This window comes from Carcharodon carcharias, chromosome 15 (genome assembly GCF_017639515.1).
Source record: "Carcharodon carcharias isolate sCarCar2 chromosome 15, sCarCar2.pri, whole genome shotgun sequence".
NCBI lineage: Eukaryota > Metazoa > Chordata > Chondrichthyes > Lamniformes > Lamnidae > Carcharodon > Carcharodon carcharias.
Window position 1 is genome coordinate 37,745,380 of NC_054481.1, and position 72,089 is coordinate 37,817,468.

A 72,089-nucleotide genomic window follows, 5' to 3' on the forward strand; every position below is an offset into this window, starting at 1 on the left:
CTGACCTGCGGCACAGTGACCCTGACCTGCGGCACAGTGACCGTGACCTGCTGCACAGTGACCCTGACCTGCGGCACAGTGACTCTGCCCTGCTGCACAGTGACTCTGACCTGCTGTACAGTGACCCTGACCTGCTGTACAGTGACCCTGACCTGCGGCACAGTGACTCTGCCCTGCTGCACATGGACCCTGACGTGCGGAACAGTGATTCCGACCAGCTGCCCAGTGACCCTGACCTGCGGCACAGTGACCGTGACCTGCTGCACAGTGACTCTGCCCTGCTGCACAGTGACCCTGACCGGAGGCACAGTGATTCTGACCTGCTGCACAGTGAGTCTGATCTGCTGCACAGTGACTCTGACGAGCTGCACAGTGACCCTGACCTGCGCCACAGTGACCCTGACCTGCTGCACAGTGACTCTGACCTGCTGCACAGTGACCCTGACCTGCGGCACAGTGACCCTGACCTGCTGCACAGTGACTCTGACCTGCTGCACAGTGAGTCTGACCAGCATCACAGTGACCCTGACCTGCTGCACAGTGACCCTGACCTGCTGCACAGTGACCCTGACCTGCGGCACAGTGACCCTGACCAGCTGCACAGTGACTCTGCCCTGCTGCACAGTGACTCTGACCTGCTGTACAGTGACCCTGACCTGCTGTACAGTGACCCTGACCTGCGGCACAGTGACTCTGCCCTGCTGCACAGTGAGCCTGATCTGCTGCACAGTGAATCTGACAAGCTGCACAGTGACACTGACCTGCGGCACAGTGACCCTGACCTGCTGCACAGTGACTCTGACCAGCGGCACAGTGACCCTGACCTGCTGCACAGTGACCCTGACCTGCTCTACAGTGACCCTGACCTGCGGCACAGTGACTCTGCCCTGATGCACAGTGACTCTGACCTGCTGTACAGTGACCCTGACCTGCTGTACAGTGAACCTGACCTGCTGCACAGTGACTCTAACAAGCTGCACAGTAACCCCAACCTGCTGTACCGTGACCCTGACCTGCTGCACAGTGACTCTCACCTGCTGCACAGTGACCCTGACCTGCGGCACAGTGACCGTGACCTGCGGCACAGTGACTCTGACCTGCTGCACAGTGACTCTGACCTGCTGCACAGTGACTCTGACCTGCTGTACAGTGACCCTGACCTGCTGTACAGTGAACCTGACCTGCTGCACAGTGACTCTAACCAGCTGCACAGTGACCCCAACCTGCTGTACCGTGACCCTGACCTGCTGCACAGTGACTCTGACCTGCTGCACAGTGACCCTGACCTGCGGCACAGTGACCGTGACCTGCGGCACAGTGACTCTGACCTGCTGCACAGTGACTCTGACCTGCTGCACGGTGACTCTGACCTGCTGCACAGTGACCCTGACCTGCGGCACAGTGACTCTGACCTGCTGCACAGTGACCCTGACCTGCTGCACAGTGAATCTGACATGCGGCAGTGACCCTGACCTGCGGCACAGTGACTCTGACCTGTTGCACAGTGACCCTGACCTGCTGCACAGTGAATCTGACATGTGGCACAGTGAACCTGACCTGCGGCACAGTTACCCTGACCTGCTGAACAGTGATTCTGACCAGCTGCACAGTGACTCTGACCTGCTGCACAGTGACTCTGACCTGCGGCACAGTGAACGTGACCTGCTGCACAGTGACCCTGACCTGCTGTACAGTGACTCTGACCTGCTGCACAGTGACACTGACCTGCGGCACAGTGACCCTGACCTGCTGCAAAGTGACCCTGACGTGCTGTAGAGTGACTCTGACCTGCGGCACAGTGACCCTGACCTGCTGCACAGTGACCCTGACCTGCTCTACAGTGACCCTGACCTGCGGCACAGTGACTCTGCCCTGATGCACAGTGACTCTGACCTGCTGTACAGTGACCCTGACCTGCTGTACAGTGAACCTGACCTGCTGCACAGTGACTCTAACCAGCTGCACAGTGACCCCAACCTGCTGTACCGTGAACCTGACCTGCTGCACAGTGACTCTGACCTGCTGCACAGTGACCCTGACCTGCGGCACAGTGACCGTGGCCTGCTGCACAGTGACTCTGACCTGCTGCACAGTGACCCTGACCTGAGGCACAGTGATTCTGACCTGCTGCACAGTGAGTCTGTTCTGCTGCACAGTGACTCTGACAAGCTGCACAGTGACCCTGACCTGCGGCACAGTGACCCTGACCTGCTGCACAGTGACCCTGACCTGCGGCACAGTGACCCTGACCTGCAGCACAGTGACCTTGACCTGCTGCACAGTGACCCTGACCTGCGGCACAGTGAATCTGCCCTGCTGCACAGTGAGTCTGATCTGCTGCACAGTGACACTGACAAGCTGCACAGTGACTCTGACCTGCGGCACAGTGACCCTGACCTGCTGCACAGTGACTCTGACCTGCTGCACAGTTACTCTGACCAGCATCACAGTGACCCTGACCTGCTGCACAGTGACCCTGACCTGCGGCACAGTGACCCTGACCTGCGGCACAGTGACCGTGACCTGCTGCACAGTGACCCTGACCTGCGGCACAGTGACTCTGCCCTGCTGCACAGTGACTCTGACCTGCTGTACAGTGACCCTGACCTGCTGTACAGTGACCCTGACCTGCGGCACAGTGACTCTGCCCTGCTGCACATGGACCCTGACGTGCGGAACAGTGATTCCGACCAGCTGCCCAGTGACCCTGACCTGCGGCACAGTGACCGTGACCTGCTGCACAGTGACTCTGCCCTGCTGCACAGTGACCCTGACCGGAGGCACAGTGATTCTGACCTGCTGCACAGTGAGTCTGATCTGCTGCACAGTGACTCTGACGAGCTGCACAGTGACCCTGACCTGCGCCACAGTGACCCTGACCTGCTGCACAGTGACTCTGACCTGCTGCACAGTGACCCTGACCTGCGGCACAGTGACCCTGACCTGCTGCACAGTGACTCTGACCTGCTGCACAGTGAGTCTGACCAGCATCACAGTGACCCTGACCTGCTGCACAGTGACCCTGACCTGCTGCACAGTGACCCTGACCTGCGGCACAGTGACCCTGACCAGCTGCACAGTGACTCTGCCCTGCTGCACAGTGACTCTGACCTGCTGTACAGTGACCCTGACCTGCTGTACAGTGACCCTGACCTGCGGCACAGTGACTCTGCCCTGCTGCACATGGACCCTGACGTGCGGCACAGTGATTCCGACCAGCTGCCCAGTGACCCTGACCTGCGGCACAGTGACCGTGACCTGCTGCAAAGTGACTCTGCCCTGCTGCACAGTGACCCTGACCGGAGGCACAGTGATTCTGACCTGCTGCACAGTGAGTCTGATCTGCTGCACAGTGACTCTGACAAGGGGCACAGTGACCCTGAACTGCGGCACAGTGACCCTGACCTGCTGCACAGTGACTCTGACCTGCTGCACAGTGACCCTGACCTGCGGCACAGTGACCCTGACCTGCGGCACAGTGACCGTGACCTGCTGCACAGTGACTCTGCCCTGCTGCACAGTGACCCTGACCTGAGGCACAGTGATTCTGACCAGCTGCACAGTGACTCTGACCTGCTGCACAGTGACCCTGACCAGCGGCACAGTGACCGTGACCTGCTGCACAGTGACTCTGACCTGCTGCACAGTGACCCTGACCTGCCGCACAGTGACCCTGACCTGCTGCACAGTGAACCTGACCAGCTGCACAGTGACTCTGACCTGCGGCACAGCGACCCTGACCTGCTGTACAGTGACACAGACCTGCTGCACAGTGACACAGACCTGCTGCACAGTGACTCTGATTGCTGCACAGTGACCCTGACCTGTGGCACAGTGACCGTGACCTGCTGCACAGTGACTCTGCCCTGCTGCACAGTGACCCTGACCTGAGGCACAGTGATTCTGCCCTGATGCACAGTGAGTCTGATCTGCTGCACAGTGACTCTGACAAGCTGCACAGTGACACTGACCTGCTGTACAGTGACCCTGACCTGCTGCACAGTGTCTCTAACCAGCTGCACAGTGACCCTGACCTGCTGTACAGTGACCCTGACCTGCTGCACAGTGACTCTGACCTGCTGCACAGTGATTCTGACCTGCGGCACAGTGACCCTGACCTGCTGCACAGTGACTCTGACCAGCTGTACAGTGACCCTGACCTGCGGCACAGTGACTCTGCCCTGCTGCACAGTGACCCTGACCTGCGGCACAGTGACCCTGACCTGCTGCACACTGACCCTGACTGTGGCACAGTGACCCTGACCTGCGGCACAGTGACCGTCACCTGTTGTTCAGTGACTCTGACCTGCTGCACAGTGACCTTGATCTGCGGCACAGTGACTCTGCCCTGCTGCACAGTGACCCTGACCTGCTGTACAGTGACCCTGACCTGCGGCACAGCGACTTTGCCCTGCTGCACAGTGATCCTGTACTGCGGCACAGTGACCGTGACCTGCGGCACAGTGACCCTGACCTGCTGCACAGTGACTCTGCCCTGCTGCACAGTGACTCTGACCTGCGGCACAGTGACCGTAAACTGCTGCACAGTGACCCTGACCTGCTGTACAGTGAATGTGACCTGCTGCACAGTGACCCTGACCTGATGCACAGTGAGTCTGACCTGCTGCACAGTGACCCTGACCTGCTGCACAGTGACCCTGACCTGCGGCACAGTGACCGTGACCTGCTGCACAGTAACTCTGCCCTGCTGCACAGTGACCCTGACCTGCGGCACAGTGACTCAGACCAGCTGCACCTTGATCCTGACCTGCTGCACAATGACTCTGACCTGGTGCACAGTGACTCTGACCTGCGGCACAGTGACTCTGACCTGCTGCACAGTGACTCTGACCTGCTGCACAGTGACTCTGACCTGCTGCACAATGAATCTGACCTGCTACACAGTGACCCTGACCTGCTGCACAGTGACCCTGACCTGCGGCACAGTGACTTTGACCTGTTGCACAATGACCCTGACCTGCTGCACAGTGAATCTGCCCTGCTGCACTGTGACCCTGACCTGCTGCACAGTGACCCTGAGCTGCTGTACAGTGACCCTGATCTGCTGCACAGTGACTCTGACCTGCTGCACAGTGACTCTGCCCTGCTGCACAGTGACCCTGACCTGCTGCACAGTGACCCTGACCTGATGCACAGTAAGTCTGACCTGCTGCACAGTGACCCTGACCTGCTGCACAGTGACCCTGACCTGCGGCACAGTGACCGTGACCTGCTGCACAGTGACTCTGCCATGCTGCATAGTGACCCTGACCAGAGGCACAGTGACCCTGACCTGCTGCACAGTGACTCTGACCAGCGGCACAGTGACCCTGACCTACTGCACAGTAAACCTGACCTGCTGCACAGTGACTCTGACCTGCTGCACAGTGACCCTGACCTGCGGCACAGTGACCCTGACCTGCTGCACAGTGTCTCTGACCTGCTGCACAGTGACCCTGACCTGCGGCACAGTGACCGTGACCTGCTGCACAGTGACTCTGCCCTGCTGCACAGTGACCCTGACCTGAGGCACAGTGATTCTGCCCTGCTGCACAGTGAGCCTGATCTGCTGCACAGTGAATCTGACAAGCTGCACAGTGACACTGACCTGCGGCACAGTGACCCTGACCTGCTGCACAGTGACTCTGACCAGCGGCACAGTGACCCTGACCTGCTGCACAGTGACCCTGACCTGCTCTACAGTGACCCTGACCAGCGGCACAGTGACTCTGCCCTGATGCACAGTGACTCTGACCTGCTGTACAGTGATCCTGACCTGCTGTACAGTGAACCTGACCTGCTGCACAGTGACTCTAACCAGCTGCACAGTAACCCCAACCTGCTGTACTGTGACCCTGACCTGCTGCACAGTGACTCTCACCTGCTGCACAGTGACCCTGACCTGCTGCACCGTGACCGTGACCTGCGGCACAGTGACTCTGACCTGCTGCACAGTGACTCTGACCTGCTCTACAGTGACCCTGACCTGCGGCACAGTGACTCTGCCCTGATGCACAGTGACTCTGACCTGCTGTACAGTGACCCTGACCTGCTGTACAGTGAACCTGACCTGTTGCACAGCGACTCTAACCAGCTGCACAGTGACCCCAACCTGCTGTACCGTGACCCTGACCTGCTGCACAGTGACTCTGACCTGCTGCACAGTGACCCTGACCTGCGGCACAGTGACCGTGACCTGCGGCACAGTGACTCTGACCTGCTGCACAGTGACTCTGACCTGCTGCACAGTGACTCTGACCTGCTGCACAGTGACCCTGACCTGCGGCACAGTGACTCTGACCTGCTGCACAGTGAATCTGACATGCGGCAGTGACCCTGACCTGCGGCACAGTGACTCTGACCTGTTGCACAGTGACCCTGACCTGCTGCACAGTGAATCTGACATGTGGCACAGTGAACCTGACCTGCGGCACAGTTACCCTGACCTGCTGCACAGTGATTCTGACCTGCTGCACAGTGACTCTGACCTGCTGCACAGTGACTCTGACCTGCGGCACAGTGAACGTGACCTGCTGCACAGTGACCCTGACCTGCTGCACAGTGACACTGACCTGCGGCACAGTGACCCTGACCTGCTGCACAGTGACCCTGACCTGCACTACAGTGACCCTGACCTGCGGCACAGTGACTCTGCCCTGATGCACAGTGACTCTGACCTGCTGTACAGTGACCCTGACCTGCTGTACAGTGAACCTGACCTGCTGCACAGTGACTCTAACCAGCTGCACAGTGACCCCAACCTGCTGTACCATGAACCTGACCTGCTGCACAGTGACTCTGACCTGCTGCACAGTGACCCTGACCTGCGGCACAGTGACCCTGACCTGCGGCACAGTGACCGTGACCTGCGGCACAGTGACTCTGACCTGCTGCACAGTGACTCTGACCTGCTGCACAGTGACTCTGACCTGCTGCACAGTGACCCTGACCTGCGGCACAGTGACTCTGACCTGCTGCACAGTGAATCTGACATGCGGCAGTGACCCTGACCTGCGGCACAGTGACTCTGACCTGTTGCACAGTGACCCTGACCTGCTGCACAGTGAATCTGACATGTGGCACAGTGAACCTGACCTGCGGCACAGTTACCCTGACCTGCTGCACAGTGATTCTGACCTGCTGCACAGTGACTCTGACCTGCTGCACAGTGACTCTGACCTGCGGCACAGTGAACGTGACCTGCTGCACAGTGACCCTGACCTGCTGCACAGTGACACTGACCTGCGGCACAGTGACCCTGACCTGCTGCACAGTGACCCTGACCTGCACTACAGTGACCCTGACCTGCGGCACAGTGACTCTGCCCTGATGCACAGTGACTCTGACCTGCTGTACAGTGACCCTGACCTGCTGTACAGTGAACCTGACCTGCTGCACAGTGACTCTAACCAGCTGCACAGTGACCCCAACCTGCTGTACCATGAACCTGACCTGCTGCACAGTGACTCTGACCTGCTGCACAGTGACCCTGACCTGCGGCACAGTGACCGTGACCTGCTGCACAGTGACTCTGACCTGCTGCACAGTGACCCTGACCTGAGGCACAGTGATTCTGACCTGCTGCACAGTGAGTCTGTTCTGCTGCACAGTGACTCTGACAAGCTGCACAGTGACCCTGACCTGCGGCACAGTGACCCTGACCTGCTGCACAGTGACCCTGACCTGCGGCACAGTGACCCTGACCTGCGGCACAGTGACCCTGACCTGCTGCACAGTGACCCTGACCTGCGGCACAGTGACTCTGCCCTGCTGCACAGTGAGTCTGATCTGCTGCACAGTGACACTGACAAGCTGCACAGTGACTCTGACCTGTGGCACAGTGACCCTGACCTGCTGCACAGTGACTCTGACCTGCTGCACAGTTACTCTGACCAGCATCACAGTGACCCTGACCTGCTGCACAGTGACCCTGACCTGCGGCACAGTGACCCTGACCTGCGGCACAGTGACCGTGACCTGCTGCACAGTGACCCTGACCTGCGGCACAGTGACTCTGCCCTGCTGCACAGTGACTCTGACCTGCTGTACAGTGACCCTGACCTGCTGTACAGTGACCCTGACCTGCGGCACAGTGACTCTGCCCTGCTGCACATGGACCCTGACGTGGGGAACAGTGATTCCGACCAGCTGCCCAGTGACCCTGACCTGCGGCACAGTGACCGTGACCTGCTGCACAGTGACTCTGCCCTGCTGCACAGTGACCCTGACCGGAGGCACAGTGATTCTGACCTGCTGCACAGTGAGTCTGATCTGCTGCACAGTGACTCTGACGAGCTGCACAGTGACCCTGACCTGCGCCACAGTGACCCTGACCTGCTGCACAGTGACTCTGACCTGCTGCACAGTGACCCTGACCTGCGGCACAGTGACCCTGACCTGCTGCACAGTGACCGTAACCTGCTGCACAGTGACTCTGACCTGCTGCACAGTGACCCTGACCTGAGGCACAGTGATTCAGACCTGCTGCACAGTGAGTCTGATCTGCTGCACAGTGACTCTGACAAGCTGCACAGTGACCCTGACCTGCGGCACAGTGACCCTGACCTGCTGCACAGTGACCCTGACCTGCTCTACAGTGACCCTGACCTGCGGCACAGTGACCGTGACCTGCTGCACAGTGACCCTGACCTGCGGCACAGTGACTCTGCCCTGCTGCACAGTGAGTCTGATCTGCTGCACAGTGACACTGACAAGCTGCACAGTGAACCTGACCTGCGGCACAGTGACCCTGACCTGCTGCACAGTGACTCTGACCTGCTGCACAGTGACTCTGACCAGCATCACAGTGACCCTGACCTGCTGCACAGTGACCCTGACCTGCTCTACAGTGACCCTGACCCGCGGCACAGTGACCGTGACCTGCTGCACAGTGACCCTGACCTGCGGCACAGTGACTCTGCCCTGCTGCACAGTGACTCTGACCTGCTGTACAGTGACCCTGACCTGCTGTACAGTGACCCTGACCTGCGGCACAGTGACTCTGCCCTGCTGCACATGGACCCTGACGTGCGGAACAGTGATTCCGACCAGCTGCCCAGTGACCCTGACCTGCGGCACAGTGACCGTGACCTGCTGCACAGTGACTCTGCCCTGCTGCACAGTGACCCTGACCGGAGGCACAGTGATTCTGACCTGCTGCACAGTGAGTCTGATCTGCTGCACAGTGACTCTGACGAGCTGCACAGTGACCCTGACCTGCTCTACAGTGACCCTGACCTGCGGCACAGCGACTCTGCCCTGCTGCACAATGATCCTGATGTGCGGCACAGTGACCGTGACCTGCGGCACAGTGACCCTGACCTGCTGCACAGTGACTCTGACCTGCTGCACAGTGACCCTGACCTGCCGCACAGTGACCCTGACCTGCTGCACAGTGACCCTGACCAGCTGCACAGTGACTCTGACCTGCGGCACAGCGACCCTGACCTGCTGTACAGTGACACAGACCTGCTGCACAGTGACTCTGACCTGCTGCACAGTGACCCTGACCTGCGGCACAGTGACCGTGACCTGCTGCACAGTGACTCTGACCTGCTGCACAGTGACCCTGACCTCAGGCACAGTGATTCTGACCTGCTGCACAGTGAGTCTGATCTGCTGCACAGTGACTCTGACAAGCTGCACAGTGACCCTGACCTGCGGCACAGTGACCCTGACCTGCTGCACAGTGACTCTGACCTGCTCTACAGTGACCCTGACCTGCGGCACAGTGACCGTGACCTGCTGCACAGTGACCCTGACCTGCGGCACAGTGACTCTGCCCTGCTGCACAGTGTGTCTGATCTGCTGCACACTGAGACTGACAAGCTGCACAGTGACCCTGACCTGCGGCACAGTGACCGTGACCTGCTGCACAGTGACTCTGACCTGCTGCACAGTGACTCTGACCAGCATCACAGTGACCCTGACCTGCTCTGCAGTGACCCTGACCTGCGGCACAGTGACCATGACCTGCTGCACAGTGACCCTGACCTGCGGCACAGTGACTCTGCCCTGCTGCACAGTGACTCTGACCTGCTGTACAGTGACCCTGACCTGCTGTACAGTGACCCTGACCTGCGGCACAGTGACTCTGCCCTGCTGCACATGGACCCTGACGTGCGGCACAGTGATTCCGACCAGCTGCCCAGTGACCCTGACCTGCGGCACAGTGACCGTGACCTGCTGCACAGTGACTCTGCCCTGCTGCACAGTGACCCTGACCGGAGGCACAGTGATTCTGCCCTGCTGCACAGTGAGTCTGATCTGCTGCACAGTGACTCTGACAAGCTGCACAGGGACCCTGACCTGCGGCACAGTGACCCTGACCTGCTGCACAGTGACTCTGACCTGCTGCACAGTGACCCTGACCTGCAGCACAGTGACCCTGACCTGCGGCACAGTGACCCTGACCTGCTGCACAGTGACTCTGCCCTGCTGCACAGTGACCCTGACCTGAGGCACAGTGATTCTGACCAGCTGCACAGTGACTCTGACCTGCTGCACAGTGACCCTGACCACAGGCACAGTGACCGTGACCTGCGGCACAGCGAACCTGACCTGCTGTACAGTGACACAGACCTGCTGCACAGTGACACAGACCTGCTGCACAGTGACTCTGATTGCTGCACAGTGACCCTGACCTGTGGCACAGTGACCGTGACCTGCTGCACAGTGAGTCTGATCTGCTGCACAGTGACTCTGACAAGCTGCACAGTGACACTGACCTGCGGCACAGTGACCCTGACCTGCTCTACAGTCACCCTGACCTGCGGCACAGTGACCGTGACCTGCTGCACAGTGACACTGACCTGCGGCACAGTCACCCTGACCTGCGGCACAGTGACTCTGCCCTGCTGCACAGTGACTCTGACCTGCTGTACAGTGACCCTGACCAGCGGCACAGTGACCGTGACCTGCTGCACAGTGACTCTGACCTGCTGCACAGTGACTCTGACCAGCATCACAGTGACCCTGACCTGCTCTGCAGTGACCCTGACCTGCGGCACAGTGACCGTGGCCTGCTGCACAGTGACCCTGACCTGCGGCACAGTGACTCTGCCCTGCTGCACAGTGACTCTGACCTGCTGTACAGTGACCCTGACCTGCTGTACAGTGACCCTGACCTGCGGCACAGTGACTCAGCCCTGCTGCACATGGACCCTGACGTGCGGCACAGTGATTCCGACCAGCTGCCCAGTGACCCTGACCTGCGGCACAGTGACCGTGACCTGCTGCACAGTGAACTTGATCTGCGGCACAGTGACTATGAACTGCTGTACAGTGACCCTGACCTGCGGCACAGTGACTCTGCCCTGCTGCACAGTGACCCTGACCTGCTGTACAGTGACCCTGACCTGCGGCACATCGGCTCTGCCCTGCCTCACAGTGATCCTGTACTGCGGCACAGTGACCGTGACCTGTGGCACAGTGACCCTGACCTGCTGCACAGTGACTCTGCCCTGCTGCACAGTGACTCTGACCTGCGGCACAGTGACCGTGACCTGCTGCACAGTGACTCTGCCCTGCTGCACATTGACCCTGACCTGAGGCACAGTGATTCTGCCCCGCTGCACAGTGAGTCTGATCAGCAGCACAGTGACTCTGACAAGCTGCACAGTGAAACTGACCTGCGGCACAGTGACCCTGACCTGCTGCACAGTGACTCTGACATGCTGCACAGTGACCCTGATCTGCGGCACAGTGACCGTGACCTGCGGCACAGTGACCGTGACCTGCTGCACAGTGACTCTGCCCTGCTGCACAGTGACCCTGACCTGAGGCACAGTGATTCCGACCAGCTGCCCAGTGACCCTGACCTGCGGCACAGTGACCCAGACCTGCTGCACAGTGACTCTGCCCTGCTGCACAGTGACCCTGACCGGAGGCACAGTGATTCTGACCTGCTGCACAGTGAGTCTGATCTGCTGCACAGTGACTCTGACAAGCTGCACAGCGACCCTGACCTGCGGCACAGTGACCCTGACCTGCTGCACAGTGACTCTGACCTGCTGCACAGTGACCCTGACCTGCGGCACAGTGACCCTGACCTGCGGCACAGTGACCCTGACCTGCTGCACAGTGACTCTGCCCTGCTGCACAGTGACCCTGACCTGAGGCACAGTGATTCTGACCAGCTGCACAGTGACTCTGACCTGCTGCACAGTGACCCTGACCAGCGGCACAGTGACCGTGACCTTCTGCACAGTGACTCTCACCTGCTGCACAGTGACCCTGACCTGCCGCAAAGTGACCCTGACCTGCTGCACAGTGAACCTGACCAGCTGCACAGTGACTCTGACCTGCGGCACAGCGAACCTGACCTGCTGTACAGTGACACAGACCTGCTGCACAGTGACACAGACCTGCTGCACAGTGACTCTGATTGCTGCACAGTGACCCTGACCTGTGGCACAGTGACCGTGACCTGCTGCACAGTGAGTCTGATCTGCTGCACAGTGACTCTGACAAGCTGCACAGTGACACTGACCTGCGGCACAGTGACCCTGACCTGCTCTACAGTCACCCTGACCTGCGGCACAGTGACCGTGACCTGCTGCACAGTGACACTGACCTGCGGCACAGTCACCCTGACCTGCGGCACAGTGACTCTGCCCTGCTGCACAGTGACTCTGACCTGCTGTACAGTGACCCTGACCTGCTGTACAGTGACCCTGACCTGCTGCACAGTGTCTCTAACCAGCTGCACAGTGACCCTGACCTGCTGTACAGTGACCCTGACCTGCTGCACAGTGACTCTGACCTGCTGCACAGTGACCCTGACCTGCTGCACAGTGATTCTGACCTGCGGCACAGTGACCCGGACCTGCTGCACAGTGACTCTGACCAGCTCTACAGTGACCCTGACCTGCGGCACAGTGACTCTGCCCTGCTGCACAGTGACCCTGACCTGAGGCACAGTGACCCTGACCTGCTGCGCACTGACCCTGACCTGTGGCACAGTGACCCTGACCTGCGGCACAGTGACCGTGACCTGCTGCACAGTGACCCTGACCTGCGGCACAGTGACTCTGCCCTGCTGCACAGTGAGTCTGATCTGCTGCACAGTGACACTGACAAGCTGCACAGTGAACCTGACCTGCGGCACAGTGACCCTGACCTGCTGCACAGTGACTCTGACCTGCTGCACAGTGACTCTGACCAGCATCACAGTGACCCTGACCTGCTGCACAGTGACCCTGACCTGCTCTACAGTGACCCTGACCCGCGGCACAGTGACCGTGACCTGCTGCACAGTGACCCTGACCTGCGGCACAGTGACTCTGCCCTGCTGCACAGTGACTCTGACCTGCTGTACAGTGACCCTGACCTGCTGTACAGTGACCCTGACCTGCGGCACAGTGACTCTGCCCTGCTGCACATGGACCCTGACGTGCGGAACAGTGATTCCGACCAGCTGCCCAGTGACCCTGACCTGCGGCACAGTGACCGTGACCTGCTGCACAGTGACTCTGCCCTGCTGCACAGTGACCCTGACCGGAGGCACAGTGATTCTGACCTGCTGCACAGTGAGTCTGATCTGCTGCACAGTGACTCTGACGAGCTGCACAGTGACCCTGACCTGCTCTACAGTGACCCTGACCTGCGGCACAGCGACTCTGCCCTGCTGCACAATGATCCTGATGTGCGGCACAGTGACCGTGACCTGCGGCACAGTGACCCTGACCTGCTGCACAGTGACTCTGACCTGCTGCACAGTGACCCTGACCTGCCGCACAGTGACCCTGACCTGCTGCACAGTGACCCTGACCAGCTGCACAGTGACTCTGACCTGCGGCACAGCGACCCTGACCTGCTGTACAGTGACACAGACCTGCTGCACAGTGACTCTGACCTGCTGCACAGTGACCCTGACCTGCGGCACAGTGACCGTGACCTGCTGCACAGTGACTCTGACCTGCTGCACAGTGACCCTGACCTCAGGCACAGTGATTCTGACCTGCTGCACAGTGAGTCTGATCTGCTGCACAGTGACTCTGACAAGCTGCACAGTGACCCTGACCTGCGGCACAGTGACCCTGACCTGCTGCACAGTGACTCTGACCTGCTCTACAGTGACCCTGACCTGCGGCACAGTGACCGTGACCTGCTGCACAGTGACCCTGACCTGCGGCACAGTGACTCTGCCCTGCTGCACAGTGTGTCTGATCTGCTGCACAGTGAGACTGACAAGCTGCACAGTGACCCTGACCTGCGGCACAGTGACCGTGACCTGCTGCACAGTGACTCTGACCTGCTGCACAGTGACTCTGACCAGCATCACAGTGACCCTGACCTGCTCTGCAGTGACCCTGACCTGCGGCACAGTGACCATGACCTGCTGCACAGTGACCCTGACCTGCGGCACAGTGACTCTGCCCTGCTGCACAGTGACTCTGACCTGCTGTACAGTGACCCTGACCTGCTGTACAGTGACCCTGACCTGCGGCACAGTGACTCTGCCCTGCTGCACATGGACCCTGACGTGCGGCACAGTGATTCCGACCAGCTGCCCAGTGACCCTGACCTGCGGCACAGTGACCGTGACCTGCTGCACAGTGACTCTGCCCTGCTGCACAGTGACCCTGACCGGAGGCACAGTGATTCTGCCCTGCTGCACAGTGAGTCTGATCTGCTGCACAGTGACTCTGACAAGCTGCACAGGGACCCTGACCTGCGGCACAGTGACCCTGACCTGCTGCACAGTGACTCTGACCTGCTGCACAGTGACCCTGACCTGCGGCACAGTGACCCTGACCTGCGGCACAGTGACCCTGACCTGCTGCACAGTGACTCTGCCCTGCTGCACAGTGACCCTGACCTGAGGCACAGTGATTCTGACCAGCTGCACAGTGACTCTGACCTGCTGCACAGTGACCCTGACCACAGGCACAGTGACCGTGACCTGCGGCACAGCGAACCTGACCTGCTGTACAGTGACACAGACCTGCTGCACAGTGACACAGACCTGCTGCACAGTGACTCTGATTGCTGCACAGTGAACCTGACCTGTGGCACAGTGACCGTGACCTGCTGCACAGTGAGTCTGATCTGCTGCACAGTGACTCTGACAAGCTGCACAGTGACACTGACCTGCGGCACAGTGACCCTGACCTGCTCTACAGTCACCCTGACCTGCGGCACAGTGACCGTGACCTGCTGCACAGTGACACTGACCTGCGGCACAGTCACCCTGACCTGCGGCACAGTGACTCTGCCCTGCTGCACAGTGACTCTGACCTGCTGTACAGTGACCCTGACCAGCGGCACAGTGACCGTGACCTGCTGCACAGTGACTCTGACCTGCTGCACAGTGACTCTGACCAGCATCACAGTGACCCTGACCTGCTCTGCAGTGACCCTGACCTGCGGCACAGTGACCGTGGCCTGCTGCACAGTGACCCTGACCTGCGGCACAGTGACTCTGCCCTGCTGCACAGTGACTCTGACCTGCTGTACAGTGACCCTGACCTGCTGTACAGTGACCCTGACCTGCGGCACAGTGACTCAGCCCTGCTGCACATGGACCCTGACGTGCGGCACAGTGATTCCGACCAGCTGCCCAGTGACCCTGACCTGCGGCACAGTGACCGTGACCTGCTGCACAGTGAACTTGATCTGCGGCACAGTGACTATGAACTGCTGTACAGTGACCCTGACCTGCGGCACAGTGACTCTGCCCTGCTGCACAGTGACCCTGACCTGCTGTACAGTGACCCTGACCTGCGGCACATCGGCTCTGCCCTGCCTCACAGTGATCCTGTACTGCGGCACAGTGACCGTGACCTGTGGCACAGTGACCCTGACCTGCTGCACAGTGACTCTGCCCTGCTGCACAGTGACTCTGACCTGCGGCACAGTGACCGTGACCTGCTGCACAGTGACTCTGCCCTGCTGCACATTGACCCTGACCTGAGGCACAGTGATTCTGCCCCGCTGCACAGTGAGTCTGATCAGCAGCACAGTGACTCTGACAAGCTGCACAGTGAAACTGACCTGCGGCACAGTGACCCTGACCTGCTGCACAGTGACTCTGACATGCTGCACAGTGACCCTGATCTGCGGCACAGTGACCGTGACCTGCGGCACAGTGACCGTGACCTGCTGCACAGTGACTCTGCCCTGCTGCACAGTGACCCTGACCTGAGGCACAGTGATTCCGACCAGCTGCCCAGTGACCCTGACCTGCGGCACAGTGACCCAGACCTGCTGCACAGTGACTCTGCCCTGCTGCACAGTGACCCTGACCGGAGGCACAGTGATTCTGACCTGCTGCACAGTGAGTCTGATCTGCTGCACAGTGACTCTGACAAGCTGCACAGCGACCCTGACCTGCGGCACAGTGACCCTGACCTGCTGCACAGTGACTCTGACCTGCTGCACAGTGACCCTGACCTGCGGCACAGTGACCCTGACCTGCGGCACAGTGACCCTGACCTGCTGCACAGTGACTCTGCCCTGCTGCACAGTGACCCTGACCTGAGGCACAGTGATTCTGACCAGCTGCACAGTGACTCTGACCTGCTGCACAGTGACCCTGACCAGCGGCACAGTGACCGTGACCTTCTGCACAGTGACTCTCACCTGCTGCACAGTGACCCTGACCTGCCGCAAAGTGACCCTGACCTGCTGCACAGTGAACCTGACCAGCTGCACAGTGACTCTGACCTGCGGCACAGCGAACCTGACCTGCTGTACAGTGACACAGACCTGCTGCACAGTGACACAGACCTGCTGCACAGTGACTCTGATTGCTGCACAGTGACCCTGACCTGTGGCACAGTGACCGTGACCTGCTGCACAGTGAGTCTGATCTGCTGCACAGTGACTCTGACAAGCTGCACAGTGACACTGACCTGCGGCACAGTGACCCTGACCTGCTCTACAGTCACCCTGACCTGCGGCACAGTGACCGTGACCTGCTGCACAGTGACACTGACCTGCGGCACAGTCACCCTGACCTGCGGCACAGTGACTCTGCCCTGCTGCACAGTGACTCTGACCTGCTGTACAGTGACCCTGACCTGCTGTACAGTGACCCTGACCTGCTGCACAGTGTCTCTAACCAGCTGCACAGTGACCCTGACCTGCTGTACAGTGACCCTGACCTGCTGCACAGTGACTCTGACCTGCTGCACAGTGACCCTGACCTGCTGCACAGTGATTCTGACCTGCGGCACAGTGACCCGGACCTGCTGCACAGTGACTCTGACCAGCTCTACAGTGACCCTGACCTGCGGCACAGTGACTCTGCCCTGCTGCACAGTGACCCTGACCTGAGGCACAGTGACCCTGACCTGCTGCGCACTGACCCTGACCTGTGGCACAGTGACCCTGACCTGCGGCACAGTGACCGTGACCTGCTGCACAGTGACCCTGACCTGCGGCACAGTGACTCTGCCCTGCTGCACAGTGAGTCTGATCTGCTGCACAGTGACACTGACAAGCTGCACAGTGAACCTGACCTGCGGCACAGTGACCCTGACCTGCTGCACAGTGACTCTGACCTGCTGCACAGTGACTCTGACCAGCATCACAGTGACCCTGACCTGCTGCACAGTGACCCTGACCTGCTCTACAGTGACCCTGACCCGCGGCACAGTGACTGTGACCTGCTGCACAGTGACCCTGACCTGCGGCACAGTGACTCTGCCCTGCTGCACAGTGACTCTGACCTGCTGTACAGTGACCCTGACCTGCTGTACAGTGACCCTGACCTGCGGCACAGTGACTCTGCCCTGCTGCACATGGACCCTGACGTGCGGAACAGTGATTCCGACCAGCTGCCCAGTGACCCTGACCTGCGGCACAGTGACCGTGACCTGCTGCACAGTGACTCTGCCCTGCTGCACAGTGACCCTGACCGGAGGCACAGTGATTCTGACCTGCTGCACAGTGAGTCTGATCTGCTGCACAGTGACTCTGACGAGCTGCACAGTGACCCTGACCTGCTCTACAGTGACCCTGACCTGCGGCACAGCGACTCTGCCCTGCTGCACAATGATCCTGATGTGCGGCACAGTGACCGTGACCTGCGGCACAGTGACCCTGACCTGCTGCACAGTGACTCTGACCTGCTGCACAGTGACCCTGACCTGCCGCACAGTGACCCTGACCTGCTGCACAGTGACCCTGACCAGCTGCACAGTGACTCTGACCTGCGGCACAGCGACCCTGACCTGCTGTACAGTGACACAGACCTGCTGCACAGTGACTCTGACCTGCTGCACAGTGACCCTGACCTGCGGCACAGTGACCGTGACCTGCTGCACAGTGACTCTGACCTGCTGCACAGTGACCCTGACCTCAGGCACAGTGATTCTGACCTGCTGCACAGTGAGTCTGATCTGCTGCACAGTGACTCTGACAAGCTGCACAGTGACCCTGACCTGCGGCACAGTGACCCTGACCTGCTGCACAGTGACTCTGACCTGCTCTACAGTGACCCTGACCTGCGGCACAGTGACCGTGACCTGCTGCACAGTGACCCTGACCTGCGGCACAGTGACTCTGCCCTGCTGCACAGTGTGTCTGATCTGCTGCACACTGAGACTGACAAGCTGCACAGTGACCCTGACCTGCGGCACAGTGACCGTGACCTGCTGCACAGTGACTCTGACCTGCTGCACAGTGACTCTGACCAGCATCACAGTGACCCTGACCTGCTCTGCAGTGACCCTGACCTGCGGCACAGTGACCATGACCTGCTGCACAGTGACCCTGACCTGCGGCACAGTGACTCTGCCCTGCTGCACAGTGACTCTGACCTGCTGTACAGTGACCCTGACCTGCTGTACAGTGACCCTGACCTGCGGCACAGTGACTCTGCCCTGCTGCACATGGACCCTGACGTGCGGCACAGTGATTCCGACCAGCTGCCCAGTGACCCTGACCTGCGGCACAGTGACCGTGACCTGCTGCACAGTGACTCTGCCCTGCTGCACAGTGACCCTGACCGGAGGCACAGTGATTCTGCCCTGCTGCACAGTGAGTCTGATCTGCTGCACAGTGACTCTGACAAGCTGCACAGGGACCCTGACCTGCGGCACAGTGACCCTGACCTGCTGCACAGTGACTCTGACCTGCTGCACAGTGACCCTGACCTGCGGCACAGTGACCCTGACCTGCGGCACAGTGACCCTGACCTGCTGCACAGTGACTCTGCCCTGCTGCACAGTGACCCTGACCTGAGGCACAGTGATTCTGACCAGCTGCACAGTGACTCTGACCTGCTGCACAGTGACCCTGACCACAGGCACAGTGACCGTGACCTGCGGCACAGCGAACCTGACCTGCTGTACAGTGACACAGACCTGCTGCACAGTGACACAGACCTGCTGCACAGTGACTCTGATTGCTGCACAGTGACCCTGACCTGTGGCACAGTGACCCTGACCTGCTCTACAGTCACCCTGACCTGCGGCACAGTGACCGTGACCTGCTGCACAGTGACACTGACCTGCGGCACAGTCACCCTGACCTGCGGCACAGTGACTCTGCCCTGCTGCACAGTGACTCTGACCTGCTGTACAGTGACCCTGACCAGCGGCACAGTGACCGTGACCTGCTGCACAGTGACTCTGACCTGCTGCACAGTGACTCTGACCAGCATCACAGTGACCCTGACCTGCTCTGCAGTGACCCTGACCTGCGGCACAGTGACCGTGGCCTGCTGCACAGTGACCCTGACCTGCGGCACAGTGACTCTGCCCTGCTGCACAGTGACTCTGACCTGCTGTACAGTGACCCTGACCTGCTGTACAGTGACCCTGACCTGCGGCACAGTGACTCAGCCCTGCTGCACATGGACCCTGACGTGCGGCACAGTGATTCCGACCAGCTGCCCAGTGACCCTGACCTGCGGCACAGTGACCGTGACCTGCTGCACAGTGAACTTGACCTGCGGCACAGTGACTATGACCTGCTGTACAGTGACCCTGACCTGCGGCACAGTGACTCTGCCCTGCTGCACAGTGACCCTGACCTGCTGTACAGTGACCCTGACCTGCGGCACATCGGCTCTGCCCTGCCTCACAGTGATCCTGTACTGCGGCACAGTGACCGTGACCTGTGGCACAGTGACCCTGACCTGCTGCACAGTGACTCTGCCCTGCTGCACAGTGACTCTGACCTGCGGCACAGTGACCGTGACCTGCTGCACAGTGACTCTGCCCTGCTGCACATTGACCCTGACCTGAGGCACAGTGATTCTGCCCCGCTGCACAGTGAGTCTGATCAGCAGCACAGTGACTCTGACAAGCTGCACAGTGAAACTGACCTGCGGCACAGTGACCCTGACCTGCTGCACAGTGACTCTGACATGCTGCACAGTGACCCTGATCTGCGGCACAGTGACCGTGACCTGCGGCACAGTGACCGTGACCTGCTGCACAGTGACTCTGCCCTGCTGCACAGTGACCCTGACCTGAGGCACAGTGATTCCGACCAGCTGCCCAGTGACCCTGACCTGCGGCACAGTGACCCAGACCTGCTGCACAGTGACTCTGCCCTGCTGCACAGTGACCCTGACCGGAGGCACAGTGATTCTGACCTGCTGCACAGTGAGTCTGATCTGCTGCACAGTGACTCTGACAAGCTGCACAGCGACCCTGACCTGCGGCACAGTGACCCTGACCTGCTGCACAGTGACTCTGACCTGCTGCACAGTGACCCTGACCTGCGGCACAGTGACCCTGACCTGCGGCACAGTGACCCTGACCTGCTGCACAGTGACTCTGCCCTGCTGCACAGTGACCCTGACCTGAGGCACAGTGATTCTGACCAGCTGCACAGTGACTCTGACCTGCTGCACAGTGACCCTGACCAGCGGCACAGTGACCGTGACCTTCTGCACAGTGACTCTCACCTGCTGCACAGTGACCCTGACCTGCCGCAAAGTGACCCTGACCTGCTGCACAGTGAACCTGACCAGCTGCACAGTGACTCTGACCTGCGGCACAGCGAACCTGACCTGCTGTACAGTGACACAGACCTGCTGCACAGTGACACAGACCTGCTGCACAGTGACTCTGATTGCTGCACAGTGACCCTGACCTGTGGCACAGTGACCGTGACCTGCTGCACAGTGAGTCTGATCTGCTGCACAGTGACTCTGACAAGCTGCACAGTGACACTGACCTGCGGCACAGTGACCCTGACCTGCTCTACAGTCACCCTGACCTGCGGCACAGTGACCGTGACCTGCTGCACAGTGACACTGACCTGCGGCACAGTCACCCTGACCTGCGGCACAGTGACTCTGCCCTGCTGCACAGTGACTCTGACCTGCTGTACAGTGACCCTGACCTGCTGTACAGTGACCCTGACCTGCTGCACAGTGTCTCTAACCAGCTGCACAGTGACCCTGACCTGCTGTACAGTGACCCTGACCTGCTGCACAGTGACTCTGACCTGCTGCACAGTGACCCTGACCTGCTGCACAGTGATTCTGACCTGCGGCACAGTGACCCGGACCTGCTGCACAGTGACTCTGACCAGCTCTACAGTGACCCTGACCTGCGGCACAGTGACTCTGCCCTGCTGCACAGTGACCCTGACCTGAGGCACAGTGACCCTGACCTGCTGCGCACTGACCCTGACCTGTGGCACAGTGACCCTGACCTGCGGCACAGTGACCGTGACCTGTTGTACAGTGACTCTGACCTGCTGCACAGTGAACTTGATCTACGGCACAGTGACTCTGAACTGCTGTACAGTGACCCTGACCTGCGGCACAGTGACTCTGCCCTGCTGCACAGTGACCCTGACCTGCTGTACAGTGACCCTGACCTGCGGCACAGCGGCTCTGCCCTGCCTCACAGTGATCCTGTACTGCGGCACAGTGACCGTGACCTGTGGCACAGTGACCCTGACCTGCTGCACAGTGACTCTGCCCTGCTGCACAGTGACTCTGACCTGCGGCACAGTGACCGTGACCTGCTGCACAGTGACTCTGCCCTGCTGCACAGTGACCCTGACCTGAGGCACAGTGATTCTGACCAGCTGCACAGTGACTCTGACCTGCTGCACAGTGACCCTGACCAGCGGCACAGTGACCGTGACCTTCTGCACAGTGACTCTGACCTGCTGCACAGTGACCCTGATCTGCCGCAAAGTGACCCTGACCTGCTGCACAGTGAACCTGACCAGCTGTACAGTGACACAGACCTGCTGCACAGTGACACAGACCTGCTGCACAGTGACTCTGATTGCTGCACAGTGACCCTGACCTGTGGCACAGTGACCGTGACCTGCTGCACAGTGAGTCTGATCTGCTGCACAGTGACTCTGACAAGCTGCACAGTGACACTGACCTGCGGCACAGTGACCCTGACCTGCTCTACAGTCACCCTGACCTGCGGCACAGTGACCGTGACCTGCTGCACAGTGACACTGACCTGCGGCACAGTCACCCTGACCTGCGGCACAGTGACTCTGCCCTGCTGCACAGTGACTCTGACCTGCTGTACAGTGACCCTGACCTGCTGTAGAGTGACCCTGACCTGCTGCACAGTGTCTCTAACCAGCTGCACAGTGACCCTGACCTGCTGTACAGTGACCCTGACCTGCTGCACAGTGACTCTGACCTGCTGCACAGTGACTCTGCCCTGCTGCACAGTGACCCTGACCTGAGGCACAGTGATTCTGACCAGCTGCACAGTGACCCTGACCTGCGGCACAGTGACCCTGACCTGCGGCACAGTGACCCTGACCTGCTGCACAGTGACTCTGCCCTGCTGCACAGTGACCCTGACCTGAGGCACAGTGACTCTGACCAGCTGCACAGTGACTCTGACCTGCTGCACAGTGACCCTGACCACAGGCACAGTGACCGTGACCTGCGGCACAGCGAACCTGACCTGCTGCACAGTGACACAGACCTGCTGCACAGTGACACAGACCTGCTGCACAGTGACTCTGATTGCTGCACAGTGACCCTGACCTGTGGCACAGTGACCGTGACCTGCTGCACAGTGAGTCTGATCTGCTGCACAGTGACTCTGACAAGCTGCACAGTGACACTGACCTGCGGCACAGTGACCCTGACCTGCTCTACAGTCACCCTGACCTGCGGCACAGTGACCGTGACCTGCTGCACAGTGACACTGACCTGCGGCACAGTCACCCTGACCTGCGGCACAGTGACTCTGCCCTGCTGCACAGTGACTCTGACCTGCTGTACAGTGACCCTGACCAGCGGCACAGTGACCGTGACCTGCTGCACAGTGACTCTGACCTGCTGCACAGTGACTCTGACCAGCATCACAGTGACCCTGACCTGCTCTGCAGTGACCCTGACCTGCGGCACAGTGACCGTGGCCTGCTGCACAGTGACCCTGACCTGCGGCACAGTGACTCTGCCCTGCTGCACAGTGACTCTGACCTGCTGTACAGTGACCCTGACCTGCTGTACAGTGACCCTGACCTGCGGCACAGTGACTCAGCCCTGCTGCACATGGACCCTGACGTGCGGCACAGTGATTCCGACCAGCTGCCCAGTGACCCTGACCTGCGGCACAGTGACCGTGACCTGCTGCACAGTGAACTTGATCTGCGGCACAGTGACTATGAACTGCTGTACAGTGACCCTGACCTGCGGCACAGTGACTCTGCCCTGCTGCACAGTGACCCTGACCTGCTGTACAGTGACCCTGACCTGTGGCACATCGGCTCTGCCCTGCCTCACAGTGATCCTGTACTGCGGCACAGTGACCGTGACCTGTGGCACAGTGACCCTGACCTGCTGCACAGTGACTCTGCCCTGCTGCACAGTGACTCTGACCTGCGGCACAGTGACCGTGACCTGCTGCACAGTGACTCTGCCCTGCTGCACATTGACCCTGACCTGAGGCACAGTGATTCTGCCCCGCTGCACAGTGAGTCTGATCAGCAGCACAGTCACTCTGACAAGCTGCACAGTGAAACTGACCTGCGGCACAGTGACCCTGACCTGCTGCACAGTGACTCTGACATGCTGCACAGTGACCCTGATCTGCGGCACAGTGACCGTGACCTGCGGCACAGTGACCGTGACCTGCTGCACAGTGACTCTGCCCTGCTGCACAGTGACCCTGACCTGAGGCACAGTGATTCCGACCAGCTGCCCAGTGACCCTGACCTGCGGCACAGTGACCGTGACCTGCTGCACAGTGACTCTGCCCTGCTGCACAGTGACCCTGACCGGAGGCACAGTGATTCTGACCTGCTGCACAGTGAGTCTGATCTGCTGCACAGTGACTCTGACAAGCTGCACAGCGACCCTGACCTGCGGCACAGTGACCCTGACCTGCTGCACAGTGACTCTGACCTGCTGCACAGTGACCCTGACCTGCGGCACAGTGACCCTGACCTGCGGCACAGTGACCCTGACCTGCTGCACAGTGACTCTGCCCTGCTGCACAGTGACCCTGACCTGAGGCACAGTGATTCTGACCAGCTGCACAGTGACTCTGACCTGCTGCACAGTGACCCTGACCAGCGGCACAGTGACCGTGACCTTCTGCACAGTGACTCTCACCTGCTGCACAGTGACCCTGACCTGCCGCAAAGTGACCCTGACCTGCTGCACAGTGAACCTGACCAGCTGCACAGTGACTCTGACCTGCGGCACAGCGAACCTGACATGCTGTACAGTGACACAGACCTGCTGCACAGTGACACAGACCTGCTGCACAGTGACTCTGATTGCTGCACAGTGACCCTGACCTGTGGCACAGTGACCGTGACCTGCTGCACAGTGAGTCTGATCTGCTGCACAGTGACTCTGACAAGCTGCACAGTGACACTGACCTGCGGCACAGTGACCCTGACCTGCTCTACAGTCACCCTGACCTGCGGCACAGTGACCGTGACCTGCTGCACAGTGACACTGACCTGCGGCACAGTCACCCTGACCTGCGGCACAGTGACTCTGCCCTGCTGCACAGTGACTCTGACCTGCTGTACAGTGACCCTGACCTGCTGTACAGTGACCCTGACCTGCTGCACAGTGTCTCTAACCAGCTGCACAGTGACCCTGACCTGCTGTACAGTGACCCTGACCTGCTGCACAGTGACTCTGACCTGCTGCACAGTGACCCTGACCTGCTGCACAGTGATTCTGACCTGCGGCACAGTGACCCTGACCTGCTGCACAGTGACTCTGACCAGCTCTACAGTGACCCTGACCTGCGGCACAGTGACTCTGCCCTGCTGCACAGTGACCCTGACCTGAGGCACAGTGACCCTGACCTGCTGCGCACTGACCCTGACCTGTGCCACAGTGACCCTGACCTGCGGCACAGTGACTCTGAACTGCTGTACAGTGACCCTGACCTGCGGCACAGTGACTCTGCCCTGCTACACAGTGACCCTGACCTGCTGTACAGTGACTCTGACCTGCAGCACAGCGGCTCTGCCCTGCCTCACAGTGATCCTGTACTGCGGCACAGTGACCGTGACCTGTGGCACAGTGACCCTGACCTGCTGCACAGTGACTCTGCCCTGCTGCACAGTGACTCTGACCTGCGGCACAGTGACCCTGACTTGCTGCACAGTGACTCTGCCCTGCTGTACAGTGACCCTGACCTGAGGCACAGTGATTCTGACCAGCTGCACAGTGACTCTGACCTGCTGCACAGTGACCCTGACCAGCGGCACAGTGACCGTGACCTTCTGCACAGTGACTCTGACCTGCTGCACAGTGACCCTGATCTGCCGCAAAGTGACCCTGACCTGCTGCACAGTGAACCTGACCAGCTGTACAGTGACACAGACCTGCTGCACAGTGACACAGACCTGCTGCACAGTGACTCTGATTGCTGCACAGTGACCCTGACCTGTGGCACAGTGACCGTGACCTGCTGCACAGTGAGTCTGATCTGCTGCACAGTGACTCTGACAAGCTGCACAGTGACACTGACCTGCGGCACAGTGACCCTGACCTGCTCTACAGTCACCCTGACCTGCGGCACAGTGACCGTGACCTGCTGCACAGTGACACTGACCTGCGGCACAGTCACCCTGACCTGCGGCACAGTGACTCTGCCCTGCTGCACAGTGACTCTGACCTGCTGTACAGTGACCCTGACCTGCTGTACAGTGACCCTGACCTGCTGCACAGTGTCTCTAACCAGCTGCACAGTGACCCTGACCTGCTGTACAGTGACCCTGACCTGCTGCACAGTGACTCTGACCTGCGGCACAGTGACCCTGACCTGCTGCACAGTGACTCTGACCAGCTGTACAGTGACCCTGACCTGCGACACAGTGACTCTGCCCTGCTGCACAGTGACCCTGACCTGAGGCACAGTGACCCTGACCTGCTGCGCACTGACCCTGACCTGTGGCACAGTGACCCTGACCTGCGGCACAGTGACCGTGACCTGTTGTACAGTGACTCTGACCTGCTGCACAGTGAACTTGATCTGCAGCACAGTGACTCTGAACTGCTGTACAGTGACCCTGACCTGCGGCACAGTGACTCTGCCCTGCTGCACAGTGACTCTGACCTGCTGTACAGTGACCCTGACCTGCGGCACAGCGGCTCTGCCCTGCCTCACAGTGATCCTGTACTGCGGCACAGTGACTGTGACCTGTGGCACAGTGACCCTGACCTGCTGCACAGTGACTCTGCCCTGCTGCACAGTGACTCTGACCTGCGGCACAGTGACCGTGACCTGCTGCACAGTGACTCTGCCCTGCTGCACATTGACCCTGACCTGAGGCACAGTGATTCTGCCCCGCTGCACAGTGAGTCTGATCAGCTGCACAGTGACTCTGACAAGCTGCACAGTGAAACTGACCTGCGGCACAGTGACCCTGACCTGCTGCACAGTGACTCTGACATGCTGCACAGTGACCCTGATCTGCGGCACAGTGACCCTGACCTGCGGCACAGTGACCGTGACCTGCTGCACAGTGACTCTGCCCTGCTGCACAGTGACCCTGACCTGAGGCACAGTGATTCTGACCAGCTGCACAGTGACTCTGACCTGCTGCACAGTGACTCTGACAAGCTGCACAGTGAGTCTGACAAGCTGCACAGTGACCCTGACCTGCGGCACAGTGAGCCTGACCTGCTGCACAGTGAACCTGACCTGCTCTACAGTGACCCTGACCTGCGGCACAGTGACCGTGACCTGCTGCACAGTGACCCTGACCTGCGGCACAGTGACTCTGCCCTGCTGCACAGTGACTCTGACTTGCTGTACAGTGACCCTGAGCTGCTGCACAGTGACTCTGACAAGCTGCACAGTGACCCTGACCAGCGGCACAGTGACCCTGACCTGCTGCACAGTGACCCTGACCTGCTCTACAGTGACCCTGACCTGCGGCACAGTGACCGTGAACTGCTGCACAGTGATCCTGACCTGCGGCACAGTGACCCTGACCTGCGGCACAGTGATTCTGCCCTGCTGCACAGTGACTCTCACCTGCTGTACAGTGACCCTGACCTGCTGCACAGTGACACTGACCTGCGGCACAGTGACCCTGACCTGCGGCACAGTGACTCTGCCCTGCTGCACAGTGACTCTGACCTGATGTACAGTGACCCTGACCTGCTGTACAGTGACCCTGACCTGCTGCACAGTGTGTCCAACCAGCTGCACAGTGACCCTGACCTGCTGCACAGTGACCCTGACCTGCTGCACAGTGACTCTGACCTGCTGCACAGTGACCCTGACCTGCTGCACAGTGACTCTGACCTGTGGCACAGTGACCCTGACCTGCTGCACAGTGACTCTGACCAGCTGTACAGTGACCCTGACCTGCGGCACAGTGACTCTGCCCTGCTGCACAGTGACCCTGACCTGCGGCACAGTGACCCTGACCTGCCGCACAGTGACCCTGACCTGCTGCACACTTACCCTGACCTGTGGCACAGTGACCCTGACCTGCGGCACAGTGACCGTGACCTGTTGTACAGTGAATCTGACCTGCTGCACAGTGACCCTGATCTGCGACACAGTGACTCTGAACTGCTGTACAGTGACCCTGACCTGCGGCACAGTGACTCTGCCCTGCTGCACAGTGACCCTGACCTGCTGTACAGTGACCCTGACCTGCGGCACAGCGACTCTGCCCTGCTGCACAGTGATCCTGATCTGCGGCACAGTGACACTGACCTGCGTCACAGTGACCCTGACCTGCTGCCCAGTGACTCTGTCCTGCTGCACAGTGACTCTGACCAGCGGCACAGTCACCCTGACCTGCTGCACAGTGACCCTGACCTACTGTACAGTGACCCTGACGTGCGGCACAGTGACCCTGACCTGCGGCACAGTGACTCTGCCCTGCTGCACAATGACTCAAACCTGCTGTACAGTGACCCTGACCTGCTGTACAGTGACCCTGACCTGCTGCACAGTGACTCTAACCAGCTGCACAGTGACCCTGACCTGCTGTACAGTGACCCTGACCTGCTGCACAGTGACTCTGACCTGCTGCACAGTGACCCTGACCTGCGGCACAGTGACTCTGCCCTGCTGCACAGTGACTCTGACCTGCTGTACAGTGACCCTGACCTGCTGTACAGTGACCCTGACCTGCTGCACAGTGTCTCTAACCAGCTGCACAGTGACCCTGACCTGCTGTACAGTGACCCTGACCTGCTGCACAGTGACCCTGACCTACTGTACAGTGACCCTGACGTGCGGCACAGTGACCCTGACCTGCGGCACAGTGACTCTGCCCTGCTGCACAATGACTCAGACCTGCTGTACAGTGACCCTGACCTGCTGTACAGTGACCCTGACCTGCTGCACAGTGACACTAACCAGCTGCACAGTGACCCTGACCTGCTGTACAGTGACCCTGACCTGCTGCACAGTGACTCTGACCTGCTGCACAGTGACCCTGACCTGCGGCACAGTGACTCTGCCCTGCTGCACAGTGACTCTGACCTGCTGTACAGTGACCCTGACCGGCTGTACAGTGACCTTGACCTGCGGCACAGTGACCCTGACCTGCTGCACAGTGACTCTGCCCTGCTGCACAGTGACCCTGACCTGAGGCACAGTGATTCTGACCAGCTGCACAGTGACTCTGACCTGCTGCACAGTGACCCTGACCAGAGGCACAGTGACCGTGACCTTCTGCACAGTGACTCTGACCTGCTGCACAGTGACCCTGACCTGCCGCAAAGTGACCCTGACCTGCTGCACAGTGAACCTGACCAGCTGCACAGTGACTCTGACCTGCGGCACAGCGAACCTGACCTGCTGTACAGTGACACAGACCTGCTGCACAGTGACACAGACCTGCTGCACAGTGACTCTGATTGCTGCACAGTGACCCTGACCTGTGGCACAGTGACCGTGACCTGCTGCACAGTGAGTCTGATCTGCTGCACAGTGACTCTGACAAGCTGCACAGTGACACTGACCTGCGGCACAGTGACCCTGACCTGCTCTACAGTCACCCTGACCTGCGGCACAGTGACCGTGACCTGCTGCACAGTGACACTGACCTGCGGCACAGTCACCCTGACCTGCGGCACAGTGACTCTGCCCTGCTGCACAGTGACTCTGACCTGCTGTACAGTGACCCTGACCTGCTGTACAGTGACCCTGACCTACTGCACAGTGTCTCTAACCAGCTGCACAGTGACCCTGACCTGCTGTACAGTGACCCTGACCTGCTGCACAGTGACTCTGACCTGCTGCACAGTGACCCTGACCTGCTGCACAGTGATTCTGACCTGCGGCACAGTGACCCTGACCTGCTGCACAGTGACACTGACCAGCTGTACAGTGACCCTGACCTGCGGCACAGTGACTCTGCCCTGCTGCACAGTGACCCTGACCTGAGGCACAGTGACCCTGACCTGCTGCGCACTGACCCTGACCTGTGGCACAGTGACCCTGACCTGCGGCACAGTGACCGTGACCTGTTGTACAGTGACTCTGACCTGCTGCACAGTGAACTTGATCTGCGGCACAGTGACTATGAACTGCTGTACAGTGACCCTGACCTGCGGCACAGTGACTCTGCCCTGCTGCACAGTGACCCTGACCTGCTGTACAGTGACCCTGACCTGCGGCACATCGGCTCTGCCTTGCCTCACAGTGATCCTGTACTGCGGCACAGTGACCGTAACCTGTGGCACAGTGACCCTGACCTGCTGCACAGTGACTCTGCCCTGCTGCACAGTGACTCTGACCTGCGGCACAGTGACCGTGACCTGCTGCACAGTGACTCTGCCCTGCTGCACATTGACCCTGACCTGAGGCACAGTGATTCTGCCCCGCTGCACAGTGAGTCTGATCAGCAGCACAGTGACTCTGACAAGCTGCACAGTGAAACTGACCTGCGGCACAGTGACCCTGACCTGCTGCACAGTGACTCTGACATGCTGCACAGTGACCCTGATCTGCGGCACAGTGACCCTGACCTGCGGCACAGTGACCGTGACCTGCTGCACAGTGACTCTGCCCTGCTGCACAGTGACCCTGACCTGAGGCACAGTGATTCCGACCAGCTGCCCAGTGACCCTGACCTGCGGCACAGTGACCGTGACCTGCTGCACAGTGACTCTGCCCTGCTGCACAGTGACCCTGACCGGAGGCACAGTGATTCTGCCCTGCTGCACAGTGACTCTGACCTGCTGTACAGTGACCCTGACCTGCTGTACAGTGACCCTGACCTACTGCACAGTGCCTCTAACCAGCTGCACAGTGACCCTGACCTGCTGTACAGTGACCCTGACCTGCTGCACAGTGACTCTGACCTGCTGCACAGTGACCCTGACCTGCTGCACAGTGATTCTGACCTGCGGCACAGTGACCCTGACCTTCTGCACAGTGACACTGACCAGCTGTACAGTGACCCTGACCTGCGGCACAGTGACTCTGCCCTGCTGCACAGTGATCCTGACCTGAGGCACAGTGACCCTGACCTGCTGCGCACTGACCCTGACCTGTGGCACAGTGACCCTGACCTGCGGCACAGTGACCGTGACCTGTTGTACAGTGACTCTGACCTGCTGCACAGTGAACTTGATCTGCGGCACAGTGACTATGAACTGCTGTACAGTGACCCTGACCTGCGGCACAGTGACTCTGCCCTGCTGCACAGTGACCCTGACCTGCTGTACAGTGACCCTGACCTGCGGCACATCGGCTCTGCCTTGCCTCACAGTGATCCTGTACTGCGGCACAGTGACCGTGACCTGTGGCACAGTGACCCTGACCTGCTGCACAGTGACTCTGCCCTGCTGCACAGTGACTCTGACCTGCGGCACAGTGACCGTGACCTGCTGCACAGTGACTCTGCCCTGCTGCACATTGACCCTGACCTGAGGCACAGTGATTCTGCCCCGCTGCACAGTGAGTCTGATCAGCAGCACAGTGACTCTGACAAGCTGCACAGTGAAACTGACCTGCGGCACAGTGACCCTGACCTGCTGCACAGTGACTCTGACATGCTGCACAGTGACCCTGATCTGCGGCACAGTGACCCTGACCTGCGGCACAGTGACCGTGACCTGCTGCACAGTGACTCTGCCCTGCTGCACAGTGACCCTGACCTGAGGCACAGTGATTCCGACCAGCTGCCCAGTGACCCTGACCTGCGGCACAGTGACCGTGACCGGAGGCACAGTGATTCTGACCTGCTGCACAGTGAGTCTGATCTGCTGCACAGTGACTCTGACAAGCTGTACAGGGACCCTGACCTGCTGTACAGTGACCCTGACCTGCTGCACAGTGACTCTGACCTGCGGCACAGTGACCCTGACCTGCGGCACAGTGACCCTGACCTGCTGCACAGTGACTCTGCCCTGCTGCACAGTGACCCTGACCTGAGGCACAGTGATTCTGACCAGCTGCACAGTGACTCTGACCTGCTGCACAGTGACCCTGACCAGCGGCACAGTGACCGTGACCTTCTGCACAGTGACTCTCACCTGCTGCACAGTGACCCTGACCTGCCGCAAAGTGACCCTGACCTGCTGCACAGTGAACCTGACCAGCTGCACAGTGACTCTGACCTGCGGCACAGTGAACCTGACCTGCTGTACAGTGACACAGACCTGCTGCACAGTGACACAGACCTGCTGCACAGTGACTCTGATTGCTGCACAGTGACCCTGACCTGTGGCACAGTGACCGTGACCTGCTGCACAGTGAGTCTGATCTGCTGCACAGTGACTCTGACAAGCTGCACAGTGACACTGACCTGCGGCACAGTGACCCTGACCTGCTCTACAGTCACCCTGACCTGCGGCACAGTGACCGTGACCTGCTGCACAGTGACACTGACCTGCGGCACAGTCACCCTGACCTGCGGCACAGTGACTCTGCCCTGCTGCACAGTGACTCTGACCTGCTGTACAGTGACCCTGACCTGCTGTACAGTGACCCTGACCTGCTGCACAGTGTCTCTAACCAGCTGCACAGTGACCCTGACCTGCTGGACAGTGACCCTGACCTGCTGCACAGTGTCTCTAACCAGCTGCACAGTGACCCTGACCTGCTGCACAGTGACTCTGACCTGCTGCACAGTGACCCTGACCTGCTGCACAGTGATTCTGACCTGCGGCACAGTGACCCTGACCTGCTGCACAGTGACTCTGACCAGCTGTACAGTGACCCTGACCTGCGGCACAGTGACTCTGCCCTGCTGCACAGTGACCCTGACCTGAGGCACAGTGACCCTGACCTGCTGCGCACTGACCCTGACCTGTGGCACAGTGACCCTGACCTGCGGCACAGTGACCGTGACCTGTTGTACAGTGACTCTGACCTGCTGCACAGTGAACTTGATCTGCGGCACAGTGACTCTGAACTGCTGTACAGTGACCCTGACCTGCGGCACAGTGACTCTGCCCTGCTACACAGTGACCCTGACCTGCTGTACAGTGACCCTGACCTGCGGCACAGCGGCTCTGCCCTGCCTCACAGTGATCCTGTACTGCGGCACAGTGACCGTGACCTGTGGCACAGTGACCCTGACCTGCTGCACAGTGACTCTGCCCTGCTGCACAGTGACTCTGACCTGCGGCACAGTGACCCTGACCTGCTGCACAGTGACTCTGCCCTGCTGCACAGTGACCCTGACCTGAGGCACAGTGATTCTGACCAGCTGCACAGTGACTCTGACCTGCTGCACAGTGACCCTGACCAGAGGCACAGTGACCGTGACCTTCTGCACAGTGACTCTGACCTGCTGCACAGTGACCCTGACCTGCCGCAAAGTGACCCTGACCTGCTGCACAGTGAACCTGACCAGCTGCACAGTGACTCTGACCTGCGGCACAGCGAACCTGACCTGCTGTACAGTGACACAGACCTGCTGCACAGTGACACAGACCTGCTGCACAGTGACTCTGTTTGCTGCACAGTGACCCTGACCTGTGGCACAGTGACCGTGACCTGCTGCACAGTGAGTCTGATCTGCTGCACAGTGACTCTGACAAGCTGCACAGTGACACTGACCTGCGGCACAGTGACCCTGACCTGCTCTACAGTCACCCTGACCTGCGGCACAGTGACCGTGACCTGCTGCACAGTGACTCTGACCTGCTGTACAGTGACCCTGACCTGCTGTACAGTGACCCTGACCTGCTGCACAGTGTCTCTAACCAGCTGCACAGTGACCCTGACCTGCTGTACAGTGACCCTGACCTGCTGCACAGTGACTCTGACCTGCTGCACAGTGACCCTGACCTGCTGCACAGTGATTCTGACCTGCGGCACAGTGACCCTGACCTGCTGTACAGTGACTCTGACCAGCTGTACAGTGACCCTGACCTGCGGCACAGTGACTCTGCCCTGCTGCACAGTGACCCCGACCTGAGGCACAGTGACCCTCACCTGCTGCGCACTGACCCTGACCTGTGGCACAGTGACCCTGACCTGCGGCACAGTGACCGTGACCTGTTGTACAGTGACTCTGACCTGCTGCACAGTGAACTTGATCTGCGGCACAGTGACTATGAACTGCTGTACAGTGACCCTGACCTGCGGCACAGTGACTCTGCCCTGCTGCACAGTGACCCTGACCTGCTGTACAGTGACCCTGACCTGCGGCACAGCGGCTCTGCCCTGCCTCACAGTGATCCTGTACTGCGGCACAGTGACCGTGACCTGTGGCACAGTGACCCTGACCTGCTGCACAGTGACTCTGCCCTGCTGCACAGTGACTCTGACCTGCGGCACAGTGACCGTGACCTGCTGCACAGTGACTCTGCCCTGCTGCACATTGACCCTGACCTGAGGCACAGTGATTCTGCCCCGCTGCACAGTGAGTCTGATCAGCTGCACAGTGACTCTGACAAGCTGCACAGTGAAACTGACCTGCGGCACAGTGACCCTGACCTGCTGCACAGTGACTCTGACATGCTGCACAGTGACCCTGATCTGCGGCACAGTGACCCTGACCTGCGGCACAGTGACCGTGACCTGCTGCACAGTGACTCTGCCCTGCTGCACAGTGACCCTGACCTGAGGCACAGTGATTCTGACCAGCTGCACAGTGACTCTGACCTGCTGCACAGTGACTCTGACAAGCTGCACAGTGAGTCTGATCTGCTGCACAGTGACTCTGACAAGCTGCACAGTGACCCTGACCTGCGCCACAGTGACCCTGACCTGCTGCACAGTGACTCTGACCTGCTGCACAGTGACCCTGACCTGCGGCACAGTGACCTGACCTGCTGCACAGTGACCCTGACCTGCTGCACAGTGACCCTTACCAGCTGCACAGTGACTCTGACCTGCGGCACAGCGACCCTGACCTGCTGTACAGTGACACAGACCTGCTGCACAGTGAAACAGACCTGCTGCACAGTGACTCTGACCGGCTGCACAGTGACCCTGACCTGCGGCACAGTGACCGTGACCTGCTGCAAAGTGACTCTGCCCTACTGCACAGTGACCCTGACCTGAGCCACAGTGATTCTGCCCTGCTGCACAGTGAGCCTGATCTGCTGCACAGTGAATCTGACAAGCTGCACAGTGACACTGACCTGCGGCACAGTGACCTGACCTGCTGCACAGTGACTCTGACCTGCTGCACAGTGAACCTGACCTGCTCTACAGTGACCCTGACCTGCGGCACAGTGACTCTGCCCTGATGCACAGTGACTCTGACCTGCTGTACAGTGACCCTGACCTGATGTACAGTGAACCTGACCTGCTGCACAGTGACTCTAACCAGCTGCACAGTGACCCCAACCTGCTGTACCGTGACCCTGACCTGCTGCACAGTGACTATGACCTGCGGCACAGTGACCGTGACCTGCTGCACAGTGACTCTGACCTGCTGCACAGTGACCCTGACCTCAGGCACAGTGATTCTGACCTGCTGCACAGTGACTCTGACCTGCTCTACAGTGACCCTGACCTGCGGCACAGTGACCGTGACCTGCTGCACAGTGACCCTGACCTGCGGCACAGTGACTCTGCCCTGCTGCACAGTGTGTCTGATCTGCTGCACAGTGAGACTGACAAGCTGCACAGTGACCCTGACCTTCGGCACAGTGACCGTGACCTGCTGCACAGTGACTCTGCCCTGCTGCACATTGACCCTGACCTGAGGCACAGTGATTCTGCCCCGCTGCACAGTGAGTCTGATCAGCTGCACAGTGACTCTGACAAGCTGCACAGTGAAACTGACCTGCGGCACAGTGACCCTGACCTGCTGCACAGTGACTCTGACATGCTGCACAGTGACCCTGATCTGCGGCACAGTGACCCTGACCTGCGGCACAGTGACCGTGACCTGCTGCACAGTGACTCTGCCCTGCTGCACAGTGACCCTGACCTGAGGCACAGTGATTCTGACCAGCTGCACAGTGACTATGACCTGCTGCACAGTGACTCTGACAAGCTGCACAGTGAGTCTGACAAGCTGCACAGTGACCGTGACCTGCGGCTGCACAGTGACTCTGACAAGCTGCACAGTGACCCTGACCAGCGGCACAGTGACCCTGACCTGCTGCACAGTGACCCTGACCTGCTCTACAGTGACCCTGACCTGCGGCACAGTGACCGTGAACTGCAGCACAGTGATCCTGACCTGCGGCACAGTGACCCTGACCTGCGGCACAGTGACTCTGCCCTGCTGCACAGTGACTCTCACCTGCTGTACAGTGACCCTGACCTGCTGCACAGTGACACTGACCTGCGGCACAGTGACCCTGACCTGCGGCACAGTGACTCTGCCCTGCTGCACAGTGACTCTGACCTGATGTACAGTGACCCTGACCTGCTGTACAGTGACCCTGACCTGCTGCACAGTGTCTCCAACAAGCTGCACAGTGACCCTGACCTGCTGCACAGTGACCCTGACCTGCTGCACAGTGACTCTGACCTGCTGTACAGTGACCCTGACCTGCTGCACAGTGACTCTGACCTGCGGCACAGTGACCATGACCTGCTGCACAGTGACTCTGACCAGCTGTACAGTGACCCTGACCGGCGGCACAGTGACTCTGCCCTGCTGCACAGTGACCCTGACCTGCGGCACAGTGACCCTGACCTGCCGCACAGTGACCCTGACCTGCTGCACACTGACCCTGACCTGTGGCACAGTGACCCTGACCTGCGGCACAGTGACCGTGACCTGTTGTACAGTGAATCTGACCTGCTGCACAGTGACCCTGATCTGCGGCACAGTGACTCTGAACTGCTGTACAGTGACCCTGACCTGCGGCACAGTGACTCTGCCCTGCTGCACAGTGACCGTGAACTGCTGCACAGTGATTCTGACCTGCGGCACAGTGACCCTGACCTGCGGCACAGTGACTCTGCCCTGCTGCACAGTGACTCTCACCTGCTGTACAGTGACCCTGACCTGCTGCACAGTGACACTGACCTGCGGCACAGTGACCCTGACCTGCGGCACAGTGACTCTGCCCTGCTGCACAGTGACTCTGACCTGATGTACAGTGACCCTGACCTGCTGTACAGTGACCCTGACCTGCTGCACAGTGTCTCCAACAAGCTGCACAGTGACCCTGACCTGCTGCACAGTGACCCTGACCTGCTGCACAGTGACTCTGACCTGCTGCACAGTGACCCTGACCTGCTGCACAGTGACTCTGACCTGCGGCACAGTGACCCTGACCTGCTGCACAGTGACTCTGACCTGCTGCACAGTGACCCTGACCTGCGGCACAGTGACCGTGACCTGCTGCACAGTGACTCTGCCCTGCTGCACAGTGACCCTGACCTGAGGCACAGTGATTCTGACCAGCTGCACAGTGACTATGACCTGCTGCACAGTGACGCTGACCTGCGGCACAGAGACCGTGACCTGCTGCACAGTGACTCTGCCCTGCTGCACAGTGACCCTGACCTGAGGCACAGTGATTCTGACCAGCTGCACAGTGAGTCTGATCTGCTGCACAGTGACTCTGACAAGCTGCACAGTGACCCTGACCTGCGGCACAGTGAGCCTGACCTGCTGCACAGTGACCCTGACCTGCGGCACAGTGACTCTGCCCTGCTGCACAGTGACTCTGACCTGCTGTACAGTGACCCTGACCTGCTGCACAGTGACTCTGACAAGCTGCACAGTGACCCTGACCAGCGGCACAGTGACCCTAACCTGCTGCACAGTGACCCTGACATGCTCTACAGTGACCCTGACCTGCGGCACAGTGACCGTGACCTGCTGCACAGTGATCCTGACCTGCGGCACAGTGACCCTGACCTGCGGCACAGTGACACTGCCCTGCTGCACAGTGACTCTGACCTGCTGTACAGTGACCCTGACCTGCTGTACAGTGAACCTGCCCAATTCACAGTGACTCTGACGAGCTGCACAATGACTCTGACTTGCTGCACAGTGACCCTGACCTGCGGCACAGTGACCGTGACCTGCTGCACAGTAACCCTGACCTGCTGCAAAGTGACCCTGACCAGCTGCACAGTGACTCTGACCTGCGGCACAGCGACCCTGACCTGCTGTACAGTGACACAGACCTGCTGCACAGTGACCCTGACCTGAGGCACAGTGATTCTGCCCTGCTGAACAGTGAGTCTGATCTGCTGCACAGTGACTCTGACAAGCTGCACAGTGACACTGACCTGCGGCACAGTGACCCTGACCTGCTCTACAGTCACCCTGACCTGCGGCACAGTGACCGTGACCCGCTGCCCAGTGACCCTGACCTGCGGCACAGTGACCCTGACCTGCTGCACACTGACCCTGACCTGTGGCACAGTGACCCTGACCTGCGGCACAGTGACCGTGACCTGTTGTACAGTGACTCTGACCTGCTGCACAGTGACCCTGATCTGCGGCACAGTGTCTCTGACCTGCTGTACAGTGACCCTGACCTGCGGCACAGTGACTCGGCCCTGCTGCACAGTGACCCTGACCTGCTGTACAGTGAAACTGACCTGCGGCACAGCGACTCTGCCCTGCTGCACAGTGATCCTGTACTGCGGCACAGTGACCGTGACCTGCGGCACAGTGACCCTGACCTGCTGCACAGTGACTCTGCCCTGCTGCACAGTGACTCTGCCCTGCTGCACAGTGACTCTGACCTGCGGCACAGTGACCGTGACCTGCTGCACAGTGACTCTGCCCTGCTGCACATTGACCCTGACCTGAGGCACAGTGATTCTGCCCCGCTGCACAGTGAGTCTGATCTGCTGCACAGTGACTCTGACAAGCTGCACAGTGACACTGAGCTGCGGCACAGTGACCCTGACCTGCTGCACAGTGACTCTGACCTGCTGCACAGTGACCCTGACCTGCGGCACAGTGACCGTGACCTGCTGCACAGTGACTCTGCCCTGCTGCACAGTGACCCTGACCTGAGGCACAGTGATTCTGACCAGCTGCACAGTGACTATGACCTGCTGCACAGTGACGCTGCCCTGCGGCACAGAGACCGTGACCTGCTGCACAGTGACTCTGCCCTGCTGCACAGTGACCCTGACCTGAGGCACAGTGATTCTGACCAGCTGCACAGTGAGTCTGATCTGCTGCACAGTGACTCTGACAAGCTGCACAGTGACCCTGACCTGCGGCACAGTGAGCCTGACCTGCTGCACAGTGACCCTGACCTGCGGCACAGTGACTCTGCCCTGCTGCACAGTGACTCTGACCTGCTGTACAGTGACCCTGACCTGCTGCACAGTGACTCTGACAAGCTGCACAGTGACCCTGACCAGCGGCACAGTGACCCTAACCTGCTGCACAGTGACCCTGACATGCTCTACAGTGACCCTGACCTGCGGCACAGTGATTGTGACCTGCTGCACAGTGATCCTGACCTGCGGCACAGTGACCCTGACCTGCGGCACAGTGACACTGCCCTGCTGCACAGTGACTCTGACCTGCTGTACAGTGACCCTGACCTGCTGTACAGTGAACCTGCCCAATTCACAGTGACTCTGACCAGCTGCACAATGACTCTGACTTGCTGCACAGTGACCCTGACCTGCGGCACAGTGACCGTGACCTGCTGCACAGTAACCCTGACCTGCTGCACAGTGACCCTGAACAGCTGCACAGTGACTCTGACCTGCGGCACAGCGACCCTGACCTGCTGTACAGTGACACAGACCTGCTGCACAGTGACCCTGACCTGAGGCACAGTGATTCTGCCCTGCTGCACAGTGAGTCTGATCTGCTGCACAGTGACTCTGACAAGCTGCACAGTGACACTGACCTGCGGCACAGTGACCCTGACCTGCTCTACAGTCACCCTGACCTGCGGCACAGTGACCGTGACCCGCTGCACAGTGACACTGACCTGCGGCACAGTCACCCTGACCTGCGGCACAGTGACTCTGCCCTGCTGCACAGTGACTCTGACCTGCTGTACAGTGACCCTGACCTGCTGTACAGTGACCCTGACCTGCTGCACAGTGTCTCTAACCAGCTGCACAGTGACCCTGACCTGCTGTACAGTGACCCTGACCTGCTGCACAGTGACTCTGACCTGCTGCACAGTGACCCTGACCTGCTGCACAGTGACTCTGACCTGCGGCACAGTGACCCTGACCTGCTGCACAGTGAATCTGACCAGCTGTACAGTGACCCTGACCTGCGGCACAGTGACTCTGCCCTGCTGCACAGTGACCCTGACCTGCGGCACAGTGACCCTGACCTGCGGCACAGTGACCGTGACCTGCTGCACACTGACCCTGACCTGTGGCACAGTGACCCTGACCTGCGGCACAGTGACCGTGACCTGTTGTACAGTGACTCTGACCTGCTGCACAGTGACCCTGATCTGCGGCACAGTGACTCTGACCCGCTGTACAGTAACCCTGACCTGCGGCACAGTGACCCTGACCTGTGGCACATTGACCCTGACCTGCTGTACAGTGACCCTGACCTGCGGCACAGCGACTCTGCCCTGCTGCACAGTGACCCTGATCTGCGGCACAGTGATCGTGACCTGCGGCACAGTGACCCTGACCTGCTGCACAGTGACTCTGCCCTGCTGCACAGTGACTCTGACCTGCGGCACAGTGACCCTGACCTGCTGCACAGTGATCCTGACCACGGCACAGTGACCCTGACCTGCGGCACAGTGACACAGACCTGCTGCACAGTGACTCTGACCTGCTGCACAGTGACTCTGACCTGCTGTACAGTGATCCTGACCTGCGGCACAGTGACCGTGACCTGTTGTACAGTGACTCTGACCTGCTGCACAGTGACCCTGACCTGTGGCACAGTGACTCTGACCTGCTGTACAGTGACTCTGACCTGCGGCACAGCGACTCTGCCCTGCTGCATAATGATCCTGATCTGCTGCACAGTGACCATGACCTGCGGCACAGTGACCCTGACCTGCTGCACAGTAACTCTGCCCTGCTGCACAGTGACTCTGACCTGCTGCACAGTGACCCTGACCTGCCGCACAGTGACCCTGACCTGTGGCACAGTGACCCTGACCTGCTGTACAGTGACCCTGACCTGCGGCACAGCGACTCTGCCCTGCTGCATAATTATCCTGATCTGCTGTACAGTGACCATGACCTGCGGCACAGTGACCCTGACCTGCTGCACAGTGACTCTGACCTGCTGCACAGTGACCCTGACCTGCGGCACAGTGACCCTGACCTGCCGCACAGTGACCGTGACCTGCTGCACAGTGACCCTGACCAGCGGCACAGTGACTCTGACCTGCTGCACAGTGACTCTGACCTGCTGTACTGTGACCCTGACCTGCTGTACAGTCACCCTGACCTGCTGCACAGTGACTCTGACCTGCTGCACAGTGACCCTGACCTGCGGCACAGTGACCGTGACCTGCGGCACAGTGACTCTGCCCTGCTGTACAGTGACTCTGACCTGCGGCACAGCGACTCTGCCCTGCTGCATAATGATCCTGATCTGCTGCACAGTGACCATGACCTGCGGCACAGTGACCCTGACCTGCTGCACAGTGACTCTGCCCTGCTGCACAGTGACTCTGACCTGCTGCACAGTGACTCTGACCTGCCGCACAGTGACCCTGACCTGTGGCACAGTGACCCTGACCTGCTGTACAGTGACCCTGACCTGCGGCACAGCGACTCTGCCCTGCTGCATAATGATCCTGATCTGCTGCACAGTGACCATGACCTGCGGCACAGTGACCCTGACCAGCTGCACAGTGACTCTGCCCTGCTGCACAGTGACTCTGACCTGCTGCACAGTGACCCTGACCTGCGGCACAGTGACTCTGCCCTGCTGCACAGTGACTCTGACCTGCTGTACAGTGACCCTGACCTGCTGTACAGTGACCCTGACCTGCTGCACAGTGACTCTGACCTGCTGCACAGTGACCCTGACCTGCGGCACAGTGACCGTGACCTGCGGCACAGTGACCGTGACCTGCTGCACAGTGACCCTGACCAGCGGCACAGTGACTCTGACCTGCTGCACAGTGACTCTGACCTGCTGTACTGTGACCCTGACCTGCTGTACAGTCACCCTGACCTGCTGCACAGTGACCCTGACCTGCTGTACAGTGACCCTGACCTGCTGCACAGTGACTCTGACCTGCTGCACAGTGACCCTGACCTGCTGCACAGTGACTCTGACCTGCGGCACAGTGACCCTGACCTGCTGCACAGTGAATCTGACCAGCTGTACAATGACCCTGACCTGCGGCACAGTGACTCTGACCTGCTGTACAGTGACCCTGACCTGCGGCACAGTGACCCTGACCTGCTGCACAGTGACCCTGACCTGCTGTACAGTGACCCTGACCTGCGACACAGCGACTCTGCCCTGCTGCACAGTGATCCTGCTCTGCGGCACAGTGACCGTGACCTGCAGCAAAGTGACACTGACCTGCTGCACAGTGACTCTGCCCTGCTGCACAGTGACTCTGACCTGCGGCACAGTGACCCTGACCTGCTGCACAGTGACCCTGACCTGCTCTACAGTGACCCTGACCTGCAGCACAGTGACCGTGCCCTGCTGCACAGTGATCCTGACCTGCGGCACAGTGACCCTGACCTGCGGCACAGTGACTCTGCCCTGCTGCACAGTGACTCTGACCTGCTGTACAGTGACCCTGACCTGCTGCTCAGTGACTCTGACCAGCTGCACAGTGACTCTGACGTGCTGTACAGTGATCCTGACCTGCTGCACAGTGACTCTGACCTGCTGCACAGTGACCCTGACCTGCGGCACAGTGACCCTGACCTGCGGCACAGTGACCGTGACCTGCTGCACACTGACCCTGACCTGTGGCACAGTGACCCTGACCTGCGGCACAGTGACCGTGACCTGTTGTACAGTGACTCTGACCTGCTGCACAGTGACCCTGATCTGCGGCACAGTGACTCTGACCTGCTGTACAGTAACCCTGACCTGCGGCACAGTGACCCTGACCTGTGGCACATTGACCCTGACCTGCTGTACAGTGACCCTGACCTGCGGCACAGCGACTCTGCCCTGCTGCAGAGTGATCCTGATCTGCGGCACAGTGACCGTGACCTGCGGCACAGTGACCCTGACCTGCTGCACAGTGACTCTGCCCTGCTGCACAGTGACTCTGACCTGCGGCACAGTGACCCTGACCTGCTGCACAGTGATCCTGACCACGGCACAGTGACCCTGACCTGCGGCACAGTGACACAGACCTGCTGCACAGTGACTCTGACCAGCTGCACAGTGACTCTGACCTGCTGTACAGTGATCCTGACCTGCGGCACAGTGACCGTGACCTGTTGTACAGTGACTCTGACCTGCTGCACAGTGACCCTGACCTGTGGCACAGTGACTCTGCCCTGCTGTACAGTGACTCTGACCTGCGGCACAGCGACTCTGCCCTGCTGCATAATGATCCTGATCTGCTGCACAGTGACCATGACCTGCGGCACAGTGACCCTGACCTGCTGCACAGTGACTCTGCCCTGCTGCACAGTGACTCTGACCTGCTGCACAGTGACCCTGACCTGCCGCACAGTGACCCTGACCTGTGGCACAGTGACCCTGACCTGCTGTACAGTGACCCTGACCTGCGGCACAGCGACTCTGCCCTGCTGCATAATGATCCTGATCTGCTGCACAGTGACCATGACCTGCGGCACAGTGACCCTGACCTGCTGCACAGTGACTCTGACCTGCTGCACAGTGACCCTGACCTGCGGCACAGTGACCCTGACCTGCCGCACAGTGACCGTGACCTGCTGCACAGTGACCCTGACCAGCGGCACAGTGACTCTGACCTGCTGCACAGTGACTCTGACCTGCTGTACTGTGACCCTGACCTGCTGTACAGTCACCCTGACCTGCTGCACAGTGACTCTGACCTGCTGCACAGTGACCCTGACCTGCGGCACAGTGACCGTGACCTGCGGCACAGTGACTCTGCCCTGCTGTACAGTGACTCTGACCTGCGGCACAGCGACTCTGCCCTGCTGCATAATGATCCTGATCTGCTGCACAGTGACCATGACCTGTGGCACAGTGACCCTGACCTGCTGCACAGTGACTCTGCCCTGCTGCACAGTGACTCTGACCTGCTGCACAGTGACCCTGACCTGCCGCACAGTGACCCTGACTTGCGGCACAGTGACCCTGACCAGCTGCACAGTGACTCTGCCCTGCTGCACAGTGACTCTGACCTGCTGCACAGTGACCCTGACCTGCGGCACAGTGACTCTGCCCTGCTGCACAGTGACTCTGACCTGCTGTACAGTGACCCTGACCTGCTGTACAGTGACCCTGACCTGCTGCACAGTGACTCTGACCTGCTGCACAGTGACCATGACCTGCGGCACAGTGACCGTGACCTGCGGCACAGTGACCGTGACCTGCTGCACAGTGACCCTGACCAGCGGCACAGTGACTCTGACCTGCTGCACAGTGACTCTGACCTGCTGTACTGTGACCCTGACCTGCTGTACAGTCACCCTGACCTGCTGCACAGTGACCCTGACCTGCTGTACAGTGACCCTGACCTGCTGCACAGTGACTCTGACCTGCTGCACAGTGACCCTGACCTGCTGCACAGTGACTCTGACCTGCGGCACAGTGACCCTGACCTGCTGCACAGTGAATCTGACCAGCTGTACAATGACCCTGACCTGCGGCACAGTGACTCTGACCTGCTGTACAGTGACCCTGACCTGCGGCACAGTGACCCTGACCTGCTGCACAGTGACCCTGACCTGCTGTACAGTGACCCTGATCTGCGACACAGCGACTCTGCCCTGCTGCACAGTGATCCTGCTCTGCGGCACAGTGACCGTGACCTGCGGCAAAGTGACACTGACCTGCTGCACAGTGACTCTGCCCTGCTGCACAGTGACTCTGACCTGCGGCACAGTGACCCTGACCTGCTGCACAGTGACCCTGACCTGCTCTACAGTGACCCTGACCTGCAGCACAGTGACCGTGCCCTGCTGCACAGTGATCCTGACCTGCGGCACAGTGACCCTGACCTGCGGCACAGTGACTCTGCCCTGCTGCACAGTGACTCTGACCTGCTGTACAGTGACCCTGACCTGCTGCACAGTGACTCTGACCAGCTGCACAGTGACTCTGACGTGCTGTACAGTGATCCTGACCTGCTGCACAGTGACTCTGACCTGCTGCACAGTGACCCTGACCTGCTGCACAGTGACTCTGACCTGCGGCACAGTGACCCTGACCTGCTGCACAGTGACACTGACCAGCTGTACAGTGACCCTGACCTGCGGCACAGTGACTCTGCCCTGCTGCACAGTGACCCTGACCTGCGGCACAGTGACCCTGACCTGCTGCAGTGATCCTGACCCGCGGCACAGTGACCCTGACCTGCGGCACAGTGACCGTGACCTGTTGTACAGTGACTCTGCCCTGCTGCACAGTGACCCTGACCTGCTGTACAGTGACCCTGACCTGCGGCACAGTGACCGTGACCTGTTGTACAGTGACTCTGACCTGCTGCACAGTGACCCTGACCTGTGGCACAGTGACTCTGCCCTGCTGTACAGTGACTCTGACCTGCGGCACAGCGACTCTGCCCTGCTGCATAATGATCCTGATCTGCTGCACAGTGACCATGACCTGCGGCACAGTGACCCTGACCTGCTGCACAGTGACTCTGCCCTGCTGCACAGTGACTCTGACCTGCTGCACAGTGACCCTGACCTGCCGCACAGTGACCCTGACCTGTGGCACAGTGACCCTGACCTGCTGTACAGTGACCCTGACCTGCGGCACAGCGACTCTGCCCTGCTGCATAATGATCCTGATCTGCTGCACAGTGACCATGACCTGCGGCACAGTGACCCTGACCTGCTGCACAGTGACTCTGACCTGCTGCACAGTGACCCTGACCTGCGGCACAGTGACCCTGACCTGCCGCACAGTGACCGTGACCTGCTGCACAGTGACCCTGACCAGCGGCACAGTGACTCTGACCTGCTGCACAGTGACTCTGACCTGCTGTACTGTGACCCTGACCTGCTGTACAGTCACCCTGACCTGCTGCACAGTGACTCTGACCTGCTGCACAGTGACCCTGACCTGCGGCACAGTGACCGTGACCTGCGGCACAGTGACTCTGCCCTGCTGTACAGTGACTCTGACCTGCGGCACAGCGACTCTGCCCTGCTGCATAATGATCCTGATCTGCTGCACAGTGACCATGACCTGTGGCACAGTGACCCTGACCTGCTGCACAGTGACTCTGCCCTGCTGCACAGTGACTCTGACCTGCTGCACAGTGACCCTGACCTGCCGCACAGTGACCCTGACCTGCGGCACAGTGACCCTGACCAGCTGCACAGTGACTCTGCCCTGCTGCACAGTGACTCTGACCTGCTGCACAGTGACCCTGACCTGCGGCACAGTGACTCTGCCCTGCTGCACAGTGACTCTGACCTGCTGTACAGTGACCCTGACCTGCTGTACAGTGACCCTGACCTGCTGCACAGTGACTCTGACCTGCTGCACAGTGACCATGACCTGCGGCACAGTGACCGTGACCTGCGGCACAGTGACCGTGACCTGCTGCACAGTGACCCTGACCAGCGGCACAGTGACTCTGACCTGCTGCACAGTGACTCTGACCTGCTGTACTGTGACCCTGACCTGCTGTACAGTCACCCTGACCTGCTGCACAGTGACCCTGACCTGCTGTACAGTGACCCTGACCTGCTGCACAGTGACTCTGACCTGCTGCACAGTGACCCTGACCTGCTGCACAGTGACTCTGACCTGCGGCACAGTGACCCTGACCTGCTGCACAGTGAATCTGACCAGCTGTACAATGACCCTGACCTGCGGCACAGTGACTCTGACCTGCTGTACAGTGACCCTGACCTGCGGCACAGTGACCCTGACCTGCTGCACAGTGACCCTGACCTGCTGTACAGTGACCCTGATCTGCGACACAGCGACTCTGCCCTGCTGCACAGTGATCCTGCTCTGCGGCACAGTGACCGTGACCTGCGGCAAAGTGACACTGACCTGCTGCACAGTGACTCTGCCCTGCTGCACAGTGACTCTGACCTGCGGCACAGTGACCCTGACCTGCTGCACAGTGACCCTGACCTGCTCTACAGTGACCCTGACCTGCAGCACAGTGACCGTGCCCTGCTGCACAGTGATCCTGACCTGCGGCACAGTGACCCTGACCTGCGGCACAGTGACTCTGCCCTGCTGCACAGTGACTCTGACCTGCTGTACAGTGACCCTGACCTGCTGCACAGTGACTCTGACCAGCTGCACAGTGACTCTGACGTGCTGTACAGTGATCCTGACCTGCTGCACAGTGACTCTGACCTGCTGCACAGTGACCCTGACCTGCTGCACAGTGACTCTGACCTGCGGCACAGTGACCCTGACCTGCTGCACAGTGACACTGACCAGCTGTACAGTGACCCTGACCTGCGGCACAGTGACTCTGCCCTGCTGCACAGTGACCCTGACCTGCGGCACAGTGACCCTGACCTGCTGCAGTGATCCTGACCCGCGGCACAGTGACCCTGACCTGCGGCACAGTGACCGTGACCTGTTGTACAGTGACTCTGCCCTGCTGCACAGTGACCCTGACCTGCTGTACAGTGACCCTGACCTGCGGCACAGCGACTCTGCCCTGCTGCACAATGATCCTGATCTGCGGCACAGTGACCGTGACCTGCAGCACAGTGACCCTGACCTGCTGCACAGTGACTCTGCCCTGCTGCACAGTGACTCTGACCTTTTGCACATTGACTCTGACCTGATGCACAGTGACCCTGACCTGCCGCACAGTGACCCTGACCTGCTGCACAGTGACCCTGACCAGCTGCACAGTGACTCTGACCTGCGGCACAGCGACCCTGACCTGCTGTACAGTGACACAGACCTGCTGCACAGTGACACAGACCTGCTGCACAGTGACTCTGACCTGCTGCACAGTGACCCTGACCTGCGGCACAGTGACCGTGACCTGCTACACAGTGACTCTGCCCTGCTGCACAGTGACCCTGACCTGAGGCACAGTGATTCTGCCCTGCTGCACAGTGAGTCTGATCTGCTGCACAGTGACTCTGACAAGCTGCACAGTGACACTGTCCTGCGGCACAGTGACCCTGACCTGCTGCACAGTGACTCTGACCTGCGGCACAGTGACCGTGACCCGCTGCCCAGTGACCCTGACCTGCGGCACAGTGACCCTGACCTGCTGCACACTGACCCTGACCTGTGGCACAGTGACCCTGACCTGCGGCACAGTGACCGTGACCTGTTGTACAGTGACTCTGACCTGCTGCACAGTGACCCTGATCTGCGGCACAGTGTCTCTGACCTGCTGTACAGTGACCCTGACCTGCGGCACAGTGACTCGGCCCTGCTGCACAGTGACCCTGACCTGCTGTACAGTGAAACTGACCTGCGGCACAGCGACTCTGCCCTGCTGCACAGTGATCCTGTACTGCGGCACAGTGACCGTGACCTGCGGCACAGTGACCCTGACCTGCTGCACAGTGACTCTGCCCTGCTGCACAGTGACTCTGCCCTGCTGCACAGTGACTCTGACCTGCGGCACAGTGACCGTGACCTGCTGCACAGTGACTCTGCCCTGCTGCACATTGACCCTGACCTGAGGCACAGTGATTCTGCCCCGCTGCACAGTGAGTCTGATCTGCTGCACAGTGACTCTGACAAGCTGCACAGTGACACTGAGCTGCGGCACAGTGACCCTGACCTGCTGCACAGTGACTCTGACCTGCTGCACAGTGACCCTGACCTGCGGCACAGTGACCGTGACCTGCTGCACAGTGACTCTGCCCTGCTGCACAGTGACCCTGACCTGAGGCACAGTGATTCTGACCAGCTGCACAGTGACTATGACCTGCTGCACAGTGACGCTGCCCTGCGGCACAGAGACCGTGACCTGCTGCACAGTGACTCTGCCCTGCTGCACAGTGACCCTGACCTGAGGCACAGTGATTCTGACCAGCTGCACAGTGAGTCTGATCTGCTGCACAGTGACTCTGACAAGCTGCACAGTGACCCTGACCTGCGGCACAGTGAGCCTGACCTGCTGCACAGTGACCCTGACCTGCGGCACAGTGACTCTGCCCTGCTGCACAGTGACTCTGACCTGCTGTACAGTGACCCTGACCTGCTGCACAGTGACTCTGACAAGCTGCACAGTGACCCTGACCAGCGGCACAGTGACCCTAACCTGCTGCACAGTGACCCTGACATGCTCTACAGTGACCCTGACCTGCGGCACAGTGATTGTGACCTGCTGCACAGTGATCCTGACCTGCGGCACAGTGACCCTGACCTGCGGCACAGTGACACTGCCCTGCTGCACAGTGACTCTGACCTGCTGTACAGTGACCCTGACCTGCTGTACAGTGAACCTGCCCAATTCACAGTGACTCTGACCAGCTGCACAATGACTCTGACTTGCTGCACAGTGACCCTGACCTGCGGCACAGTGACCGTGACCTGCTGCACAGTAACCCTGACCTGCTGCACAGTGACCCTGACCAGCTGCACAGTGACTCTGACCTGCGGCACAGCGACCCTGACCTGCTGTACAGTGACACAGACCTGCTGCACAGTGACCCTGACCTGAGGCACAGTGATTCTGCCCTGCTGCACAGTGAGTCTGATCTGCTGCACAGTGACTCTGACAAGCTGCACAGTGACACTGACCTGCGGCACAGTGACCCTGACCTGCTCTACAGTCACCCTGACCTGCGGCACAGTGACCGTGACCCGCTGCACAGTGACACTGACCTGCGGCACAGTCACCCTGACCTGCGGCACAGTGACTCTGCCCTGCTGCACAGTGACTCTGACCTGCTGTACAGTGACCCTGACCTGCTGTACAGTGACCCTGACCTGCTGCACAGTGTCTCTAACCAGCTGCACAGTGACCCTGACCTGCTGTACAGTGACCCTGACCTGCTGCACAGTGACTCTGCCCTGCTGCACAGTGACCCTGACCTGCTGCACAGTGACTCTGACCTGCGGCACAGTGACCCTGACCTGCTGCACAGTGAATCTGACCAGCTGTACAGTGACCCTGACCTGCGGCACAGTGACTCTGCCCTGCTGCACAGTGACCCTGACCTGCGGCACAGTGACCCTGACCTGCGGCACAGTGACCGTGACCTGCTGCACACTGACCCTGACCTGTGGCACAGTGACCCTGACCTGCGGCACAGTGACCGTGACCTGTTGTACAGTGACTCTGACCTGCTGCACAGTGACCCTGATCTGCGGCACAGTGACTCTGACCCGCTGTACAGTAACCCTGACCTGCGGCACAGTGACCCTGACCTGTGGCACATTGACCCTGACCTGCTGTACAGTGACCCTGACCTGCGGCACAGCGACTCTGCCCTGCTGCACAGTGACCCTGATCTGCGGCACAGTGATCGTGACCTGCGGCACAGTGACCCTGACCTGCTGCACAGTGACTCTGCCCTGCTGCACAGTGACTCTGACCTGCGGCACAGTGACCCTGACCTGCTGCACAGTGATCCTGACCACGGCACAGTGACCCTGACCTGCGGCACAGTGACACAGACCTGCTGCACAGTGACTCTGACCTGCTGCACAGTGACTCTGACCTGCTGTACAGTGATCCTGACCTGCGGCACAGTGACCGTGACCTGTTGTACAGTGACTCTGACCTGCTGCACAGTGACCCTGACCTGTGGCACAGTGACTCTGCCCTGCTGTACAGTGACTCTGACCTGCGGCACAGCGACTCTGCCCTGCTGCATAATGATCCTGATCTGCTGCACAGTGACCATGACCTGCGGCACAGTGACCCTGACCTGCTGCACAGTAACTCTGCCCTGCTGCACAGTGACTCTGACCTGCTGCACAGTGACCCTGACCTGCCGCACAGTGACCCTGACCTGTGGCACAGTGACCCTGACCTGCTGTACAGTGACCCTGACCTGCGGCACAGCGACTCTGCCCTGCTGCATAATTATCCTGATCTGCTGCACAGTGACCATGACCTGCGGCACAGTGACCCTGACCTGCTGCACAGTGACTCTGACCTGCTGCACAGTGACCCTGACCTGCGGCACAGTGACCCTGACCTGCCGCACAGTGACCGTGACCTGCTGCACAGTGACCCTGACCAGCGGCACAGTGACTCTGACCTGCTGCACAGTGACTCTGACCTGCTGTACTGTGACCCTGACCTGCTGTACAGTCACCCTGACCTGCTGCACAGTGACTCTGACCTGCTGCACAGTGACCCTGACCTGCGGCACAGTGACCGTGACCTGCGGCACAGTGACTCTGCCCTGCTGTACAGTGACTCTGACCTGCGGCACAGCGACTCTGCCCTGCTGCATAATGATCCTGATCTGCTGCACAGTGACCATGACCTGCGGCACAGTGACCCTGACCTGCTGCACAGTGACTCTGCCCTGCTGCACAGTGACTCTGACCTGCTGCACAGTGACTCTGACCTGCCGCACAGTGACCCTGACCTGTGGCACAGTGACCCTGACCTGCTGTACAGTGACCCTGACCTGCGGCACAGCGACTCTGCCCTGCTGCATAATGATCCTGATCTGCTGCACAGTGACCATGACCTGCGGCACAGTGACCCTGACCAGCTGCACAGTGACTCTGCCCTGCTGCACAGTGACTCTGACCTGCTGCACAGTGACCCTGACCTGCGGCACAGTGACTCTGCCCTGCTGCACAGTGACTCTGACCTGCTGTACAGTGACCCTGACCTGCTGTACAGTGACCCTGACCTGCTGCACAGTGACTCTGACCTGCTGCACAGTGACCCTGACCTGCGGCACAGTGACCGTGACCTGCGGCACAGTGACCGTGACCTGCTGCACAGTGACCCTGACCAGCGGCACAGTGACTCTGACCTGCTGCACAGTGACTCTGACCTGCTGTACTGTGACCCTGACCTGCTGTACAGTCACCCTGACCTGCTGCACAGTGACCCTGACCTGCTGTACAGTGACCCTGACCTGCTGCACAGTGACTCTGACCTGCTGCACAGTGACCCTGACCTGCTGCACAGTGACTCTGACCTGCGGCACAGTGACCCTGACCTGCTGCACAGTGAATCTGACCAGCTGTACAATGACCCTGACCTGCGGCACAGTGACTCTGACCTGCTGTACAGTGACCCTGACCTGCGGCACAGTGACCCTGACCTGCTGCACAGTGACCCTGACCTGCTGTACAGTGACCCTGACCTGCGACACAGCGACTCTGCCCTGCTGCACAGTGATCCTGCTCTGCGGCACAGTGACCGTGACCTGCAGCAAAGTGACACTGACCTGCTGCACAGTGACTCTGCCCTGCTGCACAGTGACTCTGACCTGCGGCACAGTGACCCTGACCTGCTGCACAGTGACCCTGACCTGCTCTACAGTGACCCTGACCTGCAGCACAGTGACCGTGCCCTGCTGCACAGTGATCCTGACCTGCGGCACAGTGACCCTGACCTGCGGCACAGTGACTCTGCCCTGCTGCACAGTGACTCTGACCTGCTGTACAGTGACCCTGACCTGCTGCTCAGTGACTCTGACCAGCTGCACAGTGACTCTGACGTGCTGTACAGTGATCCTGACCTGCTGCACAGTGACTCTGACCTGCTGCACAGTGACCCTGACCTGCGGCACAGTGACCCTGACCTGCGGCACAGTGACCGTGACCTGCTGCACACTGACCCTGACCTGTGGCACAGTGACCCTGACCTGCGGCACAGTGACCGTGACCTGTTGTACAGTGACTCTGACCTGCTGCACAGTGACCCTGATCTGCGGCACAGTGACTCTGACCTGCTGTACAGTAACCCTGACCTGCGGCACAGTGACCCTGACCTGTGGCACATTGACCCTGACCTGCTGTACAGTGACCCTGACCTGCGGCACAGCGACTCTGCCCTGCTGCAGAGTGATCCTGATCTGCGGCACAGTGACCGTGACCTGCGGCACAGTGACCCTGACCTGCTGCACAGTGACTCTGCCCTGCTGCACAGTGACTCTGACCTGCGGCACAGTGACCCTGACCTGCTGCACAGTGATCCTGACCACGGCACAGTGACCCTGACCTGCGGCACAGTGACACAGACCTGCTGCACAGTGACTCTGACCAGCTGCACAGTGACTCTGACCTGCTGTACAGTGATCCTGACCTGCGGCACAGTGACCGTGACCTGTTGTACAGTGACTCTGACCTGCTGCACAGTGACCCTGACCTGTGGCACAGTGACTCTGCCCTGCTGTACAGTGACTCTGACCTGCGGCACAGCGACTCTGCCCTGCTGCATAATGATCCTGATCTGCTGCACAGTGACCATGACCTGCGGCACAGTGACACTGACCTGCTGCACAGTGACTCTGCCCTGCTGCACAGTGACTCTGACCTGCTGCACAGTGACCCTGACCTGCCGCACAGTGACCCTGACCTGTGGCACAGTGACCCTGACCTGCTGTACAGTGACCCTGACCTGCGGCACAGCGACTCTGCCCTGCTGCATAATGATCCTGATCTGCTGCACAGTGACCATGACCTGCGGCACAGTGACCCTGACCTGCTGCACAGTGACTCTGACCTGCTGCACAGTGACCCTGACCTGCGGCACAGTGACCCTGACCTGCCGCACAGTGACCGTGACCTGCTGCACAGTGACCCTGACCAGCGGCACAGTGACTCTGACCTGCTGCACAGTGACTCTGACCTGCTGTACTGTGACCCTGACCTGCTGTACAGTCACCCTGACCTGCTGCACAGTGACTCTGACCTGCTGCACAGTGACCCTGACCTGCGGCACAGTGACCGTGACCTGCGGCACAGTGACGCTGCCCTGCTGTACAGTGACTCTGACCTGCGGCACAGCGACTCTGCCCTGCTGCATAATGATCCTGATCTGCTGCACAGTGACCATGACCTGTGGCACAGTGACCCTGACCTGCTGCACAGTGACTCTGCCCTGCTGCACAGTGACTCTGACCTGCTGCACAGTGACCCTGACCTGCCGCACAGTGACCCTGACCTGCGGCACAGTGACCCTGACCAGCTGCACAGTGACTCTGCCCTGCTGCACAGTGACTCTGACCTGCTGCACAGTGACCCTGACCTGCGGCACAGTGACTCTGCCCTGCTGCACAGTGACTCTGACCTGCTGTACAGTGACCCTGACCTGCTGTACAGTGACCCTGACCTGCTGCACAGTGACTCTGACCTGCTGCACAGTGACCATGACCTGCGGCACAGTGACCGTGACCTGCGGCACAGTGACCGTGACCTGCTGCACAGTGACCCTGACCAGCGGCACAGTGACTCTGACCTGCTGCACAGTGACTCTGACCTGCTGTACTGTGACCCTGACCTGCTGTACAGTCACCCTGACCTGCTGCACAGTGACCCTGACCTGCTGTACAGTGACCCTGACCTGCTGCACAGTGACTCTGACCTGCTGCACAGTGACCCTGACCTGCTGCACAGTGACTCTGACCTGCGGCACAGTGACCCTGACCTGCTGCACAGTGAATCTGACCAGCTGTACAATGACCCTGACCTGCGGCACAGTGACTCTGACCTGCTGTACAGTGACCCTGACCTGCGGCACAGTGACCCTGACCTGCTGCACAGTGACCCTGACCTGCTGTACAGTGACCCTGATCTGCGACACAGCGACTCTGCCCTGCTGCACAGTGATCCTGCTCTGCGGCACAGTGACCGTGACCTGCGGCAAAGTGACACTGACCTGCTGCACAGTGACTCTGCCCTGCTGCACAGTGACTCTGACCTGCGGCACAGTGACCCTGACCTGCTGCACAGTGACCCTGACCTGCTCTACAGTGACCCTGACCTGCAGCACAGTGACCGTGCCCTGCTGCACAGTGATCCTGACCTGCGGCACAGTGACCCTGACCTGCGGCACAGTGACTCTGCCCTGCTGCACAGTGACTCTGACCTGCTGTACAGTGACCCTGACCTGCTGCACAGTGACTCTGACCAGCTGCACAGTGACTCTGACGTGCTGTACAGTGATCCTGACCTGCTGCACAGTGACTCTGACCTGCTGCACAGTGACCCTGACCTGCTGCACAGTGACTCTGACCTGCGGCACAGTGACCCTGACCTGCTGCACAGTGACACTGACCAGCTGTACAGTGACCCTGACCTGCGGCACAGTGACTCTGCCCTGCTGCACAGTGACCCTGACCTGCGGCACAGTGACCCTGACCTGCTGCAGTGATCCTGACCCGCGGCACAGTGACCCTGACCTGCGGCACAGTGACCGTGACCTGTTGTACAGTGACTCTGCCCTGCTGCACAGTGACCCTGACCTGCTGTACAGTGACCCTGACCTGCGGCACAGCGACTCTGCCCTGCTGCACAATGATCCTGATCTGCGGCACAGTGACCGTGACCTGCAGCACAGTGACCCTGACCTGCTGCACAGTGACTCTGCCCTGCTGCACAGTGACTCTGACCTTTTGCACATTGACTCTGACCTGATGCACAGTGACCCTGACCTGCCGCACAGTGACCCTGACCTGCTGCACAGTGACCCTGACCAGCTGCACAGTGACTCTGACCTGCGGCACAGCGACCCTGACCTGCTGTACAGTGACACAGACCTGCTGCACAGTGACACAGACCTGCTGCACAGTGACTCTGACCTGCTGCACAGTGACCCTGACCTGCGGCACAGTGACCGTGACCTGCTACACAGTGACTCTGCCCTGCTGCACAGTGACCCTGACCTGAGGCACAGTGATTCTGCCCTGCTGCACAGTGAGTCTGATCTGCTGCACAGTGACTCTGACAAGCTGCACAGTGACACTGTCCTGCGGCACAGTGACTCTGACCTGCTGCACAGTGACCCTGACCAGCTGCACAGTGACTCTGACCTGCGGCACAGCGACCCTGACCTGCTGTACAGTGACACAGACCTGCTGCACAGTGACACAGACCTGCTGCACAGTGACTCTGACCTGCTGCACAGTGACTCTGACCTGCGGCACAGTGACTCTGACCTGCGGCACAGTGACCGTGACCTGCTGCACAGTGACTCTGTCCTGCTGCACAGTGACCCTGACATGAGGCACAGTGATTCTGCCCTGCTGTACAGTGACCCTGACCTGCTGCACAGTGACCCTGATCTGCGGCACAGTGACTCTGACCTGCGGCACAGTGACTCTGACCTGCTGTACAGTGACCCTGACCTGCTGCACAGTGACCCTGACCTGCAGCACAGTGAGTCTGACCTGCTGCACAGTGAGTCTGACCTGCAGCACAGTGAGTCTGACCTGCTGCACAGTGACTCTGACCTGCTGCACAGTGACCCTGACCTGCGGCACAGTGACTCTGACCTGCTGTACAGTGACCCTGACCTGCTGCACAGTGACCCTGACCTGAAGCACAGTGAGTCTGACCTGCTGCACAGTGACTCTGACCTGCTGCACAGTGACCCTGATCTGCGGCACAGTGACTCTGACCTGCTGTACAGTGACCCTGACCTGGTGCACAGTGACTCTGACCTGCTGCACAGTGACCCTGACCTGCTGTACAGTGACCCTGACCTGCGGCACAGCGACTCTGCCCTGCTGCACAGTGATCCTGATCTGCGGCACAGTGACCCTGACCTGCGGCACAGTGACCCTGACCTGCTGCACAGTGACTCTGCCCTGCTGCACAGTGACTCTGACCTGCGGCACAGCGACTCTGCCCTGCTGCACAGTGATCCTGATCTGCGGCACAGTGACACTGACCTGCGGCACAGTGACCCTGACCTGCTGCACAGTGACTCTGCCCTGCTGCACAGTGACTCTGACCAGCGGCACAGTGACCCTGACCTGCTGCACAGTGACCCTGACCTACTGTACAGTGACCCTGACCTGCGGCACAGTGACCGTGACCTGCTGCACAGTGACCCTGACGTGCGGCACAGTGACCCTGACCTGCGGCACAGTGACTCTGCCCTGCTGCACAGTGACTCAGACCTGCTGTACAGTGACCCTGACCTGCTGTACAGTGACCCTGACCTGCTGCACAGTGACTCTAACCAGCTGCACAGTGACCCTGACCTGCTGTACAGTGACCCTGACCTGCTGCACAGTGACTCTGACCTGCTGCACAGTGACCCTGACCTGCTGCACAGTGACTCTGCCCTGCTGCACAGTGACCCTGACCTGAGGCACAGTGATTCTGCCCTGCTGCACAGTGAGTCTGATCTGCTGCACAGTGACTCTGACAAGCTGCACAGTGACACTGACCTGCGGCACAGTGACCCTGACCTGCTCTACAGTCACCCTGACCTGCGGCACAGTGACTCTGACCTGCTGCACAGTGACTCTGACCTGCTGTACAGTGACCCTGACCTGCTGTACAGTGACCCTGACCTGCTGCACAGTGTCTCTAACCAGCTGCACAGTGACCCTGACCTGCTGTACAGTGACCCTGACCTGCTGCACAGTGACTCTGACCTGCTGCACAGTGACACTGACCTGTTGCACAGTGACTCTGACCTGCGGCACAGTGACCCTGACCTGCTGCACAGTGACTCTGACCAGCTCTACAGTGACCCTGACCTGCGGCACAGTGACTCTGCCCTGCTGCACAGTGACCCTGACCTGCGGCACAGTGACCCTGACCTGCTGCACACTGACCCTGAGCTGTGGCACAGTGACCCTGACCTGCAGCACAGCGACCGTGACCTGTTGTACAGTGAACCTGACCTGCTGCACAGTGACCCTGATCTGCGGCACAGTGACTCTGAACTGCTGTACAGTGACCCTGAACTGCGGCACAGTGACTCTGCTCTGCTGCACAGTGACCCTGACCTGCTGTACAGTGACCCTGACCTGCGGCACAGCGACTCTGCCCTGCTGCACAGTGATCCTGTACTGCGGCACAGTGACCATGACCTGCGGCACAGTGACCCTGACCTGCTGCACAGTGACTCTGCCCTGCTGCACAGTGACTCTGACCTGCGGCACAGTGAACGTGACCTGCTGCACAGTGACTCTGCCCTGCTGCACATTGACCCTGACCTGAGGCACAGTGATTCTGCCCCGCTGCACAGTGAGTCTGATCTGCTGCACAGTGACTCTGACAAGCTGCACAGTGACACTGACCTGCGGCACAGTGACCCTGACCTGCTGCACAGTGACTCTGACCTGCTGCACAGTGACCCTGACCTGCGGCACAGTGACCCTGACCTGCGGCACAGTGACCGTGACCTGCTGCACAGTGACTCTGCCCTGCTGCACAGTGACCCTGACCTGAGGCACAGTGATTCTGACCAGCTGCACAGTGACTCTGACCTTCTGCACAGTGACGCTGACCTGCGGCACAGAGATCGTGACCTGCTGCACAGTGACTCTGACCTGCTGCACAGTGACCCTGACCTGAGGCACAGTGATTCTGACCAGCTGCACAGTGAGTCTGATCTGCTGCACAGTGACTCTGACAAGCTGCACAGTGAACCTGACCTGCTCTACAGTGACCCTGACCTGCGGCACAGTGACCGTGACCTGCTGCACAGTGACCCTGACCTGCGGCACAGTGACTCTGCCCTGCTGCACAGTGACTCTGACCTGCTGTACAGTGACCCTGACCTGCTTCACAGTGACTCTGACAAGCTGCACAGTGACCCTGACCAGCGGCACAGTGACCCTGACCTGCTGCACAGTGACCCTGACCTGCTCTACAGTGACCCTGACCTGCGGCAGAGTGACCGTGACCTGCTGCACAGTGATCCTGACCTGCGGCACAGTGACCCTGACCTGCGGCACAGTGACTCTGCCCTGCTGCACAGTGACTCTCACCTGCTGTACAGTGACCCTGACCTGCTGTACAGTGACCCTGACCCAATGCACAGTGACTCTGACCAGCTGCACAATGACCGTGACGTGCTGCACAGTAACCCTGACCTGCTGCACAGTGACCCTGACCAGCTGCACAGTGACTATGACCTGCGGCACAGCGACCCTGACCTGCTGTACAGTGACCCTGACCTGCTGCACAGTGTCTCTAACCAGCTGCACAGTGACCCTGACCTGCTGTACAGTGACCCTGACCTGCTGCACAGTGACTCTGACCTGCTGCACAGTGACCCTGACCTGCTGCACAGTGATTCTGACCTGCGGCTCAGTGACTCTGACCTGCTGCACAGTGACTCTGACCAGCTGTACAGTGACCCTGACCTGCGGCACAGTGACTCTGCCCTGCGGCACAGTGACCCTGACCTGCGGCACAGTGACCCTGACCTGCTGCACACTGACCCTGACCTGTGGCACAGTGACCCTGACCTGCGGCACAGTGACCGTGACCTGTTGTACAGTGACTCTGACCTGCTGCACAGTGACCCTGATCTGCGGCACAGTGTCTCTGACCTGCTGTACAGTGACCCTGACCTGCGGCACAGTGACTCGGCCCTGCTGCACAGTGACCCTGACCTGCTGTACAGTGAAACTGACCTGCGGCACAGAGACTCTGCCCTGCTGCACAGTGATCCTGTACTGCGGCACAGTGACCGTGACCTGCGGCACAGTGACCCTGACCTGCTGCACAGTGACTCTGCCCTGCTGCACAGTGACTCTGCCCTGCTGCACAGTGACTCTGACCTGCGGCACAGTGACCGTGACCTGCTGCACAGTGACTCTGCCCTGCTGCACATTGACCCTGACCTGAGGCACAGTGATTCTGCCCCGCTGCACAGTGAGTCTGATCTGCTGCACAGTGACTCTGACAAGCTGCACAGTGACACTGAGCTGCGGCACAGTGACCCTGACCTGCTGCACAGTGACTCTGACCTGCTGCACAGTGACCCTGACCTGCGGCACAGTGACCGTGACCTGCTGCACAGTGACTCTGCCCTGCTGCACAGTGACCCTGACCTGAGGCACAGTGATTCTGACCAGCTGCACAGTGACTATGACCTGCTGCACAGTGACGCTGACCTGCGGCACAGAGACCGTGACCTGCTGCACAGTGACTCTGCCCTGCTGCACAGTGACCCTGACCTGAGGCACAGTGATTCTGACCAGCTGCACAGTGAGTCTGATCTGCTGCACAGTGACTCTGACAAGCTGCACAGTGACCCTGACCTGCGGCACAGTGAGCCTGACCTGCTGCACAGTGACCCTGACCTGCGGCACAGTGACTCTGCCCTGCTGCACAGTGACTCTGACCTGCTGTACAGTGACCCTGACCTGCTGCACAGTGACTCTGACAAGCTGCACAGTGACCCTGACCAGCGGCACAGTGACCCTAAACTGCTGCACAGTGACCCTGACATGCTCTACAGTGACCCTGACCTGCGGCACAGTGACCGTGACCTGCTGCACAGTGATCCTGACCTGCGGCACAGTGACCCTGACCTGCGGCACAGTGACACTGCCCTGCTGCACAGTGACTCTGACCTGCTGTACAGTGACCCTGACCTGCTGTACAGTGAACCTGCCCAATTCACAGTGACTCTGACCAGCTGCACAATGACTCTGACTTGCTGCACAGTGACCCTGACCTGCGGCACAGTGACCGTGACCTGCTGCACAGTAACCCTGACCTGCTGCACAGTGACCCTGACCAGCTGCACAGTGACTCTGACCTGCGGCACAGCGAACCTGACCTGCTGTACAGTGACACAGACCTGCTGCACAGTGACCCTGACCTGAGGCACAGTGATTCTGCCCTGCTGCACAGTGACTCTGACAAGCTGCACAGTGACACTGACCTGCGGCACAGTGACCCTGACCTGCTCTACAGTCACCCTGACCTGCGGCACAGTGACCGTGACCCGCTGCACAGTGACCCTGACCTGCGGCACAGTGACCCTGACCTGCTGCACACTGACCCTGACCTGTGGCACAGTGACCCTGACCTGCGGCACAGTGACCGTGACCTGTTGTACAGTGACTCTGACCTGCTGCACAGTGACCCTGATCTGCGGCACAGTGTCTCTGACCTGCTGTACAGTGACCCTGACCTGCGGCACAGTGACTCGGCCCTGCTGCACAGTGACCCTGACCTGCTGTACAGTGAAACTGACCTGCGGCACAGCGACTCTGCCCTGCTGCACAGTGATCCTGTACTGCGGCACAGTGACTGTGACCTGCGGCACAGTGACCCTGACCTGCTGCACAGTGACTCTGCCCTGCTGCACAGTGACTCTGCCCTGCTGGACAGTGACTCTGACCTGCGGCACAGTGACCGTGACCTGCTGCACAGTGACTCTGCCCTGCTGCACATTGACCCTGACCTGAGGCACAGTGATTCTGCCCCGCTGCACAGTGAGTCTGATCTGCTGCACAGTGACTCTAACAAGCTGCACAGTGACACTGACCTGCGGCACAGTGACCCTGACCTGCTGCACAGTGACTCTGACCTGCTGCACAGTGACCCTGACCTGCGGCACAGTGACCGTGACCTGCTGCACAGTGACTCTGCCCTGCTGCACAGTGACCCTGACCTGAGGCACAGTGATTCTGACCAGCTGCACAGTGACTATGACCTGCTGCACAGTGACGCTGACCTGCGGCACAGAGACCGTGACCTGCTGCACAGTGACTCTGCCCTGCTGCACAGTGACCCTGACCTGAGGCACAGTGATTCTGACCAGCTGCACAGTGAGTCTGATCTGCTGCACAGTGACTCTGACAAGCTGCACAGTGACCCTGACCTGCGGCACAGTGAGCCTGACCTGCTGCACAGTGACCCTGACCTGCGGCACAGTGACTCTGCCCTGCTGCACAGTGACTCTGACCTGCTGTACAGTGACCCTGACCTGCTGCACAGTGACTCTGACAAGCTGCACAGTGACCCTGACCAGCGGCACAGTGACCCTAACCTGCTGCACAGTGACCCTGACATGCTCTACAGTGACCCTGACCTGCGGCACAGTGACCGTGACCTGCTGCACAGTGATCCTGACCTGCGGCACAGTGACCCTGACCTGCGGCACAGTGACACTGCCCTGCTGCACAGTGACTCTGACCTGCTGTACAGTGACCCTGACCTGCTGTACAGTGAACCTGCCCAATTCACAGTGACTCTGACCAGCTGCACAATGACTCTGACTTGCTGCACAGTGACCCTGACCTGCGGCACAGTGACTGTGACCTGCTGCACAGTAACCCTGACCTGCTGCACAGTGACCCTGACCAGCTGCACAGTGACTCTGACCTGCGGCACAGCGACCCTGACCTGCTGTACAGTGACACAGACCTGCTGCACAGTGACCCTGACCTGAGGCACAGTGATTCTGCCCTGCTGCACTGTGAGTCTGATCTGCTGCACAGTGACTCTGACAAGCTGCACAGTGACACTGACCTGCGGCACAGTGACCCTGACCTGCTCTACAGTCACCCTGACCTGCGGCACAGTGACCGTGACCCGCTGCACAGTGACACTGACCTGCGGCACAGTCACCCTGACCTGCGGCACAGTGACTCTGCCCTGCTGCACAGTGACTCTGACCTGCTGTACAGTGACCCTGACCTGCTGTACAGTGACCCTGACCTGCTGCACAGTGTCTCTAACCAGCTGCACAGTGACCCTGACCTGCTGTACAGTGACCCTGACCTGCTGCACAGTGACTCTGACCTGCTGCACAGTGACCCTGACCTGCTGCACAGTGACTCTGACCTGCGGCACAGTGACCCTGACCTGCTGCACAGTGAATCTGACCAGCTGTACAGTGACCCTGACCTGCGGCACAGTGACTCTGCCCTGCTGCACAGTGACCCTGACCTGCGGCACAGTGACCCTGACCTGCGGCACAGTGACCGTGACCTGCTGCACACTGACCCTGACCTGTGGCACAGTGACCCTGACCTGCGGCACAGTGACCGTGACCTGTTGTACAGTGACTCTGACCTGCTGCACAGTGACCCTGATCTGCGGCACAGTGACTCTGACCTGCTGTACAGTAACCCTGACCTGCGGCACAGTGACCCTGACCTGTGGCACATTGACCCTGACCTGCTGTACAGTGACCCTGACCTGCGGCACAGCGACTCTGCCCTGCTGCACAGTGATCCTGATCTGCGGCACAGTGACCGTGACCTGCGGCACAGTGACCCTGACCTGCTGCACAGTGACTCTGCCCTGCTGCACAGTGACTCTGACCTGCGGCACAGTGACCCTGACCTGCTGCACAGTGACCCTGACCTGCTGCACAGTGATCCTGACCTGCGGCACAGTGACCCTGACCTGTGGCACAGTGACACAGACCTGCTGCACAGTGACTCTGACCAGCTGCACAGTGACTCTGACCTGCTGTACAGTGATCCTGACCTGCGGCACAGTGACCGTGACCTGTTGTACAGTGACTCTGACCTGCTGCACAGTGACCCTGACCTGTGGCACAGTGACTCTGCCCTGCTGTACAGTGACCCTGACCTGCGGCACAGCGACTCTGCCCTGCTGCATAATGATCCTGATCTGCTGCACAGTGACCATGACCTGCGGCACAGTGACCCTGACCTGCTGCACAGTGACTCTGCCCTGCTGCACAGTGACTCTGACCTGCTGCACAGTGACCCTGACCTGCCGCACAGTGACCCTGACCTGTGGCACAGTGACCCTGACCTGCTGTACAGTGACCCTGACCTGCGGCACAGCGACTCTGCCCTGCTGCATAATGATCCTGATCTGCTGCACAGTGACCATGACCTGCGGCACAGTGACCCTGACCAGCTGCACAGTGACTCTGCCCTGCTGCACAGTGACTCTGACCTGCTGCACAGTGACCCTGACCTGCCGCACAGTGACCCTGACCTGCTGCACAGTGACCCTGACCAGCTGCACAGTGACTCTGACCTGCGGCATAGCGACCGTGACCTACTCTACAGTGACCCTGACCTGCGGCACAGTGACCGTGACCTGCTGCACAGTGACCCTGACCTGCGGCACAGTGTCCCTGACCTGCGGCACAGTGACTCTGCCCTGCTGCACAGTGACTCTGACCTGCTGTACAGTGACCCTGACCTGCTGTACAGTGACCCTGACCTGCTGCGCAGTGACTCTGACCTGCTGCACAGTGACCCTGACCTGCGGCACAGTGACCGTGACCTGCGGCACAGTGACCGTGACCTGCTGCACAGTGACCCTGACCAGCGGCACAGTGACTCTGACCTGCTGCACAGTGACTCTGACCTGCTGTACTGTGACCCTGACCTGCTGTACAGTCACCCTGACCTGCTGCACAGTGACCCTGACCTGCTGTACAGTGACCCTGACCTGCTGCACAGTGACTCTGACCTGCTGCACAGTGACCCTGACCTGCTGCACAGTGACTCTGACCTGCGGCACAGTGACCCTGACCTGCTGCACAGTGAATCTGACCAGCTGTACAATGACCCTGACCTGCGGCACAGTGACTCTGACCTGCTGTACAGTGACCCTGACCTGCGGCACAGTGACCCTGACCTGCTGCACAGTGACCCTGACCTGCTGTACAGTGACCCTGACCTGCGACACAGCGACTCTGCCCTGCTGCACAGTGATCCTGCTCTGCGGCACAGTGACCGTGACCTGCGGCAAAGTGACACTGACCTGCTGCACAGTGACTCTGCCCTGCTGCACAGTGACTCTGACCTGCGGCACAGTGACCCTGACCTGCTGCACAGTGACCCTGACCTGCTCTACAGTGACCCTGACCTGCAGCACAGTGACCGTGCCCTGCTGCACAGTGATCCTGACCTGCGGCACAGTGACCCTGACCTGCGGCACAGTGACTCTGCCCTGCTGCACAGTGACTCTGACCTGCTGTACAGTGACCCTGACCTGCTGCACAGTGACTCTGACCAGCTGCACAGTGACTCTGACGTGCTGTACAGTGATCCTGACCTGCTGCACAGTGACTCTGACCTGCTGCACAGTGACCCTGACCTGCTGCACAGTGACTCTGACCTGCGGCACAGTGACCCTGACCTGCTGCACAGTGACTCTGACCAGCTGTACAGTGACCCTGACCTGCGGCACAGTGACTCTGCCCTGCTGCACAGTGACCCTGACCTGCGGCACAGTGACCCTGACCTGCTGCAGTGATCCTGACCCGCGGCACAGTGACCGTGCCCTGCTGCACAGTGATCCTAACCTGCGGCACAGTGACCCTGACCTGCGGCACAGTGACTCTGCCCTGCTGCACAGTGACTCTGACCTGCTGTACAGTGACCGTGACCTGTTGTACAGTGACTCTGCCCTGCTGCACAGTGACCCTGACCTGCTGTACAGTGACCCTGACCTGCGGCACAGCGACTCTGCCCTGCTGCACAATGATCCTGATCTGCGGCACAGTGACCGTGACCTGCAGCACAGTGACCCTGACCTGCTGCACAGTGACTCTGCCCTGCTGCACAGTGACTCTGACCTTTTGCACCTTGACTCTGACCTGATGCACAGTGACCCTGACCTGCCGCACAGTGACCCTGACCTGCTGCACAGTGACCCTGACCAGCTGCACAGTGACTCTGACCTGCGGCACAGCGACCCTGACCTGCTGTACAGTGACACAGACCTGCTGCACAGTGACACAGACCTGCTGCACAGTGACTCTGACCTGCTGCACAGTGACCCTGACCTGCGGCACAGTGACCGTGACCTGCTGCACAGTGACTCTGCCCTGCTGCACAGTGACCCTGACCTGAGGCACAGTGATTCTGCCCTGCTGCACAGTGAGTCTGATCTGCTGCACAGTGACTCTGACAAGCTGCACAGTGACACTGTCCTGCGGCACAGTGACCCTGACCTGCTGCACAGTGACTCTGACCTGCTGCACAGTGACTCTGACCTGCTGCACAGTGACCCTGACCAGCTGCACAGTGACTCTGACCTGCGGCACAGCGACCCTGACCTGCTGTACAGTGACACAGACCTGCTGCACAGTGACACAGACCTGCTGCACAGTGACTCTGACCTGCTGCACAGTGACTCTGACCTGCGGCACAGTGACTCTGACCTGCGGCACAGTGACCGTGACCTGCTGCACAGTGACTCTGTCCTGCTGCACAGTGACCCTGACATGAGGCACAGTGATTCTGCCCTGCTGTACAGTGACCCTGACCTGCTGCACAGTGACCCTGATCTGCGGCACAGTGACTCTGACCTGCGGCACAGTGACTCTGACCTGCTGTACAGTGACCCTGACCTGCTGCACAGTGACCCTGACCTGCAGCACAGTGAGTCTGACCTGCTGCACAGTGAGTCTGACCTGCAGCACAGTGAGTCTGACCTGCTGCACAGTGACTCTGACCTGCTGCACAGTGACCCTGACCTGCGGCACAGTGACTCTGACCTGCTGTACAGTGACCCTGACCTGCTGCACAGTGACCCTGACCTGCAGCACAGTGAGTCTGACCTGCTGCACAGTGACTCTGACCTGCTGCACAGTGACCCTGATCTGCGGCACAGTGACTCTGACCTGCTGTACAGTGACCCTGACCTGGTGCACAGTGACTCTGACCTGCTGCACAGTGATCCTGATCTGCGGCACAGTGACCCTGACCTGCGGCACAGTGACCCTGACCTGCTGCACAGTGACCCTGACCTGCTGTACAGTGAACCTGCCCAATTCACAGTGACTCTGACCAGCTGCACAATGACTCTGACTTGCTGCACAGTGACCCTGACCTGCGGCACAGTGACCGTGACCTGCTGCACAGTAACCCTGACCTGCTGCACAGTGACCCTGACCAGCTGCACAGTGACTCTGACCTGCGGCACAGCGAACCTGACCTGCTGTACAGTGACACAGACCTGCTGCACAGTGACCCTGACCTGAGGCACAGTGATTCTGCCCTGCTGCACAGTGACTCTGACAAGCTGCACAGTGACACTGACCTGCGGCACAGTGACCCTGACCTGCTCTACAGTCACCCTGACCTGCGGCACAGTGACCGTGACCCGCTGCACAGTGACCCTGACCTGCGGCACAGTGACCCTGACCTGCTGCACACTGACCCTGACCTGTGGCACAGTGACCCTGACCTGCGGCACAGTGACCGTGACCTGTTGTACAGTGACTCTGACCTGCTGCACAGTGACCCTGATCTGCGGCACAGTGTCTCTGACCTGCTGTACAGTGACCCTGACCTGCGGCACAGTGACTCGGCCCTGCTGCACAGTGACCCTGACCTGCTGTACAGTGAAACTGACCTGCGGCACAGCGACTCTGCCCTGCTGCACAGTGATCCTGTACTGCGGCACAGTGACTGTGACCTGCGGCACAGTGACCCTGACCTGCTGCACAGTGACTCTGCCCTGCTGCACAGTGACTCTGCCCTGCTGGACAGTGACTCTGACCTGCGGCACAGTGACCGTGACCTGCTGCACAGTGACTCTGCCCTGCTGCACATTGACCCTGACCTGAGGCACAGTGATTCTGCCCCGCTGCACAGTGAGTCTGATCTGCTGCACAGTGACTCTAACAAGCTGCACAGTGACACTGACCTGCGGCACAGTGACCCTGACCTGCTGCACAGTGACTCTGACCTGCTGCACAGTGACCCTGACCTGCGGCACAGTGACCGTGACCTGCTGCACAGTGACTCTGCCCTGCTGCACAGTGACCCTGACCTGAGGCACAGTGATTCTGACCAGCTGCACAGTGACTATGACCTGCTGCACAGTGACGCTGACCTGCGGCACAGAGACCGTGACCTGCTGCACAGTGACTCTGCCCTGCTGCACAGTGACCCTGACCTGAGGCACAGTGATTCTGACCAGCTGCACAGTGAGTCTGATCTGCTGCACAGTGACTCTGACAAGCTGCACAGTGACCCTGACCTGCGGCACAGTGAGCCTGACCTGCTGCACAGTGACCCTGACCTGCGGCACAGTGACTCTGCCCTGCTGCACAGTGACTCTGACCTGCTGTACAGTGACCCTGACCTGCTGCACAGTGACTCTGACAAGCTGCACAGTGACCCTGACCAGCGGCACAGTGACCCTAACCTGCTGCACAGTGACCCTGACATGCTCTACAGTGACCCTGACCTGCGGCACAGTGACCGTGACCTGCTGCACAGTGATCCTGACCTGCGGCACAGTGACCCTGACCTGCGGCACAGTGACACTGCCCTGCTGCACAGTGACTCTGACCTGCTGTACAGTGACCCTGACCTGCTGTACAGTGAACCTGCCCAATTCACAGTGACTCTGACCAGCTGCACAATGACTCTGACTTGCTGCACAGTGACCCTGACCTGCGGCACAGTGACTGTGACCTGCTGCACAGTAACCCTGACCTGCTGCACAGTGACCCTGACCAGCTGCACAGTGACTCTGACCTGCGGCACAGCGACCCTGACCTGCTGTACAGTGACACAGACCTGCTGCACAGTGACCCTGACCTGAGGCACAGTGATTCTGCCCTGCTGCACTGTGAGTCTGATCTGCTGCACAGTGACTCTGACAAGCTGCACAGTGACACTGACCTGCGGCACAGTGACCCTGACCTGCTCTACAGTCACCCTGACCTGCGGCACAGTGACCGTGACCCGCTGCACAGTGACACTGACCTGCGGCACAGTCACCCTGACCTGCGGCACAGTGACTCTGCCCTGCTGCACAGTGACTCTGACCTGCTGTACAGTGACCCTGACCTGCTGTACAGTGACCCTGACCTGCTGCACAGTGTCTCTAACCAGCTGCACAGTGACCCTGACCTGCTGTACAGTGACCCTGACCTGCTGCACAGTGACTCTGACCTGCTGCACAGTGACCCTGACCTGCTGCACAGTGACTCTGACCTGCGGCACAGTGACCCTGACCTGCTGCACAGTGAATCTGACCAGCTGTACAGTGACCCTGACCTGCGGCACAGTGACTCTGCCCTGCTGCACAGTGACCCTGACCTGCGGCACAGTGACCCTGACCTGCGGCACAGTGACCGTGACCTGCTGCACACTGACCCTGACCTGTGGCACAGTGACCCTGACCTGCGGCACAGTGACCGTGACCTGTTGTACAGTGACTCTGACCTGCTGCACAGTGACCCTGATCTGCGGCACAGTGACTCTGACCTGCTGTACAGTAACCCTGACCTGCGGCACAGTGACCCTGACCTGTGGCACATTGACCCTGACCTGCTGTACAGTGACCCTGACCTGCGGCACAGCGACTCTGCCCTGCTGCACAGTGATCCTGATCTGCGGCACAGTGACCGTGACCTGCGGCACAGTGACCCTGACCTGCTGCACAGTGACTCTGCCCTGCTGCACAGTGACTCTGACCTGCGGCACAGTGACCCTGACCTGCTGCACAGTGACCCTGACCTGCTGCACAGTGATCCTGACCTGCGGCACAGTGACCCTGACCTGTGGCACAGTGACACAGACCTGCTGCACAGTGACTCTGACCAGCTGCACAGTGACTCTGACCTGCTGTACAGTGATCCTGACCTGCGGCACAGTGACCGTGACCTGTTGTACAGTGACTCTGACCTGCTGCACAGTGACCCTGACCTGTGGCACAGTGACTCTGCCCTGCTGTACAGTGACCCTGACCTGCGGCACAGCGACTCTGCCCTGCTGCATAATGATCCTGATCTGCTGCACAGTGACCATGACCTGCGGCACAGTGACCCTGACCTGCTGCACAGTGACTCTGCCCTGCTGCACAGTGACTCTGACCTGCTGCACAGTGACCCTGACCTGCCGCACAGTGACCCTGACCTGTGGCACAGTGACCCTGACCTGCTGTACAGTGACCCTGACCTGCGGCACAGCGACTCTGCCCTGCTGCATAATGATCCTGATCTGCTGCACAGTGACCATGACCTGCGGCACAGTGACCCTGACCAGCTGCACAGTGACTCTGCCCTGCTGCACAGTGACTCTGACCTGCTGCACAGTGACCCTGACCTGCCGCACAGTGACCCTGACCTGCTGCACAGTGACCCTGACCAGCTGCACAGTGACTCTGACCTGCGGCATAGCGACCGTGACCTACTCTACAGTGACCCTGACCTGCGGCACAGTGACCGTGACCTGCTGCACAGTGACCCTGACCTGCGGCACAGTGTCCCTGACCTGCGGCACAGTGACTCTGCCCTGCTGCACAGTGACTCTGACCTGCTGTACAGTGACCCTGACCTGCTGTACAGTGACCCTGACCTGCTGCGCAGTGACTCTGACCTGCTGCACAGTGACCCTGACCTGCGGCACAGTGACCGTGACCTGCGGCACAGTGACCGTGACCTGCTGCACAGTGACCCTGACCAGCGGCACAGTGACTCTGACCTGCTGCACAGTGACTCTGACCTGCTGTACTGTGACCCTGACCTGCTGTACAGTCACCCTGACCTGCTGCACAGTGACCCTGACCTGCTGTACAGTGACCCTGACCTGCTGCACAGTGACTCTGACCTGCTGCACAGTGACCCTGACCTGCTGCACAGTGACTCTGACCTGCGGCACAGTGACCCTGACCTGCTGCACAGTGAATCTGACCAGCTGTACAATGACCCTGACCTGCGGCACAGTGACTCTGACCTGCTGTACAGTGACCCTGACCTGCGGCACAGTGACCCTGACCTGCTGCACAGTGACCCTGACCTGCTGTACAGTGACCCTGACCTGCGACACAGCGACTCTGCCCTGCTGCACAGTGATCCTGCTCTGCGGCACAGTGACCGTGACCTGCGGCAAAGTGACACTGACCTGCTGCACAGTGACTCTGCCCTGCTGCACAGTGACTCTGACCTGCGGCACAGTGACCCTGACCTGCTGCACAGTGACCCTGACCTGCTCTACAGTGACCCTGACCTGCAGCACAGTGACCGTGCCCTGCTGCACAGTGATCCTGACCTGCGGCACAGTGACCCTGACCTGCGGCACAGTGACTCTGCCCTGCTGCACAGTGACTCTGACCTGCTGTACAGTGACCCTGACCTGCTGCACAGTGACTCTGACCAGCTGCACAGTGACTCTGACGTGCTGTACAGTGATCCTGACCTGCTGCACAGTGACTCTGACCTGCTGCACAGTGACCCTGACCTGCTGCACAGTGACTCTGACCTGCGGCACAGTGACCCTGACCTGCTGCACAGTGACTCTGACCAGCTGTACAGTGACCCTGACCTGCGGCACAGTGACTCTGCCCTGCTGCACAGTGACCCTGACCTGCGGCACAGTGACCCTGACCTGCTGCAGTGATCCTGACCCGCGGCACAGTGACCGTGCCCTGCTGCACAGTGATCCTAACCTGCGGCACAGTGACCCTGACCTGCGGCACAGTGACTCTGCCCTGCTGCACAGTGACTCTGACCTGCTGTACAGTGACCGTGACCTGTTGTACAGTGACTCTGCCCTGCTGCACAGTGACCCTGACCTGCTGTACAGTGACCCTGACCTGCGGCACAGCGACTCTGCCCTGCTGCACAATGATCCTGATCTGCGGCACAGTGACCGTGACCTGCAGCACAGTGACCCTGACCTGCTGCACAGTGACTCTGCCCTGCTGCACAGTGACTCTGACCTTTTGCACCTTGACTCTGACCTGATGCACAGTGACCCTGACCTGCCGCACAGTGACCCTGACCTGCTGCACAGTGACCCTGACCAGCTGCACAGTGACTCTGACCTGCGGCACAGCGACCCTGACCTGCTGTACAGTGACACAGACCTGCTGCACAGTGACACAGACCTGCTGCACAGTGACTCTGACCTGCTGCACAGTGACCCTGACCTGCGGCACAGTGACCGTGACCTGCTGCACAGTGACTCTGCCCTGCTGCACAGTGACCCTGACCTGAGGCACAGTGATTCTGCCCTGCTGCACAGTGAGTCTGATCTGCTGCACAGTGACTCTGACAAGCTGCACAGTGACACTGTCCTGCGGCACAGTGACCCTGACCTGCTGCACAGTGACTCTGACCTGCTGCACAGTGACTCTGACCTGCTGCACAGTGACCCTGACCAGCTGCACAGTGACTCTGACCTGCGGCACAGCGACCCTGACCTGCTGTACAGTGACACAGACCTGCTGCACAGTGACACAGACCTGCTGCACAGTGACTCTGACCTGCTGCACAGTGACTCTGACCTGCGGCACAGTGACTCTGACCTGCGGCACAGTGACCGTGACCTGCTGCACAGTGACTCTGTCCTGCTGCACAGTGACCCTGACATGAGGCACAGTGATTCTGCCCTGCTGTACAGTGACCCTGACCTGCTGCACAGTGACCCTGATCTGCGGCACAGTGACTCTGACCTGCGGCACAGTGACTCTGACCTGCTGTACAG